The sequence below is a fragment of the Chionomys nivalis genome, chromosome 6 (assembly GCF_950005125.1).
Source record: "Chionomys nivalis chromosome 6, mChiNiv1.1, whole genome shotgun sequence".
Taxonomy (NCBI): Eukaryota; Metazoa; Chordata; class Mammalia; order Rodentia; family Cricetidae; genus Chionomys; species Chionomys nivalis.
This window is the reverse complement of record NC_080091.1, coordinates 66,552,200-66,624,288: the sequence shown is the minus strand read 5'-3', so window position 1 is coordinate 66,624,288 and position 72,089 is coordinate 66,552,200.

Genomic DNA, 72,089 nt, shown 5'->3' with positions numbered 1-72,089 from the left:
CGACATTGTTATGGAGTGGGCTTCTGATAAGGTCCCACCCCCTCTACCGCACAAGCGCCCCCTCCTCCTTGTTGGAGGAGGCTCTGAAGTTTCAAAAGCCCATGCCAAGCCCAGGCCTAGGCCCAGTCTTTTTTTTCTCTCTCTCTGCCTCCCCCTCTCTTTCTTCCTGCCTCCCTCCCTCCCTCCCTCCCTCCCTCCCTCCCTCCCTCCCTCCCTCCCTCCTTCCCTCCCTTCCTCCTTCCCTCTCTCTGCCTTCTGCCTGCAGATCATATAAGCCCTTGGCTAATACTCCAGAACCACACCTGTCTACTTGCCTCCATATTTCTCACCATGATGGTTGTGGACTCACCCTGTGAAGCTGTAGGCCAGCTCCTGATTAAATGCCTTCTCCTATAAGCATTTTGGTCATGGTATTTTTTTTCATAGCAATAGGAAAGTGACCCACAGAAAATTTCAGGGATATATGGGCTTCAGACTTCTCTTCCTAAATGTACTTCTGCCTTCCAGGACTAACTTGGGTAGATGTGAGGCCTGGAACCATAGGCAGAGACTGCTTGTTGTTCCCAGCCACCCAGACCTGAAATAATCACACAGAAGCTATATTAATTATCACACTGCTTGGCAAATCACGTTAGCATGTGGCTAGCTAGCTCTTATATCTTAAATTAATCCATTTCCATTATTTTGTATTTTATCATGAGTCTGGTGGTTTACTGGTAAGGTTCCCTGGTGTCTTTCTCCTCTGGCAGCTTCGTGGCATCTCCTTGACTCTGCCTACTCTCTCTACATCTCTTCCAGCCTGACTATATTCTGCCCTGCTATAGGCTGAAGCAGCTTCTTTTATTAACCAATGATAATAAAACATATTTATAACATACAGAGGGGAATCCCACATCATGGAAATAGCCAAATAGTATGATCTTTGCTGCATATTCTAGAAATACTGAAATTTGGTTATCAGGAGCTAGACATAACTTTAAAAATATTCCAAGAAAAGAATCTTGTTCCACATGTTCTGAAGTCCAAGGTAATGTTCTGATCTTAAAATTCTTTATGTCCCCTTTCAGTTCCTTTTCCTTGGCTTTCCTCCACCTGGTCCCCTTCACACACACTAGGCGAGTTGGTGAGTGTTTCCCATTGGAATGTTGACTGACCTTGCTGGCTTGACCTTGTGTAGGTTTTGTGTAGATGACCATAGCCACAGTGAGTTCATTTGAGCAACAGCCTTGACATGCCAAGAGGATAGCACTTCACAGCATTCTTCCTCAGGCTCCAGCCCTTCCTTTCTTTCTACTTCCTTTTCCCTGAAGTTCCCTGAGACCCATGTGGAGTGTGTGGTGTGTGTGTGTGTGTGTGTGTGTGTGTGTGTGTGTGTGTGCAGTTGATATGGCTGTCCCATTTAGGGCTGAGCATTTTCTCAGCTCTTTGACCAGTTACGAATCTCTGTATTAATTTCTGCCCACTACAGAAAAAAGCTCTTCTGGCCTGGGTGGAGCCATCTTAATCTGTGGGTAGAAATATAAATATTTAGATGGCAGTTTGACAATATGTCCATTTATCAAAACAAGAGAAATAGGTTCCTTCCTAGGGCTCATGACCTCCAGAGAGTCATGGGCTTCTCGCCAGGTTTACAGTCCTGGCGTGAACGCTCTCTTGTGAAGCAAGCCTCAGATCCAATCAGACAGTGGCTGGTTACCTCTATAACCTGCGTGCCTCTGTTGTACCTGTGGCCTCTTAGGTATTGCCGCATTCAGGATTTACCACTGGATAAGACCATTAATGCCTTTTTCATTCCTTCAGCAGGCTGTGTAGCACCTTCCAGCACCACGAAAAGCAGCTATAAGTTGACAAGTTAATTCCAGCTTGCTGTCTCTGTCCCGTAGCTGAGGGCACTTTGGAGCAAGGACCTTACATACAGCACTAACTCTTCCTAAAATCTGAGCTGGAAGGGAACCTCTAACCAAGAATCTCAGTCTCTTTCCAGATGCCTCCAGTCTCCTTAGAGGTGCTTTAAGATGGGAGGATGTAGCAAGGTTAAGTGATGATGTAGCCCCCACCCCATCCAAGCTGAGCATCCCTACCTTCATCTGGCCTCTCTGTTGAGCTCATTGCTCTTCTAACAAAAGATCGGTGCTGTCAAGTGAAGTTTAAAAGCCACTCGCCTACTCAAAATGAGGTTTAAAAAATGACTTATCCTTTCCAGCACTCTCCTTTTATAAATAAGGAAGCTGACAACGGCAAAGCTTTGATGACTTGATCAAGCAGTAGTCGACAGCTGAGTTCCCCTCACCCTCCCTCCCTGCTCCTGCTACAGCGTTGACAGACACAGCAACCGATGCTCAGTCTGCACAGGTTATGAAAGAGGGGACTTTTTGAGACATTCCTCTCTGTAAGATAGAAATTCTCTGAACTAGTTCATCATCTAAGATCTTCATAGAATAAATGCCATAGGGCTTTACACCCCAGACATAGAGAAAACCAGTACAATACAATACAATACAATCACGGAAGCCTGTGATTTCAGGGTTGGCTTGACCAGGGTTCTATATCAGCTCTATTGCCACACTTGGGCCACCACAGCACTCTAGTTCCCCACAGGACTGCTTTGATTGGGGCCTGTCTGAGCCAATGGCTGCAGCAGGCTGGTTTGTTTCTCAGGGTAGCTGCCATGAGTCCTTGTTGCCTATCTCCGGTTCTTTTTATCCTATTTGGACTTAACTCAGTCTTAGATGGCTCTTTAGCTTGTGACAGATGATCGAGTGATCTAGCGTTCTAGCTCCTGATTCTTTCTCCTTTTCTGCTCAGGTATTGCTCTGTTTAGGGTCCCATGCTATGGCTCTTCAGTGCTGTTTGTGACATTGTCCTGTCTTAAAGGCTGGATGGGATCGGTCAATGGTTGTGGGACTCAATATTAGATAAATCTGTTCCTCTTTTCTTTCTGCTCCCCCTCCCACCCTGTGCAGTGTTGGCTGACCTGGAACTCACTATGTAGACCAGACTGACTTCAAACTCAGAGATTTGCTTGCTTCTGCTTCCTAACCCTAACCAAGTGCTGGGATTAAAGTCATGTGCCATCACTGCCTGGCTTGTTTCTCTTTTCTGACAAGGTTTTGTTTGTCTTGTCTGATAGCCAAAGCGGGTCTGGAATTCACTACATAACCCATTTTGACCTTGAATTCACAATTCTCTCTCTCAGTCTCCAAGCATGAACAATATCACCGTGACTCCTACTTTCCAGTGAGAAGATGGAGGTCTATATGTCTGTGGGATCCCTGAAGCCTCCTCAATGGCACCCTAGTGAGCTGTGGTTGTCCAGAGAGACACATACCCCATAATTGCCTGCTTCAAACACTGGCCATACTGCCCCTCTGCCGCCCCACCCAGGAGTTGGGGAACTGGGCCCAGCCCTCTAGATGCTGTCAAGGCTGAACTTTCAGAAGTCCCTGTACTTTCTACCTTGTCTGAATAGTAGGAATTTTTTAAAACCAAAATGACCCGTGTCTTTGTTTCTGAGGGTGGGGGGTGGGAAGGAGCTCAAAGGCCTGCACACAGGATGGAGACAGCCTACGGGCTGAGAGGGGCTCACTAGAGGATGGAACAGTCAAGAGTCTTGCCTCTTGCCAGAGCTCTTGTTTCCAGCTCTCTTCCACAGAAGATGAGGGGAAAGGAGACAGATGAGGTAGGTTCTTGGAGGACCTTGATTAAGATCTAGTTACCACACTGTCCAGTAAGAATTTTATGTGCAGAAGTCAAGAAATGAAATCATTCAGCCAGAGAGTTTTACCGCTGAGGATGTCTTTACTGTGCTGTTATTTACATTTTCAGTGAAAATGAAAGCAAGCTGACCGTCAAGGGCAGGGAAAGGATAAGAGCACCCTACATCGCAATCCACAGATCCATCCGCGCTCACAAATGGAGACTCTGGGGTCGTGTGGTCGGCCCAGTTGGCTCACTCCTGCTTTCACAATTTGCATCTGAATTGTGCCTGGAGGATATCATGGGAATGGAAGCACAGACGAAGTTACCAGGTTGGTAGGGACAGCAGGAAGAATCTGGGGTCCTCGGGGACAAAGGAGAAGTAGAAAGGAGTTGAAAGGGAGTTTGAGTTTTAGACTGTCTGTGGCCATAGGGAAAATGGCACCAGCTTCTGCTAAGTGCAAGCGCTGACCTTCAACAGTGCTGAGGAAAATCCCAGTGAGGTGTAGGGGGTGCTCTCTTTTTGGTGGCTGGGTCTCCAATTACAGTGGCTCCCCCAGAGCCTTCACTGGCTCCTAAGTAATACTGTTGGGGTGGCGTAGTCCTTCTGTGGTATAGGAGGTCCTTCTGTCTATGTGTTGCTTTCATTGGTTAATAAAGGAACTGCTTTGGGCCTATAGCAGAGCTGTAGGTAAACAGAGCTGGGAGGGGGAACTAAACAGAATGCTGGGAGGAAGAAAGGCAGGGTCAGATAGACACCATGGAGCCAAACTCCTTGAGAATCACTTCCGGTATGATTTCTCTCTGAATTAATTTTCCAGTTATAATATTTTATCTAAACCATTTCCCTTTTCTTTCTGGCTTGGAGATAGGTAGCAGTTTGTGCCATTTCCTTCAGATGTGCTGTTCTCTGTGAGCTTTTCCAGAGAGTCGTCATCAGCCACCTTTGAGGGTTTGGATGTCTGATGACTACACACCCACTCACCTTGATATGCATCGCATACACTGTGCTGTGTGTTCTGTCTGTACTTCTATTGAACACTTAAACTACTGAATCCGTGCCTGTAAACACAGATATATGCACGAGCTGGTGTGTATGTAGGTGTGGCCTATACGGTCACGGAACAATGAGCCACTTGCCGTACGCCACGCCCTGTGGGAGATGAACGCTGAAACACACTGTCCTGTTTGTGAAGCATATTACAATCAAACGGACAGAGGTTTTGATCATTTCCAGCAAAATCTCAAGTTATAAACAGCAATTGACTTTAAAAATTAGGGCCAACCACATTGAAGTCAAACACTTTTGTCTTTATAGAAATTTCCTCTGGTTGCTGTGAATTAAACCTCCCTTCCACAGATGGCCAGGTGTAGTGTGCCCTGGGTACAACTCTAGGTGGGATAATTTATTAAATTTACCAGAACATTTATGAGGGCTTAGTTTTCTACTGTGTGACAGACTAGCCCAGACCAGGTGTAGTGTGCCACGGCACTCTGCGCACAGAACATTTATGAGGGCTTAGTTTTCTACTGTGTGACAGACTAGCCCAGACCAGGCAACTCAGAAGTGAAATTTAATTCTCGCAGTTATTAGACTATTAAAAGGCAGCTGTGGGGAGATGGTAGGCAGAAAGAAAGAGAGACTTGGTCTGACCTTAGGGAGGACCATGTTTATTCACGACGAGAGGGTATCTTCTTCACTCACTTGTGTGGAAAGTCAAATTGCCTACAGAGGAAATAAACGGGTTGCAGCACTTACAGGGACGAGAAAGACATTCCTAGTCTGCAAGGGAAGCTGGGAAGTGTAGTCTTTCAGTGGGGGTGAGCAGCCCAAGGCTGAAGTCTGCATGCATCTGGAGAGGTCTTTCTTGTTGTCCCAACAGAAACACATACCAGAGGCTAGGATGCACGGGACACTTCATCTTCTTATAAATCCATTAATCCCAATACAGAGGCCCCACCCCTGTGATTTTATATAAGCCCAATTTCTTCCCAAGAGCCTCACTCCCCAAATATCACTAGCAGATGAATTTCAAGATGTTTTTTTTTTCGAGGCAGGGTTTCTCTGTAGCTTTGGAGCCTGTCCTGGGACTCGCTCTGTAGACCAGGCTGGCCTCGAACTCACGGAGATCCATCTGCCTCTGCCTCTCGAGTGCTGGGATTAAAGGCGTGCGCCACCATCACCCGGCCAAATTTCAAGATTTTCTACAGCACAAGCTTTAGAGAACAGTATTCAAACTACGTGTGAGGAACTAGAATTAAAAAGCAAATAAGACCTGGTTCTAATCCTCAGACCACCGGTTATCTGGTAGGAAGAGCAAGCTGCAAACACAGGATTCCCAGTAGGCATGATGGTGCAGAACAGGCTCTATGGGCTTCCTGGAGAACAGCTGTCTGCCTCATACCCTGTTGCAGGTGCTGTCTGTATCTATGATCTTGGCACGAGGACTTGGCTCTCTAGTGTTTTCCTGGTCTCCTGCTTAGCCACGGCCCCCACAAGGCTGACGGGCTCAGCATGGCAGGACTTCCTCTCTGGGCTACGGCACACGCCATTTTACTGTGGTTTTTTCTATCCTTCATTGGGAACCAGGAAGGGTAGCTTGGTTTTCCTCCTCCGATAAAGCTGTTGATACCCATCCTGGCTCACTATGTAGCTGGGAGGGGGCCAAGAAACCCATTAAGAGCTTCTAGCTGTCTTTAGGATAAAATTCAACCTTCCTACTTCAAGGCTGGCCCTAATCTCCCTCCCGTCTTCCCCTAGCTGCCCCTACCATGGCTCTTTTGGGCAGCAGCCAGGCTTGATCCTTGTGGTTTCTTCAGAATCACCAGCTGCAGGCTCCTCTCCAACCTCTGTGCATTGTCTTCCTTGCGCCTAAAGTACTTTCTTTCCTAAGCTCTGTCTGCCAGATCTGCCTCATTCCCCAGTCCTCAGCTTCTAGGTCATTGCCTTAGGCAAGTCCCTGTTGACTTCAGAGATAAGTTGGCTCCTGGACGACCCAGGACTATCTCAGTCCCCATCGAATGTCAGAGAGACTGACTGTTCTTGTCTGTTTTTCTCCTGTAACTTGCAGAGAGAGTGTACAGACCACGTCTGTTCGCCTGGCTATTGTCTTCCCAGGACCCGGCAGGTGATTTGGTGGGTGCAGAGGCAGCTTTTGGGGCAGGTGAGCTGTGTAGCCAGCAGGGACTCATGTGCAAGAAGGTGGCCTTAGTCTCTGGTTTAGTGGTGCTGTCTAGAAAATGTTGTGTTTCAAACAAGGAATCCCGTATGTTTTCATTTTGTACGGGGCCTCAGAAATTATGCAGCTGATACGTGGACCAATAAATGAATTAGAATACATAATATATTCTATTTTTAAACAAACTAACCCTAACCCTTGTAGTATATTGAATCAAGAAGTGGGACAGAAAGATCACTCATTGAGTAAAGAAGCTGACAATTTGTTAATACTTTTCTTTTTTTCTTTTCCTTTTTTTTTCTTTTTTTTCTTTTTTAGAAGAGGGGAGACTTATTCCATAGTTTAGACTGTCTTGGAAGTCACTGTAGCACAAGATGACCCTGACTCCACGGTGATCCTCCTGCTTCAGCTTCAGCTGTGCTGGGATTGCAAGTGCGAGCCACCACACCAACCTGGGGACAGCTGGAGTTGGAGCCCACATGGTGCAAAAGTTGTCCTCTGATCGCCCCACAAGCGCCATGGTACCCACATGCCCATGCGTGCACACACACACACACACACACACACACACACTTACCAAATAACGTAAATGCCAAAAAAATTAAAAGCAAGACAGTATTAGAAAGAATTGTGTGCTGTCTGTTCTGTGAGATGCATTTGCATTAAAAACTGCACTTTGTATGACCACAACCATCATGAATTCAAAAGAAAAACGAGTGTGTATAAGGAATGATTTACTTAGTCTTGTGTCTAACTAAGAGTGTAAGATGGGTATGGTAGCCTACACCATCCGAGTCCCCGCACTTGGGAAGAAATGCCAGCAGGCTACAGGGAACCCAGTCAAAAACAAAAAAAGCCATAGACAAGAAACTTTCTGCAAATTGTAGTAATGCCACACAGATGTCAACCTCCATGCTAAGCAAGAGTGTCTGTCTGCGTGGCAAGAGCAGTGCTGGGGAAGGGTGGCTGCCATGGCTAAGAGTCAGACTGGGGTCTGGCTCGAGGGCTTTGAGTCTGAAAGCCCCTAAGGGACCTCCTGCTGGGTAAGCTTTGTAAGGGCAGTTAGGGACTGCCTCAGCTACTCCAAACTGCTGTAATGAAGTCCCACAGGCTAGAACATGTCTCTGTGTGCACTTGAAAAGCTGAGGCAGGAGGATCACGAGTCGGAAGCGAATGCAGATTACATAGCAAGATCTTACCTAGAGCAAACAACAAAACAACCACCACCATTACAAAAACACGCAGACTCTGTGGCTAAAGAACTACCAACTTACTTCTCACGGTTCTGAGAGTCTAGGAAGATCAGGCGTCAGCAGCACTGGTGTCTGCCTCCTCCTCTCTGGAGGTGTATTCTTACTGGGTCTTATCTTGGTGGGGGTAGCACTCCTTTGGGTCTCATTTAGAAGACTGCTCCCTTATAATTCAGTCAGCTCCTAATAGTATCACCTCTGGGGTCAGGATTTCAATCTGTGAATTTAGGGAGATGGGGTAGGGGGTAGGGGCACAAATATTCAGACTACACAAGGGAGTCTTTTTTTAAAGGCTCTCTGAGCTATCACCATCATGTCTAATGGGGCAATGGCTATGTTTACTATCTATCTATCTATCTATCTAGATATCTATCTATCTATCTATCTATCTATCTATCTATCTATCATCTATTAACTAATTTTTTTCCTACGTGTTTGTCTTTATGACATATGTATGCTTGGTGCCTGCAGAAGCGAGAAGAGGGTGTCATACCCTCTGGAACTAGAGTTATAGACAGTTGTGAGCTGTCATGTGGATGCTGGGAATCAAACCTGGGTCCCTTGGAAGAGCAGCAAGTGCTCTTAACCACTGGGCCATCTCTCCAGCTTCTTGTCTTCACCATCTTTGGTCAGGTGGAGAAGGCAGTTTATTTCAGCCAGGAAGGTTCAAATGTGGATTCCCACACAGCGGGGCCCAGAGTCTCTAGAACATGTGAGATACTTATTCTTTCCTTACTGCTGTGCATCCAAAGTGTCCAGGACCAGGTCTGACTGCCTCATCAAGGGCGGAGAAGGCTCTGCAACCTTTGGCATCCAGACCCTGGCTTCCCCTGCTCTACGACAGGAGAAAGGTTTCACACCATCTCCCACCTCTCTTTCCAGGCACTGAATCTGACTGAAAGTCATTCCCCTTTGGGAATGTGAAAGTCATTTGCACAGAGCCCCGCCAGATGTCCCTGAGCCGGCCATTCTTTGATACGTGTGCAGCTGTCTTTGTCCTTGCAATCACTCACTCTCCTGGCTTGCCACTCAAGAAGATAGATCCTTCCAGAGTTCTGTCACCCTGCAAACTCATCGCCATCTGCCCTGTGCATTCTCAATCGCTGACTTCCTGTGTCCTGGCACACTGAGTTATCATCATCTATTTCCTTCAATAATTTTCTGGAATTTCAGAGGTCTTTAAAAGCCTGGGTTTTGCCTCTTCAGCATCAAGTACACTTGAGACATGGTATTTGATTAATGAATGCTTGAAGAAGGGATGAATGATTAACAGAACAACTCTCTCATTCATCCCAAATGGTCTTTAGAATTAGTATTACACTTGCCTGGGCCTCTTAGAGACACAGTTGGGGAGATAATGAGAGAGGATCAAGCAGTGGGGGTTTGGATCTTGATGACTTTGTTGGTCCTTCTGCTTGGCCGTATCCTAGCTAATTCAACTCATAAAATAGGGAAGTCTCCTGAAGTTTCCAGAAGCTCCTTGGGCTTTACTGACTGCTCTGCATTTGCTGGCCTATCTTCACCCTGTCTTAAGGGTAATGGCTAAAGTAAGGAGGGGAGGAAATGAGTCTTCCTACTGAATGTAGCTCCTGCCATGTCTCCATCATTCCTCCCTCAGAGGCATCCAAGATTACAGAAGGTCACTTATGGCTATTGAGTAACTTACATGATGGATACCATGAACTCTGTGGCTTGCTTTGGCCAAGCACTAGGCTGGGGTTGATTCTTTTTTTTTTTTTTTTTTTTTTTTTTTTTTTTTTTTTTTTTTTTTTGGTTTTTCGAGACAGGGTTTCTCTGTGGCTTTGGAGCCTGTCCTGGAACTAGCTCTGTAGACCAGGCTGGTCTCGAACTCACAGAGATCCGTCTGCCTCTGCCTCCCAAGTGCTGGGATTAAAGGCGTGCGCCACCATCGCCCGGCATGGGGTTGATTCTTGAAGGAACCAGATGCAGTGCCTGGCTGGAGAGTTAGAAGTCCACTGGGTGGTAAGTGCCTTTAATCCCAACACTTGGGGTAGGGGGAGGGAGGAGGCAAAGGCAGGTGGATCTCTGTGAGTTTAAGGCTAGCCAAGTCTACATAGTGAGTTCCAGGGTAGTCAGAAATGCGTAGTCAGATCCCATGTCAAAACATGCCCCCAAAAGTACTAGTAATAAAATTTTAAAAATGTAAAAAGTCTATGGGGGAGTGCCAGGTGTAAGGGTGGTGCATGCTTTAGTTCTCACCCTCAGAAGGCAGAGGGCAGGTGAAATGGTTCTCTGTGTGTTCAAGCCCAGCACATGGCACCCTAAGAACTCTCTAAAGTTAAAAAAGAAAAGAAAAGGCTCCGAGGGGATCAGGACCGCAGACATCTGTAGCGTGGAATGGCAGTCTGCTTCCAGTGGAAACGCTAAGCCCAAGCAAGCTGTTTTCACGGAAATGTCAAACCATTACTACAAGATTTGAAATGACAAACCCTTGAACTTGCACGAAGTTGCTAGCTAGCCTTTGTTGAAGCTTCATGGGGCTAAGTGTAAGGAAAGGAAACCTGGGTTACCCAGCTTATGGGGTGTGTTGGGATACCTGGGATCAGCGCCACCAAGGTCAGTCAGTCTCCTAACTCTACCTTCCAGAAGGTTCGGCGTGTAGGAAGCTGATCCGAAGGCCCTGTGAAGTCTTGAGATGCTTGAGATACAAAGGGCAGTTCTATTTAATATAGTTAAGTCATAGGTATGGTTTTTGAGTTTTGGTCCTTTGAAACTTAGCTATCCTTGGAGGCGGGCCTGGAACACAAAAGGTCCAGGAATAAGAGTAGGAAGCTGCGGTCGACGGTAGGGAAAGGGAAAGAGAAGCAACATAAGCCACGAGAATCACTATGGCTGGGGAGTGATCCAGGGATGCTCTGCTGCAGAGGCCTGGGGAAGGAGGCTAGGGGCCCAAGACACAGTGGTCAGAGGACAGGACCTGACGGGGCCAGTCAACACGAGTGCTGGCACCAGCTGGCATTCCCAAGTGTCATGCAGTAACTGGAGCCATCCAGGACACTACACAACGCCACAGGGCACAACAGGGGCAGTTGCTGAGCTCTGACCTGAGGACTGATGATGAGAATCTCCTCCTCCAGAAAAGGAGACGGGCTTGGGGCAGTTAAAGATGCCATCCTAGAGGGAGAAAGACAGACTGGATGTGGCCGGGATCTTTGGGCAAGATGTATGTATGTGTGTATGTTGTTGGGGGGTCGGGGAGCACAAGAAAGACGTCAAGGCTTCTGACTTCCTGCCCTTCCTCAAACTTTACATGTGTGAGCTCCAGTCTTGCCTACAGTCTTGTGAGCAGGAATTAGTTTCCATGCCTTATGGACATGGTCATAATGTACCAGAGACCCTGGAGCTAATTACAATGGGAGAGGCTGAATCTGAACATAGACCTGGCTGCCCTATTCCCAGTACACAGTTGGGGCAGAAGCTCCCTAGGGGGACCTAGAACCCCAGCGCGTGTCTTTCTCCTCTGGTAAAGTTTATGACCGGATGACTAGATTTCTCCCATCCAGTCATGTATTCCAGGCCCCTCACATTGTTCCTTGCTGGGAAGCATTTGTGTTCAGGCTTGCAAATGGGAGGGGCTGTAGGAGACCCTCGAGTGGAGGCAAGACAAGGTCAAGGAGGAAGGCCAGGGAGTAAGTGTGGTTAAGTTGCAATTAAGTGGAAGAGTAAATTGCTCAGAATACCACAGTCCTCAACCATTCTGAAATGACTTTATGGTAATTCTAGATAAAAACACGCCATTCGGAGACGATACTTAGAGATCTGGGGTGGGGTTGGTTTATTTTATTTTATTTTATTTTTCCTGACAGTTTCAATATAATTCAGCACTTTCACTTTGGCAGATAGGCCTGACCTTTCTGTGGTCTGAGGACGGCTGACTCAACAGCCGGGTAAGCCATGGGGCGCACACGACCCAAAGCCAGTCGGGCCCGCGGTTCCCAGAGCTTGAGTCTCCTCTCTTGGACTCCGGAAATCTCTGGAACCTGGACCTATACCCTTATGGAACTGGGTCTGGGAAGAGCGTTCATGGGTTAGAATCTTTTTAAAAAGAGGAATTTCCCCAAAGTTCACAAGAGGCAGAGAAGGGCGCTGGTTTGGCTACGTTCTTCCCCCTTTCTTTTTTACACGGTGCAGATGGAGACTGGAGATGAAGAAAAAGAGGAAGGAAGAAGGGGGGGGGGGGGAGGGTCTGCCGCAGGGTAGGCGGGTTCTGGCTTCCCGGGAACCAGAGCTCAAACTCAGGTTTTCTTGGTATAGAGGGTTATCTCTTCTGAATGCCCGTGGTCGAATTTTCCCCTGGCTTTGTGTTCCTTTGGAACCAAACCGTGAACCTGAATATTCCTCACTTCAAAACCACGGTCCACCTTCCTCACCAAAACAAAAGACAGCACCTACCCCACCCCCAGGCCCGAAAGTGAGGTTTCACACGCTTATCAGAACTCAGATCTGCTGTGCACACCAGGAAACAGTGCCAGTAAGCCAGCTGTAACCAAATCAGATCTTTCCCCTTGACTTCCATTGGTGAGACTTGGGACTTGCTGACATCGAAGAAATGACAGAGCGAGGTGTGGGCGCCCTGCACCTGCCCTCTCAGAAGACAATGTTGCTGGCTTGCTGGCCTCAGCTTGGAATAAGGAGCGTCTAGAATCAGCAGAGATCCGGAGACCCTGAGCAACAGAAGTCAGATGAGGTTACGATTTAGAATTTCATGTGGCCTCAGTATGACCCTGGTGGGGGCTATGCCTGTTCCCCTTCAAGAGTGGCCGCTGGAGTCTGCTGTGGATAAAAGGGAAGCTGCCAGAAATAACCCTTATTCTGAAAAGGGAAACGAAGGAGGGGCTGGGGAGATGGCTCAGTCAGGAAAATACTTGCTGCACAAGCAGAAGAGTCTAAGTTTGGGTCCCCAACACCCAAGTAAAATCAGAGCCCAGACAGATGGTGGTGGCGCATGCCTTTAATCCTTGCACTGGGGAGACAGAGGCAGGCGCATCTCTGTGAGTTAGACGTCAGCCTGGTCCACAGAGCAAGTTCCAGACAGCCAGGGCTGCTACACAGAGATAGCTTGTCTCAAAGAAATAAAAATAACAAGTAAACAAAGCAATAATAATAATAATAATAATAATAATAATAATAATAAGCAGAGCCCAGTGAAGCATAGCAGGAACTCCTACATTTCTGCAAAGGGAGAGAAAGGAGAATCCTGGAAGCTTCCTGTCCAACCGGTCTAGCCAAATCTGTGCATCCAGTTTAGTGAAAGACCCAAAATACAAGTCTCAAATTTTGCGATGGAGAAAGATAGAGGAAGGTGTTCAACATTATTGACTTCTGGTCTCCTCACACATGCACACACATGCGCACACACTCAAGTGTATGCATGCACATACACTACACACATATAATGTCACACACTCACAATGACCTTATTCTAGCAGGTGGACTCAAGCCCCAAGCAATAGCCCCTGCCCCTAGTCTCTGTTTCAGAGTTACTGTGAACATCCATGGGATGGAGAACCTAAGGAAGCCAGCTATTGCCCAGGAAATGGAGGCAGTATTCTGTTCAGTGTGAAATTACCCCAGAGAATCAAGATGTGTTCTGAGGCTGTACAGATTAACTGGATATAGAGGGATGGCGTGCTAGCTGATTTTTACTTTCTCGGCAATTCAAAAAGGCTTGAATTTGTTCTCTAATTATTAAACCAAAAATGTCAAAGTACCAAATGATTTGAACCTCTGCTTTGAAGGACTGAAGCTTTTAAATACCATTATATGTGTGGAGACCATCCTCTTCTCTGAGTTTATAAAATGTTTGTGAGGATGAGGTGTCCTTGGGAGTGAAGGAAGTCACAGGAGGTCACAATCTTGGTCACACTGTTGGTCCTCCGCTGCTTTGGAGACACTGGATTCCAGGTGGTTTCCATCTTAGAATAGTTTGTGCTTGGTCTCTGTTCAGACAGAATAGTTCCATTCACATATAATGGAGACCATAAATAGGATCACCTGAAGTCACATGAAATTCTAAATCGTGACCTCATCCGACTTCTGAGCCTGTCACTCAAGATCCCTGGATCTCTCCTTATTCCAGACTGAGCCTGGCAACTTTTCTCCTGTCCTTTACTCCTGTGTCAGCATCTCCTGATTCTTTTAACCATTGGAAGTCAAGGGCAAAGATCTGATTTGGCTACAGTGGCCCTCTTACTCTACCCCAAGCTTCGGGCTTGGGTCTGTGGCTTGTAGAATCACAGGCATGCACAACCACACTCTGAACCTTGCTTTTTAAAACAGTGTGAGAAACACGGGAAAATTGAAAAGATAAGACTTCCTATGCCGCGCTCACCTGGTTTTAACGTACATTTAACATCTGTTCTCATGGCGCAGCTGTTGCTGTTATGAACTACCATCTACCCATCAACTAAAGCCCATAGGCTGTCAGATTTCCTCAGTTTCTTCTGCTGCTCCAAGACTCCTTCCAAGGTGACATGTTGCATTTGCTTGGCTCCTCTTGATGGTGACTCTCTCAGGCTTTCATTGTCTGATGACTTTGACAATTTTTTCATGATCATTTTTATTGTCTGCCCTCTGTAGACATCCATATTTACAGCTTTTATAGCATCTAAATGAGGTCATTTGTTTCTTGAATTATTGAGCTGTGAGCTATATTTTTTTTTTGTTTTGTCTTAGTTGGAGTTTCTATTACTGTGAAGAGACACCATGACCATGACATTCTTATAAAGAAAAACATTTAATTGAGGTGGTGACTTACAGTTCAGAGGTTCAGTCCATTATCATCTTGGTATGGAACATGGCACTGTGCAGACAGACATGGTGCTGGAGAAGTAATTGATAATCCTACATCTCTCAGGCAACAGAAAGTCAACTGAGATCCTGGGTGGTATCCTGAGCATAGGAAACCTCAAATCCCACTGCTGACAGTGACACACTTCCTCCAACAAGGCCATACCCACTCCAACAAAGCCACACCTTCTAATAGCACCACTCCCTATAAGATTATAAGGGCCAACTACGTTCCAACTACTACAAGTTTACATATTTATATTTGTTTTTAATTCAAAATTTCATACAATAAATTTTAATAATTTCCCCTTCCCTATTCCTCCCAGATCCTCCCACCTCCCTTCCCCCAAATGTATGTTCTTTGATTCTACAGCCATACTGACTGAACATACTTAGTCTTTTCTGATAATTTCTTTTTTTTAATTCTGAGAATAATCCTAGATTCTCATGGATGTTTGGCAAGTAAATGCTCTAACAATGAGCTGTTTCAAGCATCGTCCCCCTTTTCACTTTATTTCTGAATTGCCTAGACTGGTCTTGTGCTTAAGATCTTCCTGCCTCAACCTCTTGAGCACCTGGGATTACGGGGGTGGCAGAGCAGAGAGTGCCGCTCTCATTACATCGCACATCAAGGGTAGACACTGTCAGCATGGTACGCCATGCTTTAGAATGGCCTCAGACACCTGCTTGGAGCGGTGTCTTGATTATAAAGTTTCTCTTTTCCAGTGTTCCCCACCATAGGAGTGGGATTTATGTTCTCCCTCACGGGTGGAGGCTCTGCATAAATTATACAGAACACTCACTTGTAGAGTCTTGTCTTTTGTGGTTGTTAATTAATCCAGTCATTCATTAGTGTCAGTGTAGGCTCATGGGACTTTATACTTTGGATTCTAATTAAGTCTACTTTTATTTGTCTGTTTCTATTGCCACAGCTTTGGCCGTGGTGAGCTTTTCTGGTTGATTCCTTGTTCTAGAAATGCCCTCCATCTTCTGCTTCCCTCTGTCCTTCTTGAGCTCCTTGGTGCTGACCACAGCTTTGCTTCCATTCCTCCTGTGTTTGTCTCCTGCTTCATCCTTAGGCTCCTATGCGGTTCTGTGTTCTTTTCCTTTCCCAATTCTGCACCCTCCTCTGAACCCTGGCGACCCCCAATTGGTTGAGTTCTTCTAGGGCAGGGATGAGGCCATCAGCACCCAGATGCCTTCATCATTACCTCTACTTATGAGGATTCATCTTTCTGTTTCTATTAATCCACGCCAGTGACAGAAAACAGAAACTCTTTGACCGCCGTCAATGGCATTTTCTATTGCGTGTGCCACACTATGGGTACTGTGAGTAGGGACTGTGAAAACAGAGAGTCTGTGCCACCTCCACTAGACTATCCACTCATACTAATATGTCACAGACACATCCTCAGTGAAGACATCATCTTTCCTCTCAGGCCAGTGAAGCAGTCAGGCTAACTGCAGATCTTCACCTCTCCCTCTGCACCTCTAAATTCAATCCACAGTCTCCCCTCCAGCTCTGGGGCAGACCATCTGCGGAAGCCACCCTCCCCTCTCCCCTTGCCCCCATCTCCAGTGGGTCACATGGATCATCCTCTCCTAATGTCCTAAGTGCTGATAGGGCAGCACTTAGGTAGGCAGAGTAGACAGAACTGAATGCTGGGAAGAAGGAGAGGGAGAGCCGCCATGGAGCTGCCAGGTCATACATGCTAAATCTTTCCCGGTAAGCCAAGACCTCGTGGTGACATACAGATTATTAGAAATGGGTTGAATCAAGATGTGAGAGTTAGCCAATAAGAGGCTAGAACTCATGGGCCAGTCAGTATTTAAATGAATACAGTTTCTCCAGTTTCTTTTTGGTTATTTCAGGGTGTAAGCTAGCAGGGCGGCTGGGACAACAAGCATTCTGCTCATTCCGGTTACAGGGGGAGGGGATACATACAGATCTAAACAGAGAATTCTTAAAACAGGAAACTCAAATAGTGGGGAAACACTTAAAGAAACGTTCAACATCCTTAACCATCAGGGAAATACATATCAACACTAGTTTGAGAATCCATCTTACACCTGTCAGAATAGCTAAGATAAAAACCACAAATGACAGCCCATGCTGATGAGGATGTGGAACAAGGAAACTCTCCTGTATTGCTGGTGGGAGTGCAAACTTGTACAGCTACTATGGAAATCAGTGCAATGAGTCCTTGGGAAGATGGAAATCAGTATACCCCAAGATCCAGCTATACCACTCTTCTGTATATACCCAAAAGACATTTCATCCCATCACAGAGACATTGCTGCTTTTTTCATAGTAGCCAGAAATTAAGAACAACTTAGATGTCCCTCAACAGAAGAATGGATAAAGAAAATGCGGTATATTTATACAATGAACTCAGCCTTAAAAAATGACATAATGAAATTCACAGGTAAATGAGTGGAACTTGAAAAAAAAAATCATCCCGAGTGGCATATCCCAGATCCAGAAAGACAGATATGATATGTATTTAATTATATGTGTGTGTTAGCTGTTAAGTCAATGATAACCAAGTGATAATCCTTAGACCCACAGAGATTAGGTAGAGAGTAAGAGAGTGTGGGCTGCAGATAGATAGGAAAGGGAAATAGAATAGACAGCTATGGATGGCTGGGGGCTGGAATGGGAGAACCAACTGGGCTGGGGGAGGAGATGAGGAAAGGGGAGCTATGGGGAAAGACAGCTAAAATTGAGTGTCATTTGAGTGGTAGTAAGAAAACCAAATACAGTAGAAGCTTCCAAATATATATGAAGGCTATCTAAATGAAATTGCCAAAGAATGGGGGAAGACAGAGTCCCAACTGGCCATCTCTTGTCACCAAATGAAGCTTCCAGTACTGGGATTGGGTTACATCTAATGGAGAGTTGTTAGCTAAAGGAGTCCCATGGGAATCCCCAAACAACCCAGCCTGTTGCAAAGAGCATTGGTTGCCCTTCACAAATGGATGGCAAGGCTCCATTGCTGGAGACAGTGCCAAGACAACTTACTGACCACGGAGAAGTCCAGCTGGTTGCCCACAGAGCTTTCACCCCATGGGCTAGTGCCTTTGCTACAGGAAGGTACTTTGCACACTACCAAAAGAGAAAAGCAGACACTAAGCCAGCCACAGTCCTTTGCTCTATAATACTGTCCTGTCTGCAAGATTTGTCAGGGCAATGGTGACACAAAGCTTGTGTGAGTAACCAACTAATATCTGGTTTGACGAAAGGCACACTCCATGAGATGGAACCCAAACGCGACATGGCCTGGGTAATCAAAAACCAAAGACTAGATCTCCTAGGTACCTACACTAAAATCAAATACTACTGGCCTAAAAAACAAAGAAAATGCTGTGATAAAATGACTGTTAATGTCATTCTGCTATACTCATAGATCAGCCATCACCAGAGAAGCTTGTTCCTGCAACAGATGGGAACAAATGCAGAGAGACCCACCACCAGGCATTGTGCAGAGAGTGAGAGTCATTGGAACGCTCAGTCCTAAATGAGACATCTCTATCAAATCCCTCCTCTCAGGGCTCAGGGAAGCCTTCCGAGGAGGAGGCAGAAAGAGTGTAAGAGCCGGAGGGGGTAGAGGACACAAGAACAATCCCGCCTAAATCAACATGATCAGAGATCGTATGAACTCACAGAGACTGAAGCAGCACACACAGGGCCTACACGGGTCTGCACCAGGTCTTCTGTGTATATATTACAGCTTCCAGCTTAGTGTTTTTATGGGATTCCTTAAAGTCCCATAAAAAAGTGTGAAAGACTGGGTCTCTAAATCCTGTGCCTTCTCTTGGGCTCCTTTCTTTCTGTTTGCATGTCTTGTCCAACTCCAATGTGTTAGCTTTTGTTTTATCTTTAATTTATATAATATTATGTTATACATTAAATTTCCTTAGAAACCTCCTTGTTTTCTGGTAAGAGACAGAAAGGGGGTGGATCTGGATGGGAGAGGAGGTGGGGAGGAACTGGGAGGAGCAGAGGAAGGGGAAACTGTACTCAGGATATGTTATGTGAGGGGAATCTATGTTTCAATAAAAGGAAAAAACTAAAGTTAATCAGCATTCCATGATAAACCTGACTGAATTTTTCTGCTATTGGAGCCAAAATTTTGCCTAGTGTTCTCACAGACAGTGTAGCCCTGTGCTTCCAAGTCTCTACACGGAGCCATACTGCCTCCCATTAGACTATGATCTTGAGTGAGTTACCTAGCTCATCTTCACACGGAAAGTCAAACTGACCACAGTGCAATGACCGATTCATGAGAATAAAATGAGATAATTAAGGCAGGGTGCTTAAAACAGTAACTAAAATATTATAATCATTCAATAAATGACATTTATCATTAGTTTTCTTATGCTATTTGGAATCCTTCTGTCTCTGCGCTCCCAGCTCTGGGGCTCCAGATGAGCAGCACCACACCTGGCTTTTATGTGGGTCCTGCAGAACCAAGATGAATCCAAACTTGGACCAAGTTTCAGTTCCCAGAGCTTTTCCACCCTGGCACTGCCTTCCTTGGCCTTATGAATTGCTCGGTCATCTCTGCCCTTCCTGAGGCATGGTGTGCTGGAAAGTGGCATTGCAGAGCTGCTTGTGCCAACCCTTCCAGAGCGTTCTCAGAAGCCTTCCCGAAGTCTTGCTCAATAGGCTGGGCTAAGGGTGGGGCAGATGCTGGAAGAGGGTCACAGCAAATTAAAATGCCTTGAAAAAGACATGAAAGACGCATTCTATCAACTAGACGGGTAGGTTTCAAACTTCTTGTTCTCCTTCCTTCCTTCCTTCCTTCCTTCCTTCCTTCCTTCCTTCCTTCCTTTTTGAGAACACGTTTCTCTGTATAACTCTGGCTGTCCTGGAGCTTGCTCTGTAGACCAGGTGGCCTCAAACCCAGAGATCTCTACCTGCCTCTGCCTCCTGAGTATTGGAATTAAAGGAGGTCTCCATCACTCGTGGCATCTTGGTCGTTTCTAAAGGGTTAAATGTAGTCATACCGAGACAGTCTGGGGCCTGTGTTTTAAGCAAACATTTCTCAGAAAACCAGTTTCTGAAAAGATGGAGCTGTTGTAGTTGCAGGAAACTTAGAAGGATTTGTTTTTATTGTTTCTAGAAAAAAAAAGGGGGGGTTATATGAGTGGAAATTTCTGGAAAGAAGTCAGGGAAGGAGAAACAGATGTAAGGTCATGACCTACTGAAGAAAACTGTTCTTCCAGGAAGTGCAGCAGACAAAAGTCACTCTGCATGGAGAGTACTATGGACCGGTGGGGTCCTAAAATTCATGTGTGGGGTCCCCTAAGCCCCAGCACCTCTGAATGTGATTGCATTTAGAGACAGGATCTTTACAGAGATCAGTGAGTTAAGATAAGATTGTCAAGCTGGTCCTAATCCAATTTGACTTCTGTTGTTGGAAGAAAGTTTGGATGCAGGCATGTACGAAGGAAAGACTTGTGGGGATACCGGGAGAGGACGCCACCCGCAAGCTGAGAGGGACACACAGAGAGAGGACGCCACCCGCAAGCTGAGAGGGACACACAGAGAGAGGACGCCACCCGCAAGCTGAGAGGGACACACAGAGAGAGGACGCCACCTGCAAGCTGAGAGGGACACACAGAGAGAGGACGCCACCTGCAAGCTGAAGACAGGAAACGGGCACTGCTCTTCTAGGACTTGGAGCCTCTAGAACTGTGAGGGGAAAAAAGCCAAGTTTCCTTGACTTAAACTCCTGAGCCTGCACCACCCACCGTGTGTGGTAGCAAAGTACTCCAGAGCCTGGGAGAGACCAGCGGCCTGGCTCCTGCCCGTGCAACCGGGCCTCCCTTGGCCGTTCTTTCTCATTTGTCTGCCATAAGCTCCCCCAAATGAAAGACGCATAGACTCTGTTTATTTCCCTCTTTGTGGGACCGGGGTGAAGAGCGTCATCTAGGCTTTACTGAGGATTATAAGGACAGGTGGTTGAAATAGGCAGCACACAGGAAAAACCTTCATGGGTGACCCTTTCAAAGACTGTGGTCCCCTTGGCCTCCCCCCAGCTGTCTCACCCAGCAGGGGATCTGCAGCTCCCCTGCATCTTTAGCTGTTTTAATGTGTCAGTCTTTGGGCTCTGTGGCCTACAGGCCCTGGCAGTCAACTTCCCACCCCCTAATATTTTGAACTTCTATGATAAGTGTAGTAAGTGTTGCTAGTTTGTTCCCGGCCGCTTGGACCCAAAATAATAACACAGAAACTATATTATTTAAATCACTGCTTGGTCCATTAGTTCTAGTTTCTTATTGGCTAACTCTTAAAAATTAATTTAACCCATATCTATTAATCTGTGTATCGGCACATGGCTGTGGCTTACTGGCTAAAGTCATGGCATCTGTCTCTGGCAGAACAACATGGCTTCTCTCTTACATTCAGTTTAGTGTGTCCTCTGTCCCCGTTCACAATCCCTTTATTAACCAATGATATTCACAGCATATGGAGGGGAATCCCACATCAGATGAGATGAATCTGTATAAGGTGTTAGACTTTTTGGTGAAGGGACTCTTTCTGTTTTAGTGAAATTCCTGGTTTTTTGTTTGTGTCTCCGATAATATTTTCTCAGAAGTTTGCTTTGACATCAAAAGAGCTTTTTTTTTTTTTAGAAGTAATGCTGTTGTGTGCTCTTTATTTGCTTAGAAATTGAAGGTTAGTATCTTTATACTTCAAATGTTAACCTTGTGAACAGTGTCGGTGGGTCCCATCCTGTTTTCCAAACTACTCTCGTCTTTCACTTGAAATGTTTAATCTTACTTATAAATATAATTATGAAGATGTTTGGACTTAAATCTGTCATCCTAATAACTGTCCATTGCTTTACAGGCACTTAATTCCCATCTATGGTGTAAATTGACCATTTTTAATTGGTTGCTTTGTTTGAACTTTTTGAACAATGCCTCTTTGTGTTACATTTGAGTGGCTGTTCTAGGATTTAAAATCCCTGTGTTTAAGTGTCGGAGTCTATAGTCACTATGTCTTTACAAGCTGTGCCAACCAGGGTTTTACAGTCACATGGGTTCTAGGCCATCCCATCCAATAGCACATCTGCTGGGCTGACAGTGTGAGTGTGTTCAGGAGGAGGGGCGTTGGTGTCAGCCTGTCTAATGTGTGCCTTGCATTGAGCTCAAATGTAACTTTGCTCAAATTCAAGTCACTGTAAGTGTTTTATCTCTGTGAGGAAAGATTTCCCCAATGCAAGTATCCTGGTAGTCAGGAGCAAAGGAATACCACAAAGTCACACCGTACAGCAAACCTCACAGGAAAGATTTTCTGGGAAAGACACAAGAGGGTGGCTGCCTCTGCTAGGATGAGAAGTAGTCAAGAAGTCAGTTGGAGGCAGGTTTATATAGGGTTTTTTGAGGGGGCCAAGTTTTCTAGGGTGGGGACTGGTGGGTTTTCAAGTCTTGAGCTTGGAGCAAGTCCAGGGATTGGTGGCATTTTTGAGCCTGGTGATTGGTGGGTTTTCAAGCTCAGGGACTGGTAGGCTTTTGAGCTCAGGGACTGGTGTGTTTTCACAAGCCTGCAGTAAACTCAGACTTCCTAGCTGACAGTCAGCATCATCCACTGGGTATCCTACAATGACAGTGTGAGGACGTCGTATGAACCCAGTTGCCTATGAGGCTGACAAAAGCTCTTGCCTAGGAGCCAGAACATCCAAATGCAAATCCCCAAACTGCAAGTGACCCTCCCTCCCTCTTTGCATTATAACTTGGATGCTAACTTTGGGGCTGGTGCATACTTCTCTTTGCTAATTAATCTTCACGGTTTATTTTTGTGTCTTCAAAGATTCTCCTCTCTGTCTCTTCCTCTCCCTCTCTCTCTTCTTCTCCCTTTCTCTCGTCTCCCTTTCTCCTCCTTTGACTTGTCCTGACCCTCCAACTGGCTATGCTGCTCCCAGAAAACTGAAAAAGTTCTCCTACTACCTAAATCTCTGCTTGCAAGTAGTCTTGGCTTGGGTGACCAGTCAGAGATCTCTGGAGAGATGTAGCTCGGTCCTGCTCCTCTCTGGAAACAGTCTCTCTCAGCTATTTCATTGTGTCCCCAGGCTTTTGTGTGCTTCCCTGGCTACCATGTGCTTGCAAAGGTGCCTGGGCGGAGCTGGCCTGTAGGTAGGATTTGCTGTGTGGCTGTGTCAGCCTCTGAAGAGCAGTTCAAGATTTGTTGACAGCTCAGCTGATTTCTTTTCATTCCTGTCTACGGAATGTGTTTCCTGAGATGGCCTGAATGTGTTTAACCCCCAAAATTCCATATATTGAGTTGAGTGGCGGTGGCAGTGCATACTTTTAATCCTAGCACTCTGGAGGCAGAGACGGAAGCAGGCGGATCTCTAAGTTTGAGGCCAGTCTGGTCTATAGATAAGTTCCAGGACAACCAGGGCTACACAGAGAAAGCCTGTCTTGAAAAACAAATAAACAGAAAAAGTTCATATATTGAAATGGATCTCCAAGACAACAGGGTCAAAAGAGGTAAGAGAAATGATTACATCATAAAGTTGGGGACCTTAAGGGTAAGATTAATGTCCTTATAAAAGAGACCTAAAGGGGCTTGCTAGCCCCTCTGATGGATAATATTAATTGCCATCTTGACAGGATCTAGAATCACCGAAGACCTAGGCCTCGAGATATGCCTATAAGAAGTTAACTGAGGTGAGGCTAAATGTGGGCAAACCCATTCCGTGGCTGGTGTCCTGTATTTCATAAAGAGGAGAAAATTAGCTGAACACCATATTCATCTCTCTCTGCTGCCTCATGATCCTGCCAGTGTGATGGGCTGTACCTCAAACTGTGAGCCAAAACCAACCCTCATTCCATAAGTGCAAGTGATACAGGTCCTGTTGGGGAATATTCAACAACATTGCGGACCCTGAGTTTGCATTTGCATTAATTAAATAAAATTAACTTTGGGTTAGGAATCTGCAGTAGCAACTAGTTGACAGAAAGTAACCATAGAGACTCAGTGGGTATCCGGGAGAGATAGAGAGACACAGGAAGTAGTAGGGTGAGGTTTGGAGTGGTGCAGGTTTTTCTGGTTTTGCAAAGTGGAACCACAGGGCTTCTGTGGATGCCAGCAAGGAGAGAGGGTTAGCTAGTTGCTACTCAGCCTCCTTGAGCTCACAGGTTTTCACCCCAGCCTTTGAATCTCGAGCCTTATTCATAAATAGAACGATAGAGATTTAGTTAAAACTACCATTAGTGGCAGCAACAGGGCCAGGGCCTGTGGGAACAGAATTCCCACCCAGCCTGTAACCTGAGTGGCCAGGCCGCTGCTAGAACTGCAGGCCAGTAACTGCAGGGTTGCAATTGCTGACTGAAATAGCAGTGAATTAAGGTGCAGCCACTGTGCTGAAGTTAAAACTTGCTGCTGTGTGAGGATGCAGGCGAAGGCGCCTCTTAGAAATGGACCGTCACCACACAAGGGATCGGCTGGCACCCTGGTGACTTTGGACTACCTAACTAGAACTCTAGCTATCGTCTTCTATTGTTTTCTATGTTACCCAGTATGTGATATTTTGTTTCTAGATGTTGCCATATGTCTATGGATGGCCATCCCCCCAAAGAGCCATTGGATGAATCCATTGTGTCTTATTGGACAACTGGAAAAATAGATTCATCAGTGAATGACAGGTAGAGGGGAGGAGAAGGAGCTCCCATAGACTTGTAAAGGAACTGGAGAGGTGACAGTCTTGAAGAGTGAATCCAATATATAGTCTCCGAGAAGGACATATGCCTGCAGTAAGAAGGGCTGCAGAGGGAATCAGCAGACGCAGAGGCCTTGAATGCAGATGTAGAACCTGGATTGAATGTGTTCACCACAGCGCATGGATGGGAGACAGACAGAACAACTGATGGAAGTCAGTTCTCTTCTTCTTCCATGTGCATCCCGGGGATCATCTTAGTGTCCGCTGCCATAGTTAGCCATAGCATATCGTGGACATGAAAACTTCACAGATCTGTTTCCTCGGACATTAAAACACATGCAGTGGAGCCAGCAAGTGAGCAGGGGTATGAGACTCTCTCTGACATGTGTATTCATACAGTTAAAGAAAAACTTCATCTGAACTCAAGGAAAGTACCTCACGGGTGGGAATTTCAGGTCGTGGATACCCTTCTAACCACACCCGTGAAGCAGCAGCCCATTTGATTGGTATGCTGTCAGCCTGATCTAATTATAGCAATTATGACAAATGGCCTTGGTGCTTGAGGTTGAAAAGGGAACTAATACTTCCTAATGAAGCCGGGTTATATTTGCATGAAGGTGGAGTGTTCTGCAGAGCTGAGAGCTGTCAGAGGGAGCCACAGCCCTACAGCCTTCTACTCCTCGAGTCCTGATCTTAGTAAGAGGACGGAAACTACCCTTTCTTTCATCTCGGATCTGTTTAGAAGATCAAGCCAGTATACTTCCTGACATAAAAAAAAATAATTATAGAAACTGTCTTGGAATCATTTAGTTTTATAAGTAACAAATGCAAAGGGAGTGTGGAGGGGAAGGTTATTCAACAACCACAGATCTTAGAATTTGGGAATGTGGAGGAAACAATTATGAAAAAAGGCTTTCTAGAAATAAAATTACCAACAAGCAACTGAAACTGTGGTTTTTCTCCCCAAGGGACAGGTGAGGTGACCCCACCAGAAAGCTCCAACTTTCCGCCCCCTACTTTCAATTTCTTCTCACTACCACTTTCTCATTCTCTGAATTGATGGGGGAAGTTTTGGTGCAACCAGAATGCTTCCTGATTTGAGTCAAATAAGAAAAAAGTACAGAAAGGAGATATGGTTTTGAGAACAAAGGGAAACTGACTAAATGTGAAGTCTTTGGTCACTGCAGAGTTGGGAGTGTGCATTGTTGATTTTGTTATGGTGACAGTTCCTGAAGACAAAAGGTCTAGTGCTTCCCTCCTAGCCCGGGAGCCAATCAGGCATGGCTCCCCCGTCTCCATGGAAGCCATCATCTTGGATTTGACCTGGGTGGCGCCCTACTATACAGCACGTCACACGATTGCCTGCTGCGGGGTTTTCAAGTTTTTATGACAAGAGAAAAACTGGTGATAATGAAGTGGAAGATTTATTTTTATTTATTAATATCATTCATTCATTTATTTGGAGGCAGGCTCTCATCTATTACAGGCCAGGCTCAAAGGTATCAGAGGAGGTCCTGGAACATCTGACTCTCTCGTGTTCACCTTTTGAGTGATTGGGATTACATGACCACCACACCTGATTCACGTGATGCCAGTGAACATGACCACCATACTTGATTCACATGATGCCAGTGAACATGACCACCACACCTGATTCACGTGATGCCAATGTTGGAAGCAAGGGCTTCCTGCAAGACAGGTAAGCACTTCACCAGCTGAACGGTGTCCCCAGGCCATATGCTAGAAGATTCTAGGCACAAAAATTATGAACAGTGATCTGCTAGTCCCCTGGAAGGATGAAACTTGAACAGCTGATGAGGATATGTGCTTACTTAGTTTTATATTGTTTCCCCTAGGTGAAATGGCATGAGGCAAGGTGCATTTTTAACAAAGGATTTCAATCCAGCCCCGTTCTTTCTATTAGTAACTTCCAATGCAACTTCAGTAAAGCAGAAAATTTTCAATCAGTTTTAAGTTCTACTCTAAGTATCTTGTTTGCACCTGTTTTCTTTCAGTACAGCACTGGCAGGTTGCAGTTAGATGGAGGGCTAAGAAAATATATCCTTAAATCATCTGTTGTGGATTGAGTTTTGCTCAAGAAAGTATGCCTGTTGACATGTTTGTTGACAATAATAGCTTTGCTTATAGAGAGAGGTGCTGTCCTTTGAAAGTTATTAATAAAAAAAACCTTATATGAACTGGACTTGGGAAGACTAAAATTTATGTGGGATGGTCTTTCTGTATGCTGTAAATATGTGTTGCTCTCATTGGTTGATAAATAAAGCATATGGCAAGGCAGGATAGAGTCAGTAGGGAAATCCAAGCAGAGATACAGGAGAAGGGCAGAGACTGGGAGATGCCAGCCAGCAGCTGATGAAGCAAAATATGTAGGAATGAGGTAATAATTCATGAACCGTGTGACAAAGCATAGAAAAGAAATATGGGTTAATTTAAATGTAAGAGCTAGCTAGTAATAAACCTGAGCCATTGGCCAAACATTTATGATCAATATTAAGCCCCTGAGTGATTCTTTTAAAAGTGACTGTGGGACCAAGTGGGAAGAAAAGCCTGCATTTACAAATGGCATACCAACATGGGACTGTTGAATTTCTATAGGGCCTGAGAAAGCTTTAAAAGAAAAAGGGCTGTAGAACACATAAATGGAGCCAAAAGCAGCTTCCTAGCTGTGGCTCTCATGTGATCCACAGTACAGAGATGCCACTACATGATTCTCACCGAAGTACACAGAGGCTTCATTGCACATTTATCATTTACTCATACAGACAAAAAGATTAAAAGATACCCAGTAAAAGAGGTCCAGATGGAAAAGCCTTGAAACAGGTTCCAATGGGTTTTATAATTTGTGTAGGCTTAAGATAAAAAGAAAATGGGTATAGGCAGTTATAAAAACAAGTATAAATAAATAGTTTAAAAATAAAAAAAAAGTCTTTTAAAAAGACAGTAAAAATAATATAAAAGAAAGAAGTCATGTAAAGATGAGAAGTACCCAGAGAGTCTGGATCCTATATGTTATTGTGTTGATTTTGAATTTTTTGATGGCCTATGGTCAAGAAACAGCTGCTGGAGACATGGGATTAAAAGAGAGACTGATAAAATATACCAACCTAAATATTTCAAAACTGCCTAAACTTTAAAACAAAAGTAAAAACATATTTGTAAAATGGAACTTAAAAGATGCATTGCTTTGGAGAAGCAGTTTTGCTTTTGTTTCCACAGGAAACTAGAGGCTATGGGTTCATTCCAGATTTGGAAGGACCAGGTTTGATAAAGGAAGGCTTCCTGAACCTTGACAGGTAATATCTATCAACAAAGGTTGTAACTGATTTTCCCAAGACTTGGCCATTATCTCAAATTTTCTCAAGGTCCCCATAAGATTACCAGTGTCCCCAGTCAGCAGATAGTAGCCTAGAGAACTATGCCCCAATTCCCAAAACACTATTTATAAATGTTTGTTTTCATTTAAGAGGGGTTGGTTATAAATGGTTAATGATTGTATTCCATCTCTTTCTAAAAAAGAAAGGGGGATATGGTATAGAAATTATGGGGAAAAGTGTAAATTATTATGATAAAAGATTGTGGAATGTACTTCAATAAAACAACTGTTACTCTAAAAATACATTGGATTTTGGTTCATTGATATATATTTAAGGTCAATTTTGTTAGACTATATGCATATTTCTACTCTTGTTTGAGATATGATGTGTTTGGAGTTCATTTAAAAATGAAATGTATAGTTAAGAAATACAAATTAATAGTTCTCTATAACACTCAAACTTATAGTCATGCTATTTAGGTTTTCAAAGTAATACAGAGGTATATTTTGGATAGATAAGTAATCTTCAAACACTTTAAAGACCTACAGACTATGGCATTTAAAATGTTTTAATAACAGGCTTTTCTCAACTTCTGCTTCTGGTTGTACCAATTACTTCAAAGAAGATGTTGGATGGCTGTGGAAGAAATTTGTTATGGAGTTTGCTTTCAATGTGATAAGGCTAGACATTTGGGAAAAAAACTGCTCTTGTCTGGATTACTTGACAGTATGCTATATAAACTGGACATACAGGACCCATAAAAAAGTGACCACTAAACTTTGCCAAAGCAAGGTAGGATGCTCCTTCAGGTTCCTGCTTCACAGAGACTGCAGAGTTGGTTCTAGCCACACCCACTTAGCATTTTTAAAAAAGTGGCCTGGTCAGAAAAGGATTACAGATATGTAATAAAGACAGATTCAGATGAAAAAGACCTCTAAATGGATAACATTGTTGGATAATTGAACATAGGCTTGAGAGAGAGACAAGAAAAAGCATATAGACACAGTTATAATATAAAAGAGTGCTGACAGTCATGGGTTAAAGGAGTGAAGATAATAAAATAAATGATAAACATGTAGATAAATTAATAGAGTATGAAAAATAAGCCACATAAAAATGGAAAATACACAGAGATTCTAGATTATGTATTTCATTGTGTTTTCTTTGAATTTTTTTGACTATGAATGAGCTAAGTACAGAGAGACATTTCATTGGATGGGCTGTTAAGCTAAACCAACATATATATTTAAAAGGTGTCTTGACTTCAAAATTTGGTTCTAAGGATATGTTGCTTTGGAAAAGAGGTTCTACTTTTGTTTCCACAGATGATGAGAACCAGTGGATTCCTTCCAGACTAATGTTGTTTGATCAAACAAGACTCCCTGAAATCATTCAACATCCATGACAGCTTCAGGACTGCTGGCTGAGATGGACCTACCACACAAGATACCCTATGACAGACCTGATTAACAGTGTCCCCAGTCAGCAGGAAGTAATCTAGACAACACCACTCAAATTCCCTAAATGATTATTTATTAATGTTTGTTTACATTTAAAGGAGGCTATGCTATAGAGATGAATACTTTGCATTGGTATGGATCTTGGTTTATTGATACAAATTTAAGATAAATTTTGTTATAGGTATATTTTTGTTCTTGATTAAGGTATTGTGTTTGTGCAGCTTATTAAAAAGTATAATGTATAATTAAAAATACAGGCTAGTAGAGAATCATCTATAATAGTCAAGCTTGTAGTTATGTTAGTTAGATCTTCTAGATATTTAGAGATATATTTCAGTTAGATAGATAATCTTCTAACCTTTTAAAGACCTATGGAATATGGCATTTAAATGGTTTTAAGAAATTAGGACTTTTCTTGACAATGAGACATATTTGCTCCTGGTAGCACTAATTTACTTCAAGAGGATGATGGACATCAAAGAGGTTCCTTATGGAGTTTTCTAGCCATTTGGGCAAGAAATTTCTCTTGCCTGAACTGTTTGATGGTGTACTGTATAAACTAGACATGCAAGACCCACAAAAAAGTGACTGCTGAACATTCCAAAAGACCAGGTGGTCCTTCAGGGTTCTTACTTCACAGAAGAAACTGCCAGACATTCTACAGGATACAGTACAGAAAAAAGTAACTGAAAAACTGTTCAGATAGGCAAAACAACCTTTCAAATTTCCTGCTTCATGGAAAAGTCTACCAGATACAATGGGCCTGTATGTTGAAGACTGATGCTCCAATGTTACAGAAGAACTTTGGGGGACTGTCCAGGCAGCAAGATGTCTCTGTCAATTCTAGAGTTTTGGAAGTTGCTTACAATGTACTTCCTGTTAAGTTAGATAGTATTATATCCTTCTGGGGTCTTCAATGGAGTTGAAGAACAGATAGTTTTTCTTAGTTATAATAAAAGGTGAAGTAGATATAAATATTGTAACTATAATTCTTGCTTGATACCTCTTTTGCTATATGTAATTTTGCTATGTTAAAGTCAAAACCGTCCTTTTTATTTAAACAGAAAAGGGGAAATGGTGTGGGAAGTCCTTCTATATAGGTGTTGCTTTCATTTTTGTTTACAAGAGCTTCCTTCTCAAAGGGTCCTTTGTTGAGGTGCCATTACACTTAGAATCAAGTGTCAATGACTGGGTCTTAGGTCTTCTGAGATTATAAACATTTCCCACTGTTTTCTGATGATAGCATTTGATCTTATAATTCTGTGATAGGGAGGAGCAAGGGTTTGGAATTGGGTAGAAGTAGGTCTCAATTCTAGCTCATCTATTATTATGGTTTGAAAGTTCATTGATGTGTTATTCCTCTCTGTATGCTGTGAATATCATTGATTAATAAAGAAACTGCTTTGAGCCTATAGCAGAGCAGGGCAGAACTTAGCTAGGAGGAAAAAACAAACTGAATGCTGGGAGAAAAAAGGTAGAGTCAGAGATGCCGTGTAGCCACCACCAGGAACAGACATACCGGAACTTTGCCAGTAAGTTACAGCCACGTGGTGATACACAGATTAATAGAAATGGGTTAAATTAAGATGTAAGAGTTAGCCAATAAGAAGCTAGAGCTAATGGGCCAAGCAGTGATTTCTTTCTTTCTTTATTTTTTTTTTTTAAAGATTTTATTTATTTATTACATATACAGTATTCTCAGTACTCTGCCTGCAGGCCAGAAGAGGGCACAGATCTCATTGCAGATGGTTGTGAGCCACCATGTGGTTGCTGGGAATTGAACTCAGGACCTTTGGAAGAGCAGGCAATCCTCTTAACCACTAAGTAATCTCTCCAGCCCCTAAGTAATGATTTCTATGTGGTTATTTTGGGACTGAGCAGCCAGGTAAAAACAAACAGCTCCCTACAACAGCTCAGGTGTTGAACTTGGCCCCAGTTGTTGATGCTGCTTTGGTAGGTTGTCGAGTCTTTGAGAGATGTGCTGATGTAGGTGGAAGGAGATCCTTGGGAGTGGGCATTCAGATTTCACTAGCCTTTGAGTCTGGCCTGCAGCCTCAGCTTCCTGAACCTCTGGGATGTGAAGAAAGCTCCACCAGGCTCCTGTCACCATGGAACCTTTCTTGCAGTGATAAATCAAAACCCCTCTGAAACTGTTGAGCCAAAATATATTCTTTATAGCCTGGTGGTGATGGCACACACCTTTAATCCCAGAATTTGGGAGACAGAGGCAGGTGGATCTCTGTGAGTTTGAGGCCAACCTGGTCTACAAAGTGAGTTCCAGGACAACAAGAGCTGTAACATAGAGAAACCCTGTCTTGAAACACAGATCGATAGATGATAGATAGATAGATAGATAGATAGATAGATAGATAGATAGATAGATAGATGATAGATCCGTCCTGTACATTGTTCCTGCCAGGTATTTTGCCACACTAATATGAAAAGTGACACATAAGAGAGCTAGTGTATGGATACTATATAAAAGAAATTTAAAAACTAAATAAAAGATAATTTTTTCTTAGTCTGAGAGGTGGCCAAAGACAAGGATAACTACCTCACATTCCAGATATGGGGTAATCCAGGGCAGTCTTGTTGTTGTTCATTCCCTAACACAATCCTTTCCGTTATGAGGTCCAGGCTAGTCCTTACTTCATCAACATGCCAAGCAGCAGCAGGGTGGGAAGGGGGTCACGTTGGTGGGAGGGTTTCCTTTTCTTTAAAGGCAGCTTCATCTGAGTGTGATGGTGTGTACCAGAATCTTAGCACTGGGGAAGTTGAGATGGAAGACTGTAAAATCAAGGGGAGCCTGGGCAAGATCCTGTCACAGAATAAAACCTTAAAGGAGCTGCACTCAGTACTCGGGGGTGGGGGTTGGGAGAGAGATCAAGGGAGCTAGAAAGTGACCCAGGTCGTTTCCCCTCATACCCTTTCATCTGGATCTCAATCTCATATTTATATCTAGTTATAAAGAGCCTGGAAAGCATAGCTTTTATTTGAAGAAGGCATGTTCTCTGTTCAAAAGTGAGGCTTAAGCACCATGCACCCAGCTGTGTGATCTTGAGCTAGTGTATCAAAACAAGAAAGATGACTAACATCAATCTAGAATCCTGATGTGTGTGCACCTTTGGTAAAATACCATTGGTAGTGGCTGTAGTACTGTACATGTCATGGGAGAATCCAAGCTTGCTCTTATTTTTTTCCATGTAGGTTTATGTTTAAATCTTCTGAAAGTATGGAATATTCCTTTATGCTGTGTGAATATATGTCTCTGTGATTGGTTTAATAAAGAAGCTGACTGGCAAATAGCTGGACAGGATAAGGTTAGAGGGAGAGCCAAACAGAGATTGATGGGAAGAAGGGCAGAGTCAGAGGAGTCTCAAGCAGATGCAGAGAGAAGACAAGATGGGCATGCCATACTGAGAAAAAGTACCAAGCCATGTTGCAAAACATAGATAAGAAATAGGGATTAAGCCGGCCGGTGGTGGCACACGCCTTTAATCCCAGCACTCGGGAGGCAGAGGCAGGCGGATCTCTGTGAGTTCGAGGCCAACCTGGTCTACAAGAGCTAGTTCCAGGACAGGCACCAAAGCTACAGAGAAACCCTGTCTCGAAAAACCAAAAAAAAAAAAAAAAAAAAGAAAAAAAGAAATAGGGATTAATTTAAATGTAAGAGTTAGTTAGTAACCAGCCTGAGCTATCAGCTGAGCGTTTATAATTAATACTAAGACTTGTGTTATTTGTTATTTGGGAACTGGTGAGAGGGAAAGAAAAATCTGAATACAGAAAGGTCTTTCTGGCAAAATCTTACTAACACTGGAGAGAAAAATCTCACTCCATGTTATTTCTAGAAATGGATGTGACTGTGGTTTCCTTCCCTGGCTGTTTGCTAGGGTGTAATGTGGGGTCAACTCTTTATTTTGTTGCTCAACTCTTTGTGTTAAGAGTTAACACAAATTAACTTAAATTGTGTCTCAAAGCTTAAGCTGTGGAGCTACGGTGCTGATGATTGACGGTCACCAAAGCTACCCTGAATCAGTGGCTTCTGGAGTCTTCCTCTTACATCCAAGAACAGGGAAATGCAGACAAGGTGTATGCCACACAAAGGGGGATTTATTTTTAGAAATTAGGAAGAGTTTTAGAGAGTAGGAGGGGCTCCCACTCTTTGTGTTACCCTGCCTAGTGCTCTTTTGTGGGGCTTATCATAGGGATTGGATGGAAACTGAGGTACTCTTTACTGGGATTGGTCACTTTTGGGTGTGTGGAGGGTAGTAAAAAATGCACACACCTTAGAGCATGTCCTCTTGGTCCAAGAGAAGAGCTGATCCTACCACAGGAATGGGATAGCTCATGGTTCTCTGTTGTCTAAAGAAAACTCTCTACTCTCAAGAGGACCATGGATTGGAGGTGGGGAAAGAAGTCGGTTGGTCTCACCCTCTCCTGCTCACCACGTCTGTGCCTGACCTCTCACTTCTCAAATGTAGTCACCCACTTTCTGTCCTGCCAGCTCCTCACTGTCTACACTGTAGGTATAGTCTACACCCTGGGCGCAGCTCATCCACTAGAGGAACCAGTCTCATCTACATTGAAGTTAATTATGAATTCCTAGTCAAGGATAATTTTTACAATTGTTCCACAGGACTTTGGCTCTCCTTGTTTTTACTAGGTGAGGTATGAAGGCATCCACTCAACACTGGAGAGAAAGAAGCACAGAACTTTGCTAGGCTGCCAATCCATTGCACTCTGATGTGGCTAATCTGTTCGGAAAGAACTGTAAAGCATCCATAGTTAAGCAAAACTCCTGGAGCCTCTATGGAGAGTAACCGGTGCTACGGCTTATAAAACACCAGTGTTTCCACATGGGTAACCCCAAAAGGCATTCTGTTATTTTTCCAATAGCCACAGATCTGCTGGGCACGCCCCTTCCAAGCCAGAGATCATTGGCCGAGAGCGGACTATGTGCCAAGTACCACCACAGTCACTCAGAGTGACATCATCAATCTGTTGGGAGAGCAATGAGGACCCCTTGTCACAGTGGGGCTTGAGACGTCAATGTGGTTCTTACTCATTTCTGGGTATTGCTTCCCTGCTCTGGTTCCTCCTCATGGAAAAAATTATCTCTCTAACATGAACGCTCCACCTGGCAGCAAACCCAGGGCCCATGGTAGTTGAAACATGCATATATTTTAAAGCTACAGAGGCTCCATATTTTTCTTTCTTGGCTGTAAAACATCACATGCCAAAGCTGCAAGGATTTCATTATTGACACAGAGATGCTAATAAAAGCTGTTAGAAGCCAATGGCTTTTCTTAATTTCCTTTGCTCTTTCTATTCTTTTCCCTTTCTACTTCTCTCTTCTCTCTTCCCTGTCCCTCACCCCCATCTTCTCAGGATGTCTATAAATCACTGTGATTGCAATAAGCAACTTCAAGGTTGGGTGTGTGTGTGTGTGTGTGTGTGTGTGTGTGAACCAGTAGCTGCAGATCCAACTAATCACGGCTTTATTCTCCTGACAGTAAATTTGTTGTCCTCTGCAGGATTAAGGGAACCAAAATGACTCCTCCCTGGTTGTCCACAGAGAAATGTCTGTCACTTGGTAAGTATCACTTACAGAAAAGAACTTTGGTTGTGCAAATAGGTTTAGTATTTCCCAATTCCTTCTGGAGCAAGGAGTCCTGGTACAAGGCAAGGCCACTCTGGTTTGTGTGCAGAATGAAGGCCATGTGTAGAACTGAAGCTGGTCCTCGCAGCACAGCACATCGATGGCAGCCACAGCTTTGGGACTCTCCGTTGGTGATGGGAAGAGTTAGTGCCAGGAGGTACATTCCCCACCCCTGCCTTGAGCCTTTCATCTTTGTACGTTACATCTGAAACTAAGGAACTAGCTCAGATAAAACATAATAGTTACGCTTGACCCCAACCTGTTGCCAGGTGTGGCCACAAAACTGCTTCTCTTTCCAATATATGCTCGTTGATAATAAAACAGCACAGCCCGTCCCATCATTAGCAATGCTTTGCAGCAGCTGCTCTCACAGAGAGGTCCGGCATTCCTCCACAAGCATGCTTATGTTTTGTGTTAGTGCTTGTCCGTAGAAACGGGGAGATGTTACAAACGGGCAGAAATCTTATACCTAACCACAGCAAAGCCAACACAATCCGGTCGCTTCTCACCCGCTTACATTAACAAGCTAAAGCCCAGAGCACTGTGGCACCGAGTTTTCATGGTTCGCTTATTAGAGAAAATGCCTCATTCCTTCAAAAAATTACAAAACAGGACGTAAAGATTGATGTAAAGTGAAAGGACTTCAAGAGTCTAAGCTCACAGAAACTGGCACTAACTCTTATTTAAATTCTAGGAAAAGCGCAGCCCATTTTCCTGTGATGTGGTACAATAGTCTAGCAAAGCATCACCCCGTGGGTGGGAGAGAAACCCTGTGCTTTTGTTGATATTAATATCATTAAGTATGTAGAAATATTTATAATGTAGCTCTAATGGGAAAAAAAGGAAGAAAAATAGCATGAGCCCAGTTTGTAGAATCTAAGAAAAACCCATGTTATTAAAAAGATTGAGGGGCCGGGGGACAGCTCAGCCATGTGAGCGTATGGACCTGAGTTCAGTCCCCAGAACCCACTATAAAAAGTCTGACATGAAAATAAATTATATATATATATATATATATATATATATATATATATATATATATATTCTGATGTGGTGTCACTCGATGTGGTGTCCCACGCCTCTAATCCAAACACTGGTGGCTGGCAGCCTTCCCCACTTGGCAAGACACAGGCCAATGTCTCAAAAGAGAAGTGGGGGAGACAGTGGAGGAGAAATGACACTTCTGGCTTCCACATTTATGTGGCACACACGTGCATCTGCCTCGGCTCCCCAACTCACAGCCACCCCAGACTACGAGGATGCACCATAAAACACCTTCACTGAATATCGAGATCATTTCCTGGTGATGGCGGCTTCATTTCTGTCACGGCTAGGAAGGCCTTATTCTACAAACGTGCCAACAGGAGAATACCAGTTGACCCGAAACAGAAAGAAAATTGAAAAAAAAGAGCTTGCTTTGGGAAAGAATAATCCTGAGTCTTTCCTTCCTTTATTCTAGAGGTCAGCAAACTTTGGACTTTGGCGGTATCACTCTGTCACAGGTATAATCTCGCTTTGCCGAGGAGGTGTCCAAGCAGTGACACATGATCTCTGAGTGAGTGACATGGCTCTACGCCACGCAAACTCTGTGTGTGGACAATGAAATGAGAACACCACAGGTTACCAAATAGCTTCCTTTAATTCTTGCTCCACACTTTTAAAAACGTCATCACCCACAGCTTGGTGGCCTTACACACCACAAGATGATCATTAGGCCAATAACTCTATGCTATTACTTTATGTTTTTCAAAAATTTAAACATAAAGATACACTTTACAGTTTACCTTTTATGACATTTTAGTTTTAATAAGATTAGTAACATCTTTTTTCTTTTCTTTTTTGAGACAGGATCTTTCTGTGTCCTGGAACTTGGTAGACCAGGCTGGCCTCACATGGACAGAGAACGGCCTGCCTCTGCCTCCTGAGTACTGGGATTAAAGATGTGTGTCCCCACATAAGATATAATGTCAAAAGTTTTGGTGAGTGCATGTACTCGGGTCACTTGGGTTCTGCTGCTTTGGGGTTCCGAATCTGTGGGGTCAAGGTCTGCCAGAGGACAGAGTTCAAGTGATTCTGAGGAAGGGAAAAGGAGTCTTTGTCAGCCAGTTGGCAAGGCCGGTCACTGGCAGTTGAGGCCGTCAAGGCTGCAGTGCCCTCAACGGTTCTATGGACTTTTCCCAGATTTACCAGGACTGTGTGTGAAGAAGTCAATCATTCTCCTCTGGCCACCACAAGGTCGGAACTGGGGCATAGACACCCCAGTCCCTAGTCTGACTCAGCAGGAGTCCCTCAGGGTTATCTCCCGTGTTAGAGAGGGCATTGCTCCTACCGAGGGTGTGTGTGTGTGCAGACAGAGGCCTTTTATTGAGCAGTACTTCAGTGGTCCCTCTGAGAACCCGCGGTTATAAACTGCCATGGTTCAGGGCCCAGAACATAAGCTTAGACCCCGCATTTTTTTTTAAAGTGTGAACAGACTATTTGTTGACCCTTCCCTTGTTCCCAGAGACAGTTTTGTTATCATCCCTTTAAAAACATAAAAGATTTTTCTGTAACTGTCTTTGGCTGCTCACTGCCTTCTTCAACAGCAAACGCAACAGTTCAAACCCGATCTTGACAAGACACCACTAGCCAAAGAGACAGGGATGGTGTGTGGCTGAGCCGAGAGCAGGACTGAATGCTGAATGTCATGAGCTCAACAAGGAAGGTGACATGTTTATGTCATCAGGCAGTGAACCAATCACAAAGAGCATATCAAATGCAAACTTCTAGACCTGTACAGCCCCCTGGCATACTTTGTTTACGATCCCTGTTTAGGATTAGACCCGCATGAGACACTTGAGGACTGGGAGAGATCAGGAAAGTTCAATATACCCTCATAATGTTACTTATTGGAGACTCCAGGTTTTGCATATGAAAAAGGAACTTTATTTGGGTGACATTTTATTTATTTATATAAAGAAGTGTTTCTTATTAAACCATATTTTAAAAAGTGAAAGCTCTAGGCAGTGGTGCTACATGCCTTTAATCCCAGCACTCAGGAGGCAGAGGCAGGCAGATAATCCAAGTTTGAGACCAGTCTGATCTATAAAGAGAGTTCCAGGACAGCCAGGGTTACACAGACAATTCCTGCCTTGAGAAAACAAAAACAAAACAAAACAAAAAAAACAAAACAAAACAAAAGCATGTCTAGAGACATCAGATTTTGATTGGTGGAGCAAGGTCCCACGGTGGAAAAGGATTTGAACATGATGACCAAGAGATGAAAGTGATTCATTGCTGCTTCAGAGCTGCAAGGTTCCAGAAGGATTCACATTTGAGCATCTCTGAGGGGAGCCCCTGACAGTCTATGGACCCCCCCCCCCCCCCCGACACACACAAAGCCATGGAGACAGCACCCAGTCAGGATATCTGGGCTGGAGTAACTCCAACATCTTGGCCAACCATATTATCACGAGTGTTCTCCGCCAGTGGCAGGCAGATCTGTTCCTATGCTGCGTTCCTTGTCAAACCAGCAAAGGTCACATATTATCACACTAGAAGAATGTGTTCAGGTGCCCTGGTGCCTTGGCGCCCCAGTGGGGGTGGGGGTGGGGTGGGGACAGGTCTGGCAAGGGAACATGGGTTGTTAAAGTGACCTTAACCTCGGTGGTTTTTTGGGCTGCTCATAGTCAGATGGTCGGCAGAGAGCCATACTCCTCATTCCCTGTCAGGGAGGAAGGACGTTTCCACTGTGAGACAGTTGAGGTTAAAACAGTTTGAAAGCAGGTATTGTTGAAATCACAGATGGGAGCATTGTACGTGTTAGGTAGACATGGTGCTGGAGAGACGGCTGAGAGTTCCACACCTGGGTCAGCAGACAGCAGGGAGAGAATGACACTGGGCCTAGCTTGGGCTTCTGAAACCTCAAAGCCCAGCCCCCAGTAGTGAAAGACTTCCTCCAACAAGGCCACACCTACTCCAACAAGGCCACACCTACTCCAACAAGGCCACACCTACTCCTACAAGGCCACACCTACTCCTACAAGGCCACACCTACTCCAACAAGGCCACACCTACTCCAACAAGGCCACACCTCCTAATAGTGCCACTCCCGTGAGCCTATGGGGGCCATTTGCTTTCAACCCTCCACAACATCCTTATATTATCCTCCAATTTATTAAATGTGTTGTGTTCTGGAATTTTTAAATTCAGTGATAATCACCTGATAGAGGTGGTCAAGCAGAAAGGTGTGTGTGTGTGTGTGTGTGTGTGTGAGAGAGAGAGAGAGAGAGAGAGAGAGAGAGAGAGAGAGAGAGAACCATCTCTGTTTACTCTGCTAGGTTTAACACAATGCCTAGAACATAGCTGGGACACGGTAAACATTTGCTTTTTAAAGCAAATAAAAAACATATAAATATATAAATGAGACTGTTAGGGGAAAAAAACCTGTTTTCCAGTGGGGCTTGTGGCAAGTGTTCTCCTAAAGATCACAAAGCAATTTTCCCGTGGTTCCTAGTGATACGTAGGAGGCATTCTACCCAGAGGTCCAGTATTTTGCCATATAAACCAGTGTGTCCTCCAACCTCCCAATACAATTTTGCTGAAGTTTCAGGGGATGAAATAGTAAAAGCCACCCCTCCCCAGTGGCCCACAGCTAGATGTGACCTATAGTCCCCTATTAGTGAGGGTGGCAGCTCCCTGCCCTCACAGGGCTCCACCCTGTCATTCTCTAGACAGCCTGGCTTCTACAGGGGTGTCCACGGTTACTGGGGAGCAGCAGGCACTTCCCGGCTGGCTTCTTCTAAACAAGGAACCTCTGTGTGCTCTGAGCACACAAGCTGCGTCCCTCCGGGTGAGTTAGAAGCACCAGCACTAGCAGAGATATTTTATGGACATATTTTCGAGCAATGAATTACAATGTTGCCCAGCCCTTTAAAAAAGCAACACTGTTTACTGGATAATATATAAGAAAATAAAACAATCTATCAGAAATTCCTTTCAAGTGGTAGAGAGCATCCGAAGGTGTGTCTTTTCCAAATATAGACCAGTGAAGTCCAGATGGAGGGCGGTAGTTAGGGGTCCTCTTACTTCGAAGGTTGTGTTTCTGCCTTTTCAATTCCTTTGTATGCAGCCGAGATACAAACTGGCTTGGCTCCAGTTTGCAAAGAAAGAAACAAAAATCATCATCATCAACAACAACAAAATACAGAAAAAGAGGAAAACGAATGGACCTGGTGTTTTGAAGGCTGGTAAACCGAATGTGGTTGGTTTGTGCCCAGGCTTAGCTTAAATAGATTCAGATCTCAGCCTTGAATTGGCTTTAGCGGGTCAGGGGTCAAACTGGGGTCTTTTGTTAGGGACTGTTCTGAGTAGCTGGAGGGCCTGGGAGGTGGAGGAAGGCCAGAGCGACAGGACTGGAGGTTGCTATTGTCAGTTTTTCAGAGCCTCTTTCTTTTTTTTCCCCCGGTTTTATTTTTATATTATTTTACTTTGTTCGCCATTGTTGAATGAGAAAATGGAGGGAGGGGGTGAGAGGGGAAGAAAGGAGCGAGCAGGGAGGAGGGAGAAGGCAGATGCCACCATTAGGCTGGCTGGCCCTCGCCACCCCACCCCCACCCCACTAACCCTTGGCCTCCACTCTGACCCAGAGACAGAATACAAATGAGCAGGGAGAGGACACTAACTGGCAGTGGCCTGCTAGAGCCCAGGACGTTTGCTAAACAACTCACTAATCAGAAGTGACTGGGACTCTGAAGAGAATACAGGCCTGCCTTGGTTCCGCCCTCCACGCTAACGACGGAGGCAGTGAAGTGGATAATTAAGGGCAGCGAGGTGAATAATTCCAAACGAATGATTGAGAGGTAATGAAATGCATTAGGGCTTGGGGGGGGGGGGCAACAGATTTTTGTTCCAAACTTGAGTGTTTTCTGATGAACTGGGTGGTTTTACCCAATTTTCTGACTGAGGACAGAAAACCCTGATTTGGGGAAGAACCAGTTTGGGAAGGCTGGGGTGGCAGAGAGGAGCAGTCTGGGATGAAGAATTCGTGCAGCCTTGAATGATAATGTTTAGGGAGCTTGCACAACCCCTGCAGGGAGACACAAACAAACAGAAGGCAGCCTGCAAGGGGACTTGAGGAAGAAGCACAACTTGTGACTATCCAAAATTGTACATTTGTGGAGAGAGACCGGAAGGAAATCCAAAGTCGTGAAGATTCATCGTCATCTGGGAATTGTAGGCCTCATTTATTCAAGTCTCTGCTAAATGCTCCTATGTTAATTTGAATTATACAAACATTCAAGTCCCAAGCACCGTTTTATGTAGTCCTGGGGATCGAACCCAGGGCTTTGCGCAAGCTAAGCAAACGTTCTGCCAACCGAGTGACATCCCTAGCCCTCCATTTCATAATGGAAAAATGTGGAGATGCTAGCAAATATTTACTGCACAAAATTCTCACTATAAGTGAATCTCCTTGGTCCATCTTTTCAGAAAGCATAAGAGGTTATTTTGGAGACAGTTTTTGGATCACTGTGTTCTCCTTCGGGTACCACTAGCTTCTACTTGTATTAGTCTGTTTTGTTTTATAAAATACTCAAAGCTGGGTAATTTTATAAAGAAAAAAATCTTTACTTACTTCAGACTTTTGGAGTTTTGAGGGCTTGGAACTGACATGCTCAGCCCTGGTAAGGACCTGCTGAGCCCATGGTGGATGGTGCATGACCATGTGTGTGTGCGTGTGCGTGAGAGAGAGAGAGAGAGAGAGAAAGAGAGAGAGAACATACTGCCACACAGGAAGCAGAACAACCTTTGTTTTGTGAAGATTATTATGTAATGAAGTAATCTGTCATCTCAAAATATAACTAATATTTTTGTGAATATTAAAAAAACCTTAAAATATAAAGTCTACTTTGCTTCAAGTATTTGAATCATCCCCAAATCCACACCCTGACTTGTTGATCTCCAAAGCGATGAAGTAAGAATGTAGAGTGTACTGACTGGTTCAATGTCAATGTGACATAAACTAGAGTCATCAGAGAATTAGGAGTCTCAATTGAAAAATTGTCTCCATAAGATCAAGGCACTTTAGCTGGGTGGTGGTGGTGCACGCCCTTAATTCCAGCACTCAAGAGGCAGAGATAGGCGGATCTCTGTGAGTTTGAGGTTACCCTGGTTTACAAAGTGAGTTCCAGGACAACCAGGGTTGTTATACAGAGAAACCCTATGTTGAAAAACAAAATAAAAAGCACATAAATGAACAAAACAGATCAAGGCATTTTCTTAATTAGTGATCAGTGAGGGAGAGTCCAGTCCATTATGGGTAGTGCCATCCTTGGGTCAGTGGTCCTGGGTTCCATGAGAAAGCAGGCTGAGCAAGCCACGGGAAACAAGCCAGCAAGCAGCACTCCTCCATGGTCTTTGCATCAGCTCCTGCCTCCAGGTTCCTGCCCTATTTGAGTTCCTGTCCTGACTTCCTTTGGTGATAAACAGTGATGTGGAAGTGTCAGCCAAATAAAACCCTTCCTCCCAGCTTGTTTTTCCGTCATAGTGTTTCACTGAGGCAACTCAATTAAGACACGGGACTTATGGGAAGGGAGACCAGGTCAGAGCATAGTGACTTAAACCACAGAAGGCACAGAACGCCACAAAGTCACACCATGTCACAGATCTCACTTGAGAGGTTTATTGGGAGAGGGGCGGGGAATGAAGATGCTGTCCTCTGGGCAAGGGTGGAAGGGAAAAGAGAGCGAGGAGAGAAGGCACTTGCTTTTCATAAGGGGATACTGCAGTTGCACGGAAGGGAGGATACATGATCTGGGGCAACCGTGGGAATGTGTCTTGGCAGTTGGTGATAGCAAGTCCTGCTGTTGCTAGGTTACTGAGGTGAGCTTAGGGGTGGGGTTTTCCAACATTCTTCCCTCTTATTTATTACAAATCGGGGAGGGGATATTTAGGTGTGGCTGGTGAAGTAGGGATGGGGGCGTGTGATCTTTAGACTGCATCCTGTTGTCTGAATGGTTTTGTGGGTTGGGGTAATGGTTAGTCCTAAGAAGGTAACCTGGGGGGCAGACAGATCGACCATAGATGGTGAGACTCTACAGCCCCTGCTGGATAAGAACTTTGAAGAGCAGAGCGTTAATTTGACAGATTTATAAGGATAGACTGCAGAGAAGTGTATGAGTTTAGATTTGCGGGAGACAAAGAGTAGATTAGAAGCTAGGGCCTGGCCAAATAGGTGTGGGCTGTCCCGGAACTCCTGGGTCTCACAGGTAGAGGTGGGTGTCAGGGTCAGTACAGGTGAAAGCAAAAATGCTTTGTGACTCAAGAAAGCATACTTGAGGTCCAGGACTGAGGAATGGGAGATCTTTGAGGGGAGAGTAAGCCTTAGCAACAACAGAGTAGGGTGGACCACTGCAGAAATGAGATGCTGGAAACATTTGAACCTGGTGGGAGGTTCCACTGGGCTTTTTAACTGCGAGTATAGGGGTGTTAAAGGGGGAAGAAGTCGATTTTTTCTTAGGAGATGAGACATGATGAACTTAAGCCCCTGAGGTTCTGGAGTGAGAGTGGGTACCAGGTAGGGTCCTGCAATTGGATGATGACAGGGGAATGGGGTTTAGCAACAGAGGGGATTTGGGTATCCCAGACTTGGGGGTTCACTTGGGAGGTTGGCAAAGGAAATGACAAGTTGGAACTAGTAGGTTGGGTGGCTAGGAGAAGGAGAGGGGCTGCTGGTGAGTTTGGGGTCAGTCAGGCAATGGCGTGGGGGCAAGGGAAACAGAGGTTCCCACTTTGGCTAGAAGACCCCTTCCCAGTAAAGGTAAAGGCCAGGTTGGCACCACCAGGAATGAATGAGAGGAACACCCCTGAAGCTGCAGTCAGGTGGTAGGGTCTGGTGAGGTTGGTACTGACGTGTCCTGCTGTTGCAGGTGGGTTTTTAGGGTGGGGTTTTTCAACACAGTTACCTTAGAAGGCCTTGGGAAATCTGAGTTCCTCATGTTTGCCACAGGAGGACATTCTGCACAGGTGACAAGTGGCTCCGCACTAAATGCTGTATCTCTTGCCATTTCGACCTGGGACTCCCTAATTACTAGAACTAGAAAAATAGAGACCTGTTTACAAATACACCATGCATGTTTTTTGTACAGCAGAGGCCTGAACACACTGAGACAAAATACTGAGAGGTCCTTGGTTGCTTGCTCTCAGGTTGTTGCTATTGATACCAAGTGTGCCATGTGTGTGCTGCTAGTGGCCATGGCCTTGTTAAGGTCAGATGTTTATTGTTTTTGTCTGTTGCTACAGTGTTAAGGCCCCTGTGTCCTATAAATGCTATTTTATTATAGTCTTGATACTGCCCAGGCTTTTAAATCTTGACCTAGTATTTATTATTTGCTCTCATATATATCCATTTCGGGGTTCTACATGCTATAACCTAAAAGGAGAGGACAACAATACTTATTTATAAAGTTTAGAGAATTAAATGAAAGGTACGTGAGTCAATGACCTTGCCTTGCATGCACTTAGCACAGTCCTGGGCATGTCAAGTGGGGCATGCTAGTTACACAGTCTGCTTTACAAAAGCTAAGAAGGCTTATACGCATAGCCATTCTGAGCACATTTTATGTATGAGCTGCTATGCATCCGACTCTAGACCAGTGAGATGGTCTATTGTTGGCTACTTACCTGCTTATGACATCATATCATACCTGAGCCTGCCAATGTGGAATAACAGTGGCCAGGTTAGTTAGGTTCCTCTCCTTATAAGCTGCTTAGAGCAGTGGTTCTCAACCTATGGGTCATGACCCACACAGAGTCACCATTGGGGAAAAAAAGTCACAGATGGTATTATTCAAGGGCAAACACTAAAAAACATGCCCACTGAGCAATAGTAGTATGAAGGTTAGAGGTGTAACCAACTGCTCTCAAATAGATATGAAGCCTGCTTCACAGGAGGGAATTCATGCCTATGCAGTAAACCTGGCTAGATGCCCAAGACTCTTGAGGTCCTATCCCCATGGAGGAACTATTACTGTTGTCAAATTGTCTTCTGTGCATAAAGTTTAGACCTATAGATTAGTGCTCTTCTCAACTATGGTTAGAGAATTGGTGCAGCAGTTAATGCAGAGACTCAGAATTGATCCAAGTGTTTAGAATAAGTGACTACTGAGTGCTCAGCCTGAAACAGGACATCCATGTCAGACCCTGCTGTAAGACTCAGGGCGCGTCACTAGGGACGGGAGTGGAAAGGATGTCAGAGCTGCAGGGTTCAGGAGGGTGCTGTGAAATGCTGTCCTCTGGACAGACCTGGCCATTGCATCCATGAATTCACTGCAGCAATTGTTAATTCCAAGAGATCAAGCCAACAAGACAACATTCTAGAAGGAGACGCTAGTTATATTAGTGGCTGGTTATTATAACAAAGAGGGAGGACACGGGACAAGAGGGGAACTTCTTGGAGGGCACCTAGGTGAGTGGGCAGAGGGTGGGTCTGACTGAGATGCATTGTAAATGTGCATAAAATTCTCAAAGAATAAATAAAAGATACTGTGAAAAAAGAAACCACTGGAACTGAGGCGGGCCTGTGAAAAGAAGGCAGACCTACTAAAGGAAATTAAATGAAAATGGAATGTATTCCTGTCGTGACTAACAAAATAAATAAGGTTATAATATTGCTTTTACTACATGGGACGGTGGCTCCATTTAATGTCAGTTCAGATATTAAAGAAAACTTTGAAACATAAATTTGTTTTATATTAGCTCTTTTAGGATATAAAAATAAAACATCACTGAGTAATGAAGAATGACCTCAGCCCATGTCTCTCTGACTCCAAGTCATACAGGTGGAAAAACCATTTTGCCTCCTGGGGGAAGAAATGAATGATGGGGCCGGGTGGCGGCTTAGTCGATGAAGGGCTTCCGTGAAGCATGGGTATTAAAAGAAGAGTAAGAAAAGCTGCGTGAGGCGATGTGTACCTGTAATTCTGCTGCTGGGGAGGCACTGACAGGGGGGTTCCTTGGAGCTTGTTGGCTGACTGGTCCCCCTGAATTGGTGAGCTCCAGGTTTAGTGAGGGACCCTGCCTTAAAAAAAAAATAGTTGGAGAGTGACTAATGCTGATCTGTGACTTCCACACACATGTGCGTGAGCACACTCACTGAGGTATGCACACCCACACAGCTGTACACACATGTGTACACACACACACACACACACACACACACACACACGCCCTGGATTTGGACTTGCAGCTCAGTGACTGAGAGTTTGTCTGGGATGCATAGGGTTTAGGTTCAATTATCGGCCCTGCAAAAAGCAAAGCAAAGCCAACATGAGCCTCTACAGGTATGGAGTTTACAACAAGTCAGTTCACAGACATTTCTCCATTTCTCCCCAATTCTGAAAATAGAACCGTCTAACCTGTGAGAATTAGTTGAAATCCAAAGGTTTTAGTCCAAAACATGTTTTCCTAGCTTTTATTGCGTTTGTAACACAGGGAAACCTCTAAGTTACAAATCAAACTCCCAGAATTAATTATTTTGGATAGTAACAATCTGAGCCTGTTCTGCTTGGGGAACTTTATAGACCTTGTAATTGGTGTCGTGTAATACAAAACTTGAACAGCTTTCAAAAACAAGCGAGGATTCATACAGCAGAAACAATCTGCGTGCGTGTCTGTGTGTTTTACTGGTGCCCTCCGGGCAAGACCCCACCCAGCTACATAACCAGTTTGTGAACTGGTATCAGATCTGCATTCTGTGTTGGTAGCTGGCCATTTACATGCCACCCCATATTCCAGCGAGGACAAAACTGTTGTGGAATAATCTTTCTGTACACTGTGAAGATGTGTCACTCTGATGGGTTTAATAAAAAGCTGAGTGGCCTATAGCTAGACAGGGTTTTTAGGCAGAGAGGATGCTGGGAAGAAGAAGGGAGTTGCCAGTGAGATGCAAAAGAAGCAGGATGGGCAAAATGGAAATGAGGTAACGAGCACGTGGTAGAATGTAGTTTTAAAAAAAATGGGTTAATTTAAGTTATAAGAACTAGTTAGAAACAAACCTAAGCTAAGGCGGAGCTTTCATAATTATATAATAAGTCTCTGTGCCATTACTGGGGAGTTGATGGTCCCGACTAAAACGTCTGATATAGGAAATGGACCCCCTCCTCCTGATGGGATAAATGTGCAAAGTCATAGCCTAGAACCATGAAGTTTTCCAATCAGTCTTCAACATTCAGCTAGCAGATGAAATATAAATAAATTTAAAAAACATTTAAGAGAACACCTACAAAATGCATAATTTTGATTACCTCTGTGGGTGGGAGATGCCTAATCAAAAAGACTTGTTAACTTGGTCTGAAATATTTCCTTTTAAAATCAGAAACAGGTTTAAGTTATTCCTATCATCAGATTTTCAGAAGTCATTATTTTAGAAAACTTTGAAAGCTCTGTGCCGGTTGCTGTGTCAAAGTAGATACTCTTGGCTGATAAAAATAATGGAAAAGTTAATCTAAACAGTAAGGCCCAGGCAACAGTTTATTATCCCTTATAGTAGGATGTTCAGTGGGTTGAGGTGTGCTAGATTATAAAGTTCAAGCGTGTCACTGAAGACGTGGATTCCTTATTATCATTATCATTTTATTATTATTATTATCATTTTCATGCTCTGTATGTGTGTATGCCTGTGTGAGCGTACATGTGTATAGGATATGTAGAGGTCAGAGGACAACTTTGTACAGTCAATTATCTCAGTCTACTTTTATACAGGTTCTGGGATTGAATTCGGGGCTTTGAGGCAAATGTTTTTACCTGCTGAACCATCTTGCCAGCCCAGGACTCAAGTTCTATTTCTTGGATTCGGTGGATTTTGAAGAAATTTACTCTAAATTTCTTTGCATTCTTGGGGTTCAGTGCATTCTCAAGCTGATGGCAAGATGTTGGTAGCAGCTTCAGGCAAACATGGAAAGAGTGTAATAATAAACAGAAGATATGTAGTGATCATAGCAGTTACACACATTAACTCGTTTTCCTCACACAGCTCATTTTGCCACTGGAAAAACCGGGGCATTGACATACCAAGCAACTTGACAATGCTTATGTATTTATTGAGTAGTAAAGTCAACTCAGGCAGTCCTGCACAAGGGACTGTGAGCCTGATCTCTGGGCTCTACCTTGCATTTGCTTTTCCTTGTTGCTCCCTACCCTTTTCCAGTCTTCCTATAGTTTTTTTCAGGAAAGTGAGGCCACTTCTCAGAAGCCTCTCAGAGACTGCTCTTGTTTCTCATTGGCTCACACTGACGTCTGAACTAGTCAGATTACTCTTTTTTAAAATGTTCTTTTTGTTTGCTTGCTTATTTTGAGACAGGCTTCTTTGTGAAGTAACCTTACAGCATGGCTATAGGGAGACTACCCATTTGTTTTGAATGTGTCTTGTCCTCAGCAACGAAAGGATGACTTCACATTGTTTGAAGGGAGGCTCTCTCCTTGCTGACTGCCTTTTATAGCTTGGAAGCTGCTATTCTGGTGGCTGAAAGAATACAGTTGTCAGCAGTCTTACCCAGCTGTGAACCCTATATACTACAATACCAACCTGCCAAGCCAGATGTACCAACTGGTACAATAGTGGCATGGCTGTTATAGGGATAACCAGTTTCTTTCTGATTGGAAGTCAGTTGCACAGGAAGGAGTTTGTGCCTGGTACAATAAATTTGATGAATAGCTTATCGATGACTTAGCAGGCCATGGCCCTACGGGTGAGCCAACTGCTACTAAATGGACATGTTATAAAACAGCTTCTTAAATATTTATGTTTATACCCACCACCAACTGGTGCTGCCCTCAACCTAAGGTCAAAAATCTTCTTTAGACAATAAATAGAGGTTAATGCAGAGACTTATGGCTGGTCAAGATGCTATAAATGAATGATTGTTGAATGCTCAGTCCTCGGTGAAACACCTTTATTACCCGTTCTAATGCTCTGGGAATATCATGGAAGAAGGGAGAAGACAACATGTAGGAGACAGAGGATGGGGAGGAAGGCTATGAAGTGATATCTTCTGGGCATGCCAAGGCTGTGGCACTCACGAACTCATTCACAGTAGCTATGGTGACCTACACAGGCCCGCCATGAAGCTGGTTCATCAACATTCAGTTATGATGGGGAGAGGCTCATGGGAAGCTTTTGGAAGTAAATAGCTGCTCGAGGAGAGGGAGCCATCATTTTTAGTGGTATAGCTGTGCCCGTGCCCACTCAGCTGGCCCTGATTAAACTCAGAGGATGGCAAAATAAAAATAAAAACACAAACAAAACAACAAGATGTGAAAGTGGGAGGGTGGCTTGTGGGGAGGAAGGGAACCTTGGTGGGGAGGAACAAGAAAAGGTTATGGTATGGTGTGGTCAGAAGGATTATATACATATATGACACTGTCATAGAACAAACAAATTAACAACAACAACAAAACAAAGTAACAACAACAAAATCCCCAACCAGGCCTGATGTGCAGGCCTATAATCCCAGCCTCTTGAGAAGTTCAGGGCAGGAGAATTATAAATTAAAAGTCAGCCTGGACAGCATGATGTGACATTTGGGGTATTATTTCTCAAGGGTAGAGCTCTTGTATAGTATTCCTGACGCCCTAGGTTCAATACCCAGCACTGTCAAACAAACAACAGACAAGAAAAATCCCAACAAGAAAATTAGAACCTGTGGTGGTTTGGAAGAAAATGGCCCCCAAAGGGAGTGGCATTATTAAGAGGTGTGGCCTTGTTGGAGTAGGTGTGATCTTGTTGAAGGAAGTGTGCTACTGTGGAGACTAGCTTTGAGGGCTCATATATGCTCATATCATGCCCAGTGTCTTAGTTCACTTCCTGTTGCCGTTGGATCAAGATGTAGGATTCTCAGCTCCTTCTTACGCAACGTGTCTGCCTCCATGCTGTCAAACCTCCATCCCACCATGCTTTCCGCCATGATAATGCACTAAGTCTCTCAAGCTGTAAGCTGCCACCTCAGTGAAATGCTTTCTTGGATAAGAGTTGCCATGGTCACGGTGTCTCTTCAGAGCCACAACAACCCTAACTGAGATAAAACCCCTCAACATTTCAGTGGCTTAATCCAACAGAAATCTGTCTCTTGCTCACACTGTAGTGCAGTGGGGCCTGCTTCTTTAAACCGGCAGTCCCATCAGATCCTGGAGTCTTGATCTTGTGAAGGTCTCCATTTGATCCACAGCATTCAACTAAGTAGGGAAGGAAGAGAGAAAGGGCATAGAGGGTCTTGGAGCTGATGAACATTTCTCTGACTCACATTCCATTACAAGAACCTAGTCATGTGGTCACAGGTAGCTACAGGGAAGTCTGGGGACTGTCCTTTAGATATGTGTTCAGGCAGAGGACACACAGAGAAAATGCCTTGGAGAACAGCTAGTCTCTGACACATTGTGGATCAAGCAAGAACATTTCCACTCTTTCAAAACTGAATTTTTTCATTTGAAATTTGATACGGTTTGGATCTGAACTATCCCTTGCAGGCTCATGTTTGATAAGGTATTCCCTATCTGTGGTGTTTCTTTATCAGACTGTGGAACCTTAGAAGATTAGGCCCAACCGGCTGAAGAAGGCCATTAGACAAAGGTCCTGAAGACAGTAGCTTGGCCCTCGTTTCTGGTGCTCTGTCTGTTCCTAGACTGCTGCCAGGTAGGCGGTGCCTACCACACACTCCCATCTCCCCGCACTGTCATTCACACAGCCTGTCCATGCGATGACAGATTGATAGATTAAGACTCTTTGAAATCATGAGCCAAAGTAAGTCACAAACATGTTAAAGTTGCTAACATGAAATCAACCCCATTTCTTGTTTCTATTTATGAGACTTCTCTGTTTTAGAATATTTATTTAGTGTGTGTGTGTGTGTGTGTATGTGTGTGTGTGCGCATGCATGCATGTGTGCATGCATGCATATCATGATGCATGTATAAAGACCAGAAGACATGATGTGAGGGGCAGTTCTCTCCTTCCACAGTGTGGGTTCTGGGAAATTGAACTCAGGCCCTCCGGCTTTGTGGCAAGCACATTTACCTGCTAAGCTTTCTTTGTTGGCCTTGAAACAGGTACAATACTTGATAAACAAGTCATTATGTCCTTGTCAGCTGTCATTGTGACTATTAAAAATTAACCTGGATGATGTTTATATGATCCCAGCAGGACGGGGGAAAAGCCACCCCCACCGGGCCTTTACAGAGCATCCCTGAACATCTCAGATAAACTGCTATTATGGTTTCTTTGTTGCCACTACCATCAGCAAGGTGCTTAGGGATACATTAAGACATAATTTTCACCTTGTCCCCTTAAGAGACAAGCCTCAGGAGTGGCCAGTCTAGACCCAGGGAGTGGCAGGTCTTGACAGGAGTCTTTGGCACAGTGTTCTCTGGGTCCCTCCCTTAAGACAACTAGTGGCTTGATTAGGTGGGGCTGGGGCCAAGCCTCGGGTGGGGCTGGGCTGGGCTGGGCTGGGCCTGGTGGTGGCAGTCCCTCTAATGCACCGCTTCTCCTGGGCTTGGCTGCACCAAGCTCAATTACTCCTGCGTGACTCCACTTTAAGCACAGAGAAGCACTCTGTGAACCCCCATCAGAACACCTGATAATCAGTTGCCTTTTGACAAGAGTGAATATCAGGGAAGTTGGCATTTTGTAGGGAAGGGGGCCACCACCGCACTACCACAACCCAGGATAGGGGTGGCCAAAGGCAGACTGTCCCAGGCTAGACCAGGGCTATGTTCGATTTTGCTGTATGGCTGTATGACTGTAAACTGCCCAAAACTGGTCAGCAGTTCAGTTTACGTACGACATTAAATGCTGTGTAACATTTAGGGTTTTTTTTTTGTTTGTTTTGTTTTTGGCATAGAATTAGACTTTCTTAATACTATAGGAAAAGAAATGTAGGCAGAATTCAGCCTGTTTTGGTCATTGATTATCTGCTGAATCTCAACATGTTCCTCACCTTGTTCTCGCTTCAATGGGATAATTAATTAGCGATTCCACTGCATGTTTGTGGAAAAACAAGGTTTGGGCTGATCCCGTGCCAAACAAACGCCCAAATGAAAAACAAGACTTCATCATTTTATAACCTGTTCGTGGTGAATGTAAACTCTGTTCTAACGGAGCCAAGGACCAGGGGCCAAGTAGGAAACTGGGGGAGCGGAGGCAGAGATCTTAGCACTGTTTGCCAAAGTGTGCCATGCCCAAGGAGGGTGGGACTGGGACGGGGAGAACACCTGCCAGAATGGGAGCCAGGTTGTCCTCAGGATTCCTTTGTGTAGTAGTCGGTTTGTTTCCCAGATGAAAAGCGTCTCCTCTGCTTCTCGATTCTTTAACAGTCGTTCTGCTCCCATTAAGCAGGTCACTGCTAAAAAGGAACAAAACTAGAAATCACTCTGCTTTGAAAGGGGAAGTTGGTCCTGTGTGGAATACTGGCCACTCCAAAGGTTCCGCCTGATAGCATAGAGAAGAGTCTGTGAGTCAAAGGCAGTGGATGTGGATGCAAGGCTGGGGGCTGAGGGAGGGCAGAGCAAGTGCCCAGTATTAAGTGACTGACAGTGGATTTACAATTCTTTCTGAAGCTTTCATTTGCTCTCTAGGAACACACACACACACTCACACATACATACTCTCCCTTATACATACTCACACATACACACTCTCCTTTACACACTCACACTCACAGGCATTCACACACACACACTCACACCTCCACAATTCACACTCACACATACACTCTCTTACACAGACACACACACTCCCACAAATACAATTGACTTAAAACAATCATAAAAATTCTGGAAAATTAGCAGAGTACTAAGTAAGATGAGACTATCCTTGGGGAACCATGGCTTTCAAAACAGAGGTCAGGGAACGATCTTCTCCTCCCTAACATGTGACTAGAATTCTCATCCAGGAAAGCTGGAGTTAGAAGAAGCCAAAACGTGATTTGGGATTTGTTCTCCTAAGATTCTGTGCACAGATTGCACGAAAAGAACCAATGAATTGCTCTGAGCCTCAGCTTCCTCGTCAGTAAGATGGTGGATAATGATAGTGTCTGGTTCACCCAACTACCTGAGGATAAGCGAATAATTTGAGAAGTCTTCCTAAGAGTCCTTGGCATGGATAGGTGAAGAAAACAACATAGTTAATTCTTGCAATAAGCATGTCATCATCATCATCATATCAAATAGCTTACTCAAACATTGTCATAACCCACTACATTAGAGACGTTGCTGGCTTGTTGATAGTAAATTCAGGAAAGTGTTCATAGCAATATTTATAAGGATTGTTTGTAAGATTGGGACTAATGAATGTTTAGTGCCTAAACATTCCCCATGACTTTTGAAAAATGGCTGGCATAATTTCTGGTTTGATTTTTTTTAATGAAGTATAATTTATTCCAGGCTGGACTCAAACTTGCTATGTAGCCTAGGATAACCTTGAATTTCCAGTCCTCCTCCCTCTACTTTCTGAGTGCTGGAATTGCATGTATGCACAACCATGCCTGGTTTATGGGGTTCCAGGCATCAAACCCAGAGTTTTGTATACATTGGGGTAGTGCTTACCAACTGAGATAAATCTCTAGCTCTTGTTTATACAAAAAGGGACAATTTAAAAAAAAAGTTGTTTAATTACATTTGTGTATTTGTATGTGTGCTTGCACATGCACACGGCACACACATGGAGGTCAGAGGATAGCTCACTTCTGTCATGTGAGACCTAGGGCCTAGACTCAGGTCATCAGATTTGGCGGCAAACACCTTAGCCCACTGAGCCATCTCGCTGGTCCTTTTCCCTGCTTTTAACCAATGTATTTTGAAACAAACCTTTTCAAGCTTTCGTGATCAGTACTCTGCTTATCTCCTCATTGCACAGGGTGTCTCTCTCATTGCCTGTCCCAAGTGATTTTGAGAAGGACATGTTGTTTTTGGACAGAACATTCCAGAAGCACGCATCCACTTGAGTAGACTGACAGGGCAGCTCATGCCAGCTCTGGCTTTATTGATTTTCTGACTGTTGAGCCTCTTAGTTACTGCAGAGGGATAGTTAAGTCCCCAGCTCCACACAGAGATTGACCTGGTTTTATTTTTTTCCTCTCAATTTTGGAAAGTTTATGCTGTGCCTTCTGTATTTCGTGTGTCTATCATTTTGAATTGAGTTTCCATCTAATTTTCACATAATCAATTGGATGCCTGGGATAATGGGCAATATGCAAATTGAGGTCTGAGAAATCGTCTGCTTGAGGTCATCACAGCTAGGATATGGCAGGGCCAGTTTTTGGACCAGTTCTTTTCTTTTTGACCAAATCCATGTAGATTACTAAACCCATCGTGCCATATAAGGTCATAGTCCTAAAATCATAATGACCAAATAATGGAAAATGGGGCCTGAAACATATGTATGTAAAATATATGTCATGTTTCTATAATACAGTTGTTTAAAATGTGAGCTAACAAAAACAATGCCCAGCCTCTGGGGTCTGCCTGAACTGGGTAGAGCAGACAGATGAGAGTCAGTGTGGGGCTAAGTGCGGTGTCTATTATAGTCTTCCCTGCTTGGATGGCTTTAGGCTTATGCCCATTGGTTCTCTCTTTTATCTTCTTCCCCAAGGGACCATCTGGAGGATCCATCATTTCTAATGGGGCGGAGCTGCCTCCAGGATGTGGGAAATTGGCTCTGATAACACAAACAGGGTTGCTTCCTTCCTCCACCCCAGGACTGACTTCTAGAGGGAAGACCCCACTTTCTGTTAGTTGGCTATTAAGATTTCAAGACTACAACATTATACTGATTGTTTAGTAACCTACATGGATTTGTCCCAAAAGAGAAAAATTCCTAACAGAGGGAAGCTGTTTTTATTTGGAGACAGGTGGAGGTGGGAGAGGGTGGGTCATGAATGGAGCTTCGGCTAGGTGGGCCCTGAGTCACTTACCTTCCATTGACAGTGCTGAGATCCCAGCTCCAGGAAGCCACATCACAGGAATGTCCAGTTGTGTCTTGCACAATAAAGGAACTTTTGGGAGGCATCACAATCCCTGACTTTAAACTCTACTACAGAGCTACAGTACTGAAAACAGCCTGGTATTGGCATAAGAACAGACAGGAGGACCAATGGAACCAAATAGAAGACCTGGATATCAATGCACACACTTACAAACACCTGATTTTTGACAAAGAAGCAAAAAAAAAAACATAAAATGGAAAAAAGAAAGTATATTCAACAAATGGTGGTGGCATAACTGGATATCAACATGTAGAAGAATGAAAATAGATCCATATCTATCACCAAGCACAAATCTCAAATTCAAACGGATCAAAGACCTCAACATAAAAATAAACACACTGAACCTTATAGAAGAGAAAGTGGGAAGCAGCCTTGAATGCATTGACACAGGAGACCACTTCCTAAATATAACCCCCGTAGCACAGACACTGAGGGAAACCATTAACAAATGGGACCCCCTGAAACTGAAAAGCTTCTGTAAAGCAAAGGACACAGTCAACAAGACAAAATGGCAGCCTACAGAATGGAAAAGATCTTTACCAACTCCACATCAGGCAGAGGGCTGATTTCCAAAATATACAAAAAAATCAAGAAATTGGTCATCAAATAAAAAACGAATAATTCAATAAAAAATGGGATACAAGCCGGGCTGTGGTGGCGCACGCCTTTAATCCCAGCACTCAGGAGGCAGAGGCAGGCAGATCTCTGTGAGTTCGAGACGAGCCTGGTCTACAAGAGCTAGTTCCAGGACAGGCTCCAAAACCACAGAAAAACCCTGTCTCGAAAAACCAAAAAAGAAAAAAAAAATGGGATACAGACCTAAACAGAGAACTCTCAACAGAGGAATCTAATATGGCTGAAAGACACTAAAGGAAATGCTCAACATCCTTAGCCATCAAAGAAATGCAAATCAAAACAACTCTGAGATTCCATCTTACACCTGTAAGAATGGCCAAGATCAAAAACACCGATGACAACTTTTGCTGGAGAGGATGTGGGGTAAAGGGAAGACGTCTGCATTGCTGGTGGGGGTGCAGATTGATCAGCTGCTTTGGTGATTTCTCAGAAAATTAGGAAACAACCTACCTCGAGACCCAGCAATACCACTTTTGGGTATACACCCAAAGGATGCTCAATCATGCCACAAGGACGTGTGCTCAACTATGTTCATAGCAACATTGTTTGTCATAGCCAGAAGCTGGAAACAACCTAAATGCACCTCAACTGAAGAATGGATAAGGAAAATGTGGTATATTTACACAATGGAGTTCTACACAGCAGAAAAAAAATAATGACATCTTGAAACTTACAGGCAAATGGATGGATATAGAAAACATCATATTGAGTGAGGTAACCCAGAAAGACAATTATCATATGTATTCACCCATAAGTGGCTTTCAGACATAAAGCAAAAACAAAACAAAACAAAAAAAGAAAACCATTCTACAATTCACAATCCCAGAGAACCTAGACAATAAAGAGGACCTTAAGAGAGGCATACCATACATGGATATAATCTACATGGGAAGTAGAAAAAGATAAGATCTCCTGAGTAAATTGGGAGTGTGGGGATCATGGGAGAGGGTAAAAGGGGAGGGGAGAGGAAGGGAGGGTAGTGGAGAAAAATATGCAGCTCAATAAAAACAATTTAAAAATGTCCAATTGTGAACATTACTGTATTTTTTTCCATTTAGCTTCTGTCTTAGAGGTTCTATTGCTATGAAGAGATGCCATGACTACAGCAACTCTTATAAAGAAAAACATTTAATGGGGTGGCTTACACCATTATCACCATGGTGTGACATGGTCGCACACAAGCAGATTTGGTCCTGGAGAAGACAAGAGTCCTACATCCTGACCCACAGGCAACTGGAAGTGTTTGGGGACACTAGGTATGGCTAGATCATATATCATACCCCAAAGCCCACCTCCACAATGACACAGTTCTCCCAACACGGCCATACCTATTGTAACAAAGCCACACCTCCTAATAATGTCACTCCCTATGAGTTTATGGGGGTAACGACATTCAAACTACCACAGCATCCAGATGTTGGACTCTAGATACCTTTGAGATCAATACTGCCATGCTCTTGTCAAGGTACTAGTTAACCCTAATGTACTATAAGATTCTGGGTGTATTTATGTCTAAAATGCCTTCTAAAATATTGTGTCGTCTGGACACATGATACACAGGAGTACACTCAGGCTCCCTCCGTGAATAACCTATTAAGCCATTACTAAACATGAGGTGTGGTCACCCAGCACACCGGCACCTCCTGACCTTCCTCTCCAGATAGCCTCCTGGGAGTGCAGCATAAACATCCTCTGATATGCATCTTCCCAACAGTCTTCCCTAGCGGTGGACTGAGCTCAGCCGAGAATACTGAGACCAGAAGTCCTACTGCGGGGGATAATGGGAGGATACTGGTTTTTAAGCAATAAAATGTGCTTATTCTTATTTTTCTTAAATTTATTTCTTTTAGATTTATTTTTTAGTGTGTATGTGACATGCATATATATGTGTGTGTGTAAGAGTATGCATATGTCTGTGTGTGTGTGTACTCTTGTGCCTGCATGACTTTACATGCACCAAATTCATGCAGGTACGATTGGAGCTCAGAATGGGGCGCTAGATGTCCTAGATCTGTAGTGGTCCACTTGATGTGGGTGCTGGGAACTGAATCCAGGTCCTCTGCAAGAGCAGTAAGTGTATTTAACCTTTGAACCATCTCTCCAGTTCCTTATTTTGAATCAATGCACAATGGTTACATAGACTGGATGCAGTATAATAGTTTGATACTCGGATACAATATGTAATGACCAAGTTAGGGGATTGAAATCTCCATCTTAGAGATTCATCATATGTGTGGGTTTAGGGCTTAAGTGTGAGATCTGTCTAACAAGTGTCACTGTCCACTGAAGGGCACAGTGTTAAAGCTGAAAGCTTTGGAAACAGGAAATTGATGAAAACCTTCTTTAAAGTATAAATTACATTGATTGTGTGCGTGGGGGGGTGACATGAATTTCTGGGTAGTGTGCGTGTGGAAGTCAGAGGACAACTCGCTGAAGTCAAGTTTCTTCTTCTACAATGTGCGTCTGGGCATCAAACACAAGTCCCCAGGCTTGGCAGCAAGCATCTTCATCCTCTGGGCCATCTCTCTGGCTCCTAAGGAAAATCTTGACGCGAAAATCTAATCGTACTTCCTTACTTTGCTCTTCCCTATAACTAAGATATCTTCCCAGGGCCAGCTTATAATTGCTTGTAGTTTGCAAGCCCGTTGTTAAAGTCCCAGACTCTGTTCAGAACTCAGTAACTAGCAGCGGTTGTGAAGTTGGCACTGAATCCAGCGGTGCCGGGGCAGCTTAGTTCTTGCAGCACTGACCCCATCTGGGGAAGCGGTAAGGACCAGATCCAGAAAGTGGGCTTTTGCCCTGGCCCTTGCTAAGTTCCCATTGGTGCTTTTTGTTTATCGTTTTGCCAGAGTCATGCCGGCTCTGCGCTCCTCTGCAGGGACTAGAAGTAGGTTTAGGCAGGGAAATACATTTTCTCCAAAGCCCCGGGGAGCACTAACTTAGCTCCAAAGAAAACATCCTTTGCCAAGATGGAACATGGAAAGGGTGTGGCCGAATAAAGGAGGCTGTGCCTCAGGGCAGACTGCAGGCCCTTCTGGTAGTTGGGCCAAAACCTGTGGGTGCTGGGCGGGTAAACTGGTCCGAGATGATCTCAGACGTGCAGGCCTGCCGAGGCGTGCAGGAAAGCAGCGACCTGCAAGGGTGGAGAAGCCTAAGGGTCTCGGGAAAGCAGGGCAGGACCTGGGTGGGGTCAGGCCCTCAGAAGAGCGTCTGCTGGGCCTCCGTTCACGCTAACATTCTGCACCGAGGAGCCGGTCAGGCACATTCCCCAGTCCTTGACCTGCGTGAAGGAATTCCCAGACGTGAGCGTGCAGCTCAAAAGCGGCGGGCTGAGACAGATGGCCGGGCCCACCCCAGGTTTTGATGCAGAAACCTGCTGCCCTTTCTGCTTTCTTCTAACCCCCGCACCCCCCCCCCCCCCGCATGGCCTCCTGTTGGGGGTGGGGGCGGGGAGCTCTACTACACTCCTGCGTGCCTTCCCTTTCTCAGTTATTTCTCCACTGCATTTTCTTTAAAACCTCAAAGTGTTTGGGTGAAAGTCAGGGACTAGATCTGAGTTTGAATCCTGACAACAGCATGTATTATGCCTGTTACTTGGAGCAAATCACATTATTGCTCTGTACCTTCATTTTCTCGTGAAAAAGTGGAAATCAGGGGTGGGGATATAGCTCAGTGGTCAAGGGCTTGTTTGCATACACAAGGCCCTGGGTTCATACATTCAGTATCACATACACTCTCTCTCTCTCTCTCTCTCTCTCTCTCTCTCTCTCTCTCTCTCTCTCACACACACACACACACACACACACACACACACACACGCACTCACATCTATTGTTGGGGTTGGAAGAATGACTCAGTTGTTAGAGTCCTTACCTTGGAGTACAAACCCGGCACTCCACTCCACACACTACCAGGGGTCGTGCCTGTGTCTGCAAGCCCTAGCTCTGAAGGAGTGGAGGCAGGAGGATCAGAATTTCAGTGTCATCGTTGATTACATAGTACATTAGCACGTCTGAGGACAACCTGGACTATGCGAGACAGTCTGAAAAATAAATTAATAAAAACGGAAGAAAAAGAGTTCTGGAGAGATGGTTCAGTGGCTAAGGGCACTGGGCTGCTCTTGTAGAAGACCTGGGTTTGAGTCCCAGAACCCACACAGTGACTCATAGCTGCCTGTAACTCCTGTTCCAGGAGATCTGATACCCTCCTCTGACCTTCACAGATACCAAGCACACCCAGGGTAAACAGACAGGCAGACGTGCAAGGTGGCTTAGTTAAGGTTCCCATTGCTGTGGAGAGACACCATGACTACGGTAACTCTTATCAAGGAAACGCTTAATGGAGGTGGCTCACTTACAGCTTCAGAGGTTCAGTCCATTATCATCATGGTGGGAAGCGTGGTGGTGTGCAGACAGCCATGGTGCTGGCTGAGAGTCCTACATCCTGCAGACCACAGAAAGTAGACTAACTGCCCCACTGAGGGAAGTCCCACAGTGACTTACTTCTTCCAACAAGGCTGTGTCTGCTAATAGTGCCACTCCCTTTGGGGGCCATTTTCTTTCAAACCACCACACAAGGCAAAACATCCATACAATAAAAATAAATAAAAATATAAAATTAAAAGGTTTTTTATATAAAAGGAGAAAGCCAGCATGGAACCAATTCCACAGAGTTGCTATGGTGATTGAATAAGTGTATACACACACACACACACACACACATTCAGAGCAGTGTAAGAAATGTTGCGTTATGAATGCCTGTGCATATACTTAACATTTATGTATGGATAATGCATACACACATAATTTAAAAATTTACTTCACAATATTTGCTTATTTATTTGTGTGTGGGGGAGGGGTTGCCACAGGATGTAGAGGTCACAGAACAATTTGTGGGAGTTGATTATCTCCTTCCACTGTGTGGGTCCTGGGGATTGAACTCTTCAGGCGTGGAGGTAAGTGCCTTTACCCATTGAATCGTTTTTCTTGTTCCCGTAATGTTTTAAACAGTGTAAGAAGATATATTTTACTTCTTGTTTAGTACTGATAAGACATACTCTCTTTTCCAATACAATTATAACAGAAACTCTTTAATTTTTTATTTTAAAACAATATTTTTGTTAATGTTTTCAGAATTTTATACATTTGATTTGTATCCCTACTTTTTCACTCTGCCCCCAACTTTTTTTTAATAGTTCATTGAATCCAATTAACACTGCTCATAGACTCTGAGTGTGGGTAACTCTTAGAACACATTTAAACACCTTATCCAGCCCTCCCTTGGGAGCCTAAGACTGCAAAGAATACTGGAGAAGTGGGTGGAGCTACAGTCCCAGGAGAGGCCTTGCTTGGCCTTTCATTTGCTTGAAAGAGTGTCAATCATGTTTGCTCTGTGAAAGGACTGTCCACTCGAGGCTTCCCTCAGAGGCAGTGAAGAGCAGGTGCAAATGGGCAGACAACAAGTCCTCTGGTAAACAAACAGGACCAACTGCATGACTTTAAGGGCACAGGGTAAACTAAAAATCACCTCATTCAAGAGCAGGACAAGAGTATATTAGAGTTATTAAAATATAAGGCTCTTTCCTTTGAACCTCTCTTAGCCAGCCGTGGGACTTTTTTTAATGTTTAAATTGTCTATCTTTCTGTCCGTGTGTGCACACATAAATGTGCATGCTTTGCACATCCCTGGCAAGTGGACAACCTTGGGTGTCATTCTCGCCATGTAGACCAGGCTGGCCAGACAGTGAGCCCGGGGTTCCAGCTGGGATTACACGCAGATACTGTCACGCCCAGGTTGCTCACATGGGTTCTGCAGATTGAACTCACGTCCTCATGCCTGCAAGACAAGCCCTTTCCCAGCAGGGATAACTCCGCCCCCTCACCCTCACTCCCTTAATTTGCTATTTGATGTCATGTTGGGAACGCATGAATGCTTGTAAGGGTAGCGGCCAGCCAGCTCTTAGCATTCATCTGCCCTTTGATTCAGACTGCATGAGTACAGTCCACCTGTTCCCAAGCCCTCCCTCTCTCTGGCCTCTGGACCAGATAGCCTGGGCAGGGCTAGGTAGGGTTTGAGCAAGCAGGCCCTTTTCCTCCTCCACTGGTCCCCACCCCTACCGTGAACCAAAGCAACTCTCAAGGTACTGCAACCTTTGCGGGACCCACACCAGGCGGTGCTGAAGCACCGGGTGAGAGGCTGTCACCTGCTCAGAGCAGGTGCTATGGCGAGGCAGCCTGGGGCAAGGATGTCTATGGCTATGCTCGGCCCTAGACATTCGCTGTGGGGAGTACGCTGTGGGGAGTGCGTGTTTGGTTTCCCAACCCTTCCTCCATTCACACCTGCTTCCCTCTGGGGTGAAGATAAGAGTGGACTCTGGGCAGGTACGACAACAGGAAGGCCAGGTGACACAGAAGCACAAGGTGTCCAGGAAAAAGGAAGCAGGTAGCTAGGAACATTTCCCTGGGAGGCAGGGCAGGGTCAGGAGCAGAAACAGCTCCTGAGCAAGACCCTCAGAGGCACTTCCCCTCCTGTGTGTTCTCTGTTGTTCCATTGGGCTTCACAGGCAAAATACAACTCAAAAGAGAAACTTTGATGACTAGAGGACCTTTACCCCAAACTGAGCACAGCACCGTGCGTGACCACCGTCCATCACCAGAGAGAAGAAGAACTTAATACAAATAAGAGAGCTTGTCCCAGCTCAGAGCCAGAGAGGAGAGCCTGGGATCAAGAGCAGGACTGGGGACCAGCCTCTGGTAGGCTGATAGCTCTCATCAGACTGGGGGATTTGCCCCCCACCCAAACTGCTCTGGAGGTTAACAGTATTTTAGTTAGAGGAAGGACCCATTCCTAGTTCTCCTGAGAAACTACAACCTGTTTTAGTCCAGTTATAGGCTGGTCAGCTCTTTATTAGACCAATCAGATACCTTAGGCAAGCAAGGTGAAACATCAATAACTGATGTGGGATTCCCCTCTATATGCTGTGAATATGTTTTATTACCATTGGTTAATAAAGAAGCTTTGGCCTGAGGAAGGGCAAAATACAGCCAGTCTGGAAGAGATAGAGAGAGAGAGTAGGCAGAGTCAAAGAGATGCCATATAGCTGCTGAAGGAAATGGATGCCAGAACCTTAGCAGTAGGCCACAGCCTTGTGGTGATACATAGATCAGTTGAAATGGGATAATTCAAGATGCCAGCGCTAGCTAGAAATATGTCTGAGTCATTGGTCGAGCACTGTTGTATTTAATATAGTTTCTGTGTGATAATTTGGGACTGGGCGGCCAGGAAATGAATGAGCAATCTCTGTTTACACACATCTTTTCATAATTAAACAAATACACCATAAACAAATGCAACACATCTTTATGATGCTAAAATAATATTCCACAACAAAGACCAATGTAGTAGAGGAGAAAGTGGGTACCTTCTAAGGTCAGGTCTAAGATGGAATGGTGATTTTCCTGTGTTTATTATTACTCTATCTCTAGTTTCTAGTTTTCAGTTCCCTCTCTTCCCTCTTGATGCCAATTTAATCACCAAAGAAGATGGGCACATGGTCCCTTTTCTTATTCAACAGGAATCACTAACGTGTGAGTGAAGACAGGTAACCAGCAGGTGCTATGGAGGATGAGACATGATTCAGACAGAGGAAGGCATCACAGACATGGCTCACGGTCATGTGGTCAAGATCCTCTGCTCCAAACTGGGGGAATGGGATAAGGGGCAGGAAGTGTCCAACTCTGTGCAGTTCTGTGCTGATACTGTGACTACTCAAACCCACTTGAGATGCTCCATGAGAAACTCACCACAGCCCATTTCAAGCTGCATGAATGCTCATCGCTGGATCTTTCTTTCTGGATTATTTTCCCTTGTGCTAACTTTTTATCTGGTGTCTGAGATCCCCTGGGAATCAGCGGTAGACGGTCGTGATCTGTTTCTTTTGAGTCCCTGCAAAGGTGCACAGCAGCTGCTTGACAAATGGCACTGCACTAAATTTATAATTTATTCACTTTGTCAGGGGAGGGGTCTGTGCTTGTCACGGCCTATGTGTAGAGGTTTGGGCATTCATTTGTTTCACCATAAGGGTTCAGGGATCAAACTCACCTGTGTTCAGGTCATCTCACCCGTGTTGCTGGACCTAAATGAGTTGAATGATAAAATGGGAAAACGCCCTAGAGGCCCTAGAGGAAAAGGTACAATGCATCCCAGAGAATGAGACCGTCTCACAGGAAGAGATCAGAACCTGAAGTCATCTTTGTATCCTCTCCGGAGAATGAAAACCTACAGACTTGTCTCGTCTCCTCCAGTGCTATCTGGCAGGGCAGATTAATAAAAGAAAGAATATTTACTTGGAATTTCACTCCAAGGGATCCTTCTTAATTACGTAGTGAGCCATCAATTAAAAATCTAATCGAAATAAGCTTTCGTGGCTGTCCTCATCAGTAGCAGCAGGTTTCCTGAGAACTTGGAGCTCTGGGAACTCTGAGCTGCATATATATAAATAAGTAAATCTCCTAATCTTCCAAACAGATGTCAACTCTCTGAGCAGGGTCTTCAGGGGCAGGACAGCTTGAGGTTTGCTTTGTTGAGTTCCTCTGCAAAGATGAGACTCACAAGGGGCTAATGATTCCCAAACTTCCAGCCCCTTCCTTTGTTCAGGTCCAACCATGATCGTGAAGGGTGACCTCAAGATGTATTTGCACACGCTTTATGTAGACTTATTTACTATGTTTATTTAATATGTTTAAAATTTTTTTATGGTGAGATCGTTTTATACTCTCTTGCTTTAAAGGTTTCCTTTGACTGTCAGGTCAACCAACTTAGATTTCCCCTGTGACTTCGTCTAAAAGAAGGGCATAGGATGGAAGATGTGGCCCAGGTGAAGCCATGTCAGCCACGAGGATGGTGCTGGTGACAATGCAGGAGATGTTATAGACTGGGTAGAAGAACTGCATGAAGCCAGGAGAACTTTCTAGAAAATAACACTGAATCAAAATGGCAGGAAATGCCCAGTGAATTTAAGTCAATTAAAAGAATCCATCAATCCTTATTGATTTTTTGTTTGTTAGTATAACATAGTGAGGTTCACGGCAGCACCCTTATACTCTCTTCTTTATGATGCTTTTATGTCTCCCTTACTCTGCTCTTGTTGGTTCCCTTTATCTTCCCAAATAGCACCCCATTCTGCTTTCATTTTTATCACATGTATTCCACTACCCTAAGGCAGAGTCTTAACTCAACATTCTTGGAGGGATTTAGGCACTCCACGGGTGTCTTGAAATTATCAGTATATGCAAAATATGTATCATTTTTATTTTATGGTATGGGGAATTCTACACAGAGAGCTCAGAACCCCTGGATATGATAAAGGATAGGATATATAGGACTATACTCTTCTAGAAAGAGAACCAGAGTGTGGGAGGATGCAATTTATAAGAAAACATTGCACGTGATGTAGTTTTGCTTGTACCTTGGCCATCTCTAGTTTGTGTCTCCATCACCAGGCAGGCCTAACAGGATGGGCATAGTTGGGAGGGAGTGTGGGAACTCCCCAGGATCAGGGGAAAGGACTTTCAGGTGGTGTCTTAGGCACTCTCTGTTTGGGGGTTGATAGGCTCACATACAGCTCTAGCCAATCCAAAGAGTGGAGACCAGAGAAGGACAGAAGGACTGATGGGAAGTGGTCCCTAGCATTCCCACTGGATCTGTCATCGGGGCTATTAAAATTCACCGAGGATCTTGGCCAAGTCTCTGGCATATCATCATTCCTGCCTGGGCATAAAAACCAGAACCTAAGACTAAAGGCACTGTAGCAAAGAGTTCTTTTATTTGTTATATTAATTTTCTTGTATGTGTGTGTTTATATGCACATGTGTGCATACACCCATGGAGGGCAGAGTTCCACATCACATAGCTTCCTGTTGTTCTCCGTCTTGGTTTGTTGAGACAGCATTTATCATTGCTCCTGGAGCTTGTTGTCTTGGCTAGGCTGACTGACCAATGACCTGGGGTTACAGACATACATCACCTCTTTTGACCTCCTTGCACCTCATGTTTGCACAGCGGGTGCCTTCCCGAAGGAACCAAGGAGTTCTTTCAGAAAAAACTTGGATTCTTTCTGTCAAGGAAGAACCTACTGCCATTTCTGCTGTTTTAAGCTAGAGACTGAGAAATAATAGGTTTGGGGCCAAGAAAGGAAAGAATTCTGTGTCTTCTGGAGTGAGGAGAGAACCCTTTGCAGGGACCTGAATTAGATTGGTCTTAGACCCTGGGGGTGAAGGTAGAAAGTCCAGGACCATAGCTAAGCCAGACTGAGAAGTGGACTGGGAAAAGAGACCCTTGAACTCCGCAGAAGGAGCAGCGAGTTCACCAGAGGGGTCAGGGTGTGGCATGGGATCAGAACCAGGTGCCTGCTGTGGTTTCCTTTGGCACGCCCTCCCGAGCCAGGTGCAGTCACTTCCCTGCCAGCACCTGCAAGACCTGGGCTGGCTGAGCCGGGACCGGTCCCGCCCCAGCTGGAGGTTTGGGAGGCACTTCTTGCCCAAGGCAAACTTTTGGCTCCAAATCAAGATCTCCTCCCAGTACTTCCCTTTGTCTGTGCCCAGCCAGTACTGCAGATCTTTGAGGGCCCCAACTCCAGCTGCTTGCTCTCTTTATTCCAACCCAACACAAACCTAGGGTAGTGCTGAAAGCCGCCCTCGAATGCTTCCTCCTACAGGATGAGGGTTGAGGGGGTCCTTGGGCAGAATAAGAGTAGGAACAAAACTGTGCCACGAGCAACCCAGAGAATGGTTCTTCTTTTACAACCTCATTCAAAATCCAAGACGCTAAAGAGGTGGGTGGGGGCAGCTCCAGAAGAGGGAACTAATAAAAATAAGGGCACCAGATCATCTGCTGGGGTTCCGCAGGCACCCATCCCAAAGGCTTGTTACCCCGATGGTTTCTGAAGACAGCTCTAACTAGAAGCAGAGACTTCCCGCTCCCTAACTGGGAACGTGCGCTAAATCCGGGCAAGGGTTAACCACTTCAGGAGATTAGATCAAGCTTGGGTTTAACTTTTACACAAGACGCTGGAGGGCATGTCTTAACTGTCGAGGGGCATTGTGAATTTAGAGTTTGGGTGTGGAAGCTCAGCCTCCTTGTTTTATAATCTACACAGGTGTGCAGGGAACTTCAAAGCCAGTTCTAGAAGGAGGTTGCTGAGAATTACTTGGCGGTCGTTGGCAGGTTGGCGGGGAGAGGGGTGGGGTGGTGGGGTAGGGTGGGGTGGGGTGGAGTGGGGTGGGGACGTAGGAGCAATAGCAATCCCATAGAACAGATGCTAATTCAGCTTTCTCCAGCTCTGCTTTGCCACTGATTCTGAAATTCCATCATCTTTCTATAAAGCCCTTCTCACTTAAGATGATGGGGATTTTCCCACCCAACAGTGTGGTTTCAGATTTGAAACCTCCTTCTCTTCGGAAAGTGATTCCAGTAGAATGTTTGTCTAGGCAAATTCAGCAGGCTCTTAGGTTTGTCCTGGAGCCCACCCCGCCAGATGATCCTGGGCATGGCATCTCGCTATTACACTAACCAGCCGCAGCTATAATTTCATAACACAGAATGCAGCATGAGGTAGAGTTAGCCTTGATCTCTCCTGTAAACTCAGTTAAATCAATGACCGTGGCACCCTTTTTATGAAAAAGCAATGGTCTCTAATTGACTTACGTTCAGTAGGGCAAGCACTTGGAGTTTTATTTTATTTTTTTTTCCTTCAGTGTTATTGAGGTTGATTGTTGTTACCATGCAGAGGAGAATGTTCCTTCTTCCAAATGTCACTCTTTGAATTTTATTAGAAGCTGAGGGGCACTCACCTTCACACTTGATACCTTCTGTGGATCTGCACAGAGCCAAGGTCCTTCTTTCTAGTAAACAAGAGGAGGCGTTCGTGCTAGGGTGACAGGTTATGTCACCACGCCTAGTTTATGCGCTCTTAGGAGCTGAACTAGGGCTTCAAGCATCTTAGGCCAGTGAGCTATCAGCTGAGCTACACTCTGGGTGTAGTTTTCCGAGGCAACCCCCGCCCCCTGCTTTTAAAAAATTTAGTTGACACTGTCCCCACCATTTGTCCCTGCATGTTCTGGTGTTACAGTAAATCAGTCGATGATTAACAAGGGGGCGGGGGGGAGCCATTAGCCCTGTCCTGGGTAACTGAGTGGAAGGAATTAGGATCCTTCTGGAATGCTATCATACCTTCCTGGGGACCAGTGAGAAAAGCCCCAGACGTGTTGCTATGAGTGGCTACGGATCCTCCTTGCCAGGGGCTTGTGCTCGTTAACTTCCGTTCTTTTCTGTCTGTACCCTTTTTTTCTATAACATCAACATAGGATACAAAATCAAAATGTGTCAGAGAGGAAGATGGAGTCTATGGTGGTTTGTCTTCCTCAGATACCCCATACACTGTCGACTGCTTTAGCTCCACCAAAGAACTGTAAAATTCTGATAAAACTCCTCATACTCAAAGCTTCGACTAGCTGTCCGCATCGGCCATTTGAACCATCAAAATCTCAAAACTATGAATGTCAACTCAGTTAAGGTTGTGTTTAAGATTTAAACAGATTCTTAAATTCATTTATGACGTTTTTAAAGATTATTTATTTTTATTTAAAAATTTAAATAGCAATGTCATCAAAATAATAATAAATATGCCAAATATAATTGGTTGCTAGGGAAATAAAAATTAGCTTGTGAGTTTCTTAAAAAAGAAAACAACCTATAGTTTGACCGTTCTGTTACTAAGAATGCACACACATGTCCATACAAAGTGTGGAATAAGCATTCACATAACAGCTTTGTGTTTAGTAGCTAAATATCAAATAAAATCCCAAGGACCCTAAAGTCAAGTGGATAAACACACTGTGTAGGCCCACACAACAACACACCTCCAGTCAAAAAAAAAAAGAAAAAAAGAAATACATTACTAATAGCTTGGATGAATTTCAGAATAACTGTGCTGAGTTCACCAATCAGAGTACATAACAGACAAAAAATGTAGGATGTTGTGATTCTATCCATTTATTTTTGCAAAAATTTCACATTATCAGTAGAGGAAAAGCGGGTCAGTGGGCTATCTGCAAAGGAACATCAGAGGGGAGCGGGAGGAATGATAACACTATCGTAAAAGGAAACTTGCGGGAATGCTTATGCTCCACATCTTGATTGCAATCGGCAGTGTTCCACGGGCGTGTGAACATCAAAACCCATCATTCTACTCGTTAAAAGAGTGAAGTTTGTTATATGTCAATTATACCTCCCCCTCTCCCTCCTCCCCTTTCTCCTCCTCTTTCTTCTCTTTCCTTGTTCTGTTTTTATAAACAGAGGCTAGATTTGCAGCCCAGGCTGGCCTCTAACTCACAACCCTCCTGCTTCAGCCTCCCATATGCTGAGATTATCGGCCTGTGCCACTGCAATCATTCCTTCTTAAATGTAACTCAGTTTAGAACGCAGTTGAGCTGCTCGATTTTGGAGCCTCTGCTTGGAATAACTCGCTCTCTTTCTCCCTCATTTCCGTCTTTCATCCTGTTTCTTCTCCTCAGGTAAAAACAGAGACAGCAGTTTGGGACTTCCAGGAGCATCCCTGACTTCAACATGATCAAGAATTTTCTTATCATTGATACTCCCTGAAACTGACTTCGTTTCACAATCCAGGCAGCGATCGCCCAGCAATCATCTACTACAACCAAATAAACCCCCAATAGGGACATAGCAGCATCAGTCATGATGTTGGATGTTTATTGGTTGTTCACTAAAGTAAGTTGGGTACTCCTTTATATCAGTGAGAACAGTTGATTCCATAGAGGTAAAATACAAAGGAAAGTACTGGAGAAAAAAAGTGGGGCAAGAGGGCAAGGGCAGAGGGAGGCTGGAGAAAAGGCATCCAATTTTCTGCTGCTGTGATTTAATGCTGTGCCCAAGGCAATTTAAAAAAGAAAAGGTTTATTTTGGCTTTGGGTACAGAGGGATAAGATTTTATCATGGGTGGGAAAACATGGCAGCAAGCGGTGGGCATGGCAGCGAGCGGTGGGCATGGTAGAACGAATGACACCAAGCGGTGGGCATGGTAAAACGCATGGCAGCAGAACTAGGTGGCTGAGAACGTGTATCTTCAAATGTAAGCACGAAGCAGAAGGGGTGAAGCTATAGTCCCCAAAGCCCACTGTCTGGATAGTTTTATGTCCACTTGACACAAGCTAAAGTCACCTGAGGGGTGGGAATCTCAGTGAAGAAAATGCCTCCGTAGGATGGGCTGTAGACAAGCCTGTAAGTTATTTTCCTAATTAGTGATTGATGGGGGAGGCCAGCCCATTGTGGGTGGTGCCATCCCTGGGCTGGTGATCCTGAGTTCTATAAGAAAGCAGGTGCTTTAATTCCAGCACTAGGGAGGCAGAGACAGGTGGATCTCTGTGAGTTCAAGGCCAACCTGGCCTACAGAGTGAGTTCTAGGACAAACTCCAAAGCTACAGAGAAACCCTCTCACAAAAAAAAAACAAAAAAGAAAGAAAAAGAAAGGAAGGAAGGAAGGAAGGAAGGAAGGAAGAAAGAAAGAAAGAAAGAAAGAAAGAAAGAAAGAAAGAAAGAAAGAAAGAAAGAAAACAAAAGAGAAGAAAGAAGACTGAGCAAGACTTTGGAAGCAAGCTAGCAAGCAGCACCCCTCCATGGCCTCTGCATCAGCTCCTGCCTTAAATTCTTCCCTGTTTGAGTTCCTGTCCTGACTTCCTCCAATGATGAACTTTGATGTAGAAGTGAAAGCCAAATAAACCCTTTCCTCCCCAAGTTGCTTTGGTCATGGTGTCTCATCACAGCAATAGTAACCCTAACTAAGGCAAACACCCTCAGTGGTGGTGACATACTTCCTTTAGCAAGACTGTAACACCTAAACTCCCCAAAACAATGCCCCACTGGGGACGAAGTATTCAAATGCCCAAGGCTATGAGGAAGGTTTCCCATTCAAACTACCACAGTAGAAAAAGACAACCAGATGGGGGAACTAATGTCCATAGTACAGTACACTATCAATGAGCTGCAACATTTAATTATAGATTTCAAAATAACCAGAAAAGTTCTCACCACATGGAGATAAAGCTTGCAGAGACAGAGAGATTATTTTGATTTCATCTTCATATGTTGCACACATGTAACAGTTTCTAATATTACATCTCCCAAGTGAGTACAAATATCAATTAAAAATAAAGTAATTTATAATACTATCTGCTAGAAACTCTGTAAATGAATGGGATCTTAGGAAGAAGACAGATAGTTAGAGGAGCTGGACACTCAGGGTTCTCCCTCCGTAGCCTCATCTTCGACCTTCTGGTGTGACTCTAGCAGCTCCTCGGGTAGATAGCTCACTTTTGCTTCAACCCCGGAATCCTAAAAGCCTGTCATTGCGATGGAGTAGTCGAGCATCGTGAATGAGAGGTTCTGAGTAGAGCATCCCCTCGGGTCAGTGATTGAGGTAAAGATTTGACCACATCTTCATCATCTCAGAAAGAAAGGACCCATTTACAATAGAAAAGCCAGTTACATTCTTTCTCAAACCTATCTGGTAATTATGACATTGATAATCTCTTTCCCAGATAGGGTAGAAAACAACTATTCTTTATCTAGCCCTTGCTCCTTTTTCACTTTCTGAAAGAAGGGCTTTCAAATAATGGTTTGGTTTAATAACAGTGTGGTTAGTTCTGTCTGTTTCTCTTTAGAGCATGCCCATTTCCCTCTCTTTAACCCTGGGAATGCCAATTACGTCTAGCCACACTGAGCCTATTGGAGGGAAGATATTATTCCCCTTTCTTTTCTTTTCTTTTTTTGTTTTTGTTTTTGTTTTTTGCTTGTTTGTTTGAGAAAGGGTTTTTCTGTGTAACAGCCCTGGCTGTCCTGGAACTTACTTTGTAGACCAGGCTGGCCTTGAACTCACAGAGATCTGCCTGCCTCCGCCTCCTGAGTTTAAAAGGATGTAAGTTTAAAAGCATATGCCACCACTGCCTGTCTCCCTTTTCATTTTTATGAGAATAACTAAAAGTAGCATTTTCTGACCACTTTCTGTGAGCCCAGTACTGTGTGATGGTTGCTGTAATGGGGTGATTTGACTGGGCCTCTGTGTTTTCGCCTTGTTGATATTGATTGGCGGATGCACCAGCCATTTGGAGTCTGACTTTTACACAGAATCTTCCCTCTTGGGAGATTTCTGGGAGTCCAGTCCGGTGACAGAAACACTAACCATTCTTTGAGAAACTAAGACATGATTCTTACCTGCTGAGACTCACTTAATTCATCTTCAGAAAGCAAATCCATTGCTTGGCTTGTTTTTGTGGCTTCTGGAGGGTTTGCCTCACACAACAGACAC